The 72,089-nt window shown below is 45.0% G+C and overlaps 1 protein-coding gene across 1 annotated transcript; it reads right to left on the reverse strand.

Annotated features, from left to right (window-relative positions):
* Window positions 1-2,730: 2,730 nt before the first annotated feature.
* On the reverse strand, window positions 2,731-37,259 carry LOC123827698 (carcinoembryonic antigen-related cell adhesion molecule 1-like; the record flags this gene model as incomplete). The annotated part of the gene is made up of 16 exons (XM_045852140.1): window positions 37,211-37,259; window positions 35,190-35,543; window positions 31,282-31,560; window positions 30,507-30,761; window positions 23,568-23,694; window positions 22,776-22,828; window positions 22,592-22,596; window positions 22,061-22,087; window positions 20,096-20,212; window positions 14,882-14,994; window positions 14,095-14,284; window positions 13,629-13,723; window positions 5,748-5,818; window positions 5,512-5,573; window positions 4,215-4,287; window positions 2,731-2,904 (listed from the first exon to the last, which is right to left on the reverse strand). Coding segments are annotated over exons 1-16 (2,044 nt in total), but the record flags the coding sequence as incomplete, so codon positions are not given.
* Between the last annotated feature and the right edge of the window lie 34,830 nt (window positions 37,260-72,089).

A 72,089-nucleotide genomic window follows, 5' to 3' on the forward strand; every position in this document is an offset into this window, starting at 1 on the left:
CTGTTCCTGTTCTAGTTGTCTGCTTAGTTTCTTTTGGTTTTGTTTTTTTAAGTTCAGTTGTTGATAGTTATGAGTTTGTTGTCGTTTTACTGTTCATACTTTTTTATCATCTTTTTTTCCTTAGGTAAGTCCCTTTAACATTTCATATAATAAGGGCTGGGTGATGACGAACTCCTTTAACTTGACATTATCTGGGAAGCACTTTATCTGCCCTTCCATTCTAAATGAAAGCTTTGCTGGATAGAGCAATCTTGGATGTAGGTCCTTGCCTTTCATGACTTGGAATACTTCTTTCCAGCTTCTTCTTGCCTGCAAGATTTCTTTTGAGAAATCAGTTGTTAGTCTAATGGGAACTCCTTTGTAGGTAACTGTTTTCTTTTCTCTTGCTGCTTTTATGATTCTCTCCTTATCTTTAACCTTGGATAACATAATTATGATGTGCCTTGGTGTATTCCTCTTTGCATAAAATTTCTTTGGGACTCCCTGGGCTTCCTGGACTTCCTGGAAGTGTATTTACTTTGCCAGAATGGGGAAGTTCTCCTTCACTATTTTTTTCAAATAAGTTTTCAATATGTTGCTCTTCATCTCCTTCTGGCACCCCTGTGATTCAGATGTTGGAATGCTTAAAGTTGTACCAGAGGTTCCTAAGTGTCTCTTCATTTTTTTGAATTCTTATTTCTTCATTCTGTTCTGGTTGGATGTTTATTTCTTCCTTTTGTTCCAAATCATTGATTTGAGTCACAGTTTCCTTCCCTTCACTGTTGGTTCCTTGTATATTTTGCTTTATTTCACTTTGGGTAGCCTTCATTTCTTCCTTCATTTTCTGACTATACTCAACCAATTCTGTGAGCGTACTGACTACCAGTGTTTTGAACTCTGCATCAGATAGGTTGGCTATCTCTTTGTCGCATAGTTCTTTTTGTGGAGTTTTGATCAGTTCTTTCATTTGGAGCATATTTTTTTGTCGTCATGCACCTGTTATGTTGTAACAGGGCAGAGCCTTAGGTATTTGCCCAGTCAGGGCAACCCATATTGCTGAATTGTGGCACTGTCTGTGGGGGAGGGGTCAGAGAGGGAAGAATGGTGCTCGCTCACTCTGTTCTAGCCCTACTTTCCAATGAACTCTCCTGTGAGACTGAGAATTTTCCCACCTTCACAACCCCTGCAGTATTTTATAGCTAGAGGTTTTGAGTCTTCAGTTTCCCATTCAGCCAGCCCTGCCTCGCCAGCATGGTACACCACCTTGCTGCAGGTCCTCTCTGCCTGGCTGCCCATCTATGCCTATCTTACAGGTCTGGACGAATGTTTCTTTAATTCCTTGTTGTCAGAGTTCCATGCAGTTTGATATTCTGGGAGTTCTGGTTGTTTATTGTTTTAAAATTGGTTGTTATCCTTCTTTTCATTGTGCAAGGAAGTGAAGTGTTTCTACCTATGCCTCCATCTTGGCCAGCCCATTGATATATTTTTTAAAGATTTTATTTATTTATTTTTAGAGAGGGGAAGGGAAGGAGAGAGGGAGAGAAACATTAATGTGTGGTTGCCTCTCCAGCTACCCCTACTGGGGACCTGGCCTGCAACTCAGGCATGTGCACTGACTGCGAATTGAACCAGAGACTCTTCGGTTTGCAGGCCAGTGCTCAATCCACTGAGCCACAACAGCCAGGGCTTGTATTTGATATTGAAAGGGAGAAAGGATCACTTCTATCTGGTCCCAGTAAACAGAGCCAGCTGCTTCAGGATGGTGGGAAGACACACCGACTGGAAGGCATTCCGTTTCTGCAATACATGGTAAAAGTGAAAGTAATGCACTGGAATGCTCTCTTAAGGACAAAGAAATAACTTAGTTTTACCACTAATTGTCACATATATACTTCTAGTTCATTATTAATGTCACTTTTTTGCAATTTAGCTCTTAAGGAAATGGCAGTAGCCACCTACACTTCATGTTTTAGCTCAGAGATGTTGATGTTACGTAGACTCTCCTATGATTTTAATGTTTCTTAAGTTCATATAGATCATCTGTGAGCACTAGTGCAGTTTCTCTCTGTGTGTTTCTGTCACTCATCTGTATACACAGAGAGTCACATGTCCCCCAGAGCCTGGACGCACCGACGACTGTGAGAAAAGAAAGGTGTCCAAACGCTCAGGTAATGACGATGGCACCCAAGGTCAGGTCTGTGCAGGGGGATGAGGGAGGTTCCCTCAGGGCCGAGGGAGCAGGTGGTGTCCGGGCTTTGCCATCAAGTCTGGATCAGGACCCAGGACGTGGAACTGTGAGGCCCTGCCTGGCCCCTCCTCTCAGGACACCACTGATGGGCTGTCTGTGGGGATTCCATCTCCCCTCCCCCTCCCTGCAGTGCAGAAAAGGGACCCAGAACCCCTTCATGGAGAGCTGGACCCTAAATGAGCACAGATGGGGCAGCACAGGTAGGGCAGCACAGGTGGGGCAGAGCAGGTGGGGCAGAGCAGGTGGGGCAGTGCAGGTGGGTAAGCGCAGGTGGACGTGGGGGAGACCTTCATTCATGGGCGTGACAGCTGGGAGGTGATGGGCAGACAGGAGGCCCACAGCCAGCTGAGCAGCTGCAGCTGAGTCAGGGCCCAGAACATTTCCTCTGGAGAACCCAGCCTTTCCCTGCAAACAGTCAAGAACTTCCCATCTCAGTGCTTTCACCTGAGGCCCCTCAGTCCTGTTCCTGACTCAGTCCCACATTAACTTCCCATCCCCCTTACCCTTGGGCAGCTCTGACTGCCCAGTTGCCAGGACCCCCAGGTCTGCAGAGTGGTCACTGCTGCCCCTGACCCCACCAGTGTGGAGGCCCAGCCCTGCCTTCCTGGGCAGCGGTGAGACCAGGCTCTCAGGCTGCAGGTCCTGAGTACCAGTCACCTGCCAGTAGGTGGCAGCAGCTGAGCAAAGGAGAGATGCAGGGACAAACGTTATCCCCTGTGAGTCTGCAAGTGGACCCATGGGGGCGAAACCCGGGAACTGACTGAGCTTCGTATGGATGCAGATGTCAGTAGTGTGATGGGGTGTGCCTTGGGAATCTAACAGAGAATTCATGGAGATTTTTAATTTTCAAGGACAGGCTTTGAGTTTGGAATTACAGGTTTCCCTTGGTTGTCCTCATCAACCTCAGTCCCATCCACTTGGGGCACAGACTGCAAATTCTGCCCCCGGCTGCAGGGTGGGCACTGGGGCCCCTGTGTACTCCCAGTGCTGCAGAGAGATGTGTTCCCTGGTGGGAGTAGTGCTCCTTCCTGGACAGCAGTGCCCAGCAACCTGGTACCCTCCCCCTCCCTGCGGCCCTGCCCTCCCCCAGCCCCACCTCAGCCCTCACAGCAGACTCTGAGCCCACTGTCCCGGAACACCGTGTGGACCATTCACTCCCTTTGCTCTGCTCCTGATGCCTGCCTCGTGCTGCCCACATGACTCTGAGGTTCCCTGAGAGTTGTGTGTGCTTGTGCACATGAGCCCTGAACACATGGGAAGACTCAAGGGAAGGGAATTTGAGAGCCATTTAATGAGTATCTATTTTAAATGCAAGGATTCATGATCAGGTGTTCTACATCTAGTTAACAAAGTTTCACTTTATAGAGGGAATCATTCTTCGTAACCTTCCTCCCTTCCTCCCTTCCTTCCATCTCTACACATCCACATTTTTGCCTGCCCCTCACAGCTCTTTCCACTACAGGGCAGCACATTCCCTGCCTTGTTTATTTCAGGCTTGGCCATGAGAACACGGAGTCCAGGGATCTCCATATCAAAAGGCACCTCAGGTAATTCTCAAGAACATTGAGAATTTGAGAAGCATTTCCTAAATAGTGTATTTTAAGGTTGCATCAGTAGGACCAATGTTGCCATATTTGGGGCAGGAGCATGAGGAAATAGTCAATTGGGAGTCCTGTGATTCTTGATTGAACAACCAGGTGGATGGAAAGACCTTTAACAGAATGAGATGGATGCAGAGTGAGCCTGTATGGAGACCCGAGTTGAACTTTTAAATTGTGTGTACAGTTAAGATGGTGGAAAGTGAATGGTTTGCCGGAGTAAGCATGGTCCCAGCTTAGAAGAGAGGCCAGAGGAAAGTGGTGGGTGCAGTACATTCAGACTGGTGATTCTTACATGTTGGCCTGAGCCTTGAGGTCTTCAGACATGCAATACAAGATGTGCATGAATTTGATGAGCAGTGGGATGGCTAAAAGACCTCAAACAGCACCTTTCTGGGCTGCAGCCCATAGTGCTGCTTCCTGGATGCCCTGCTGGTGGCAGCACTGTTCCGTAGGTGACAGCTAAAGAGTCAGAGGGACCCGGTCAGGTCAGTACTAACTGCTTGCTTCCCCCATCTTCCTTGTTTTTGGTGTTATATTGTGATTAATTGCATGTCTGTACTTTACTGGCCCAAGTAGAATGAAAATAATTCAAACTGCATTTTGTCCTTACTATCTTTCGTTTTTTGTTCTCTTACAACTTGAATATGTTAAAAAAAAAGCAAATAAAGTTCTACCATCATCATTGTACTGGCAGAAGCAAACACCCTTTGGCTCACAAGACTTATTCTTCCTTTGACCTCAGACACTGTTTCTCCCCTCACAGTCGTGAACAATAATGGGGACTGATGAAACATGGACTGGGGACTGATAAAATGCGTCCCATAACTCTGAGCCTCACGCCATGCACGCCTCCATCTCATGGAGCTGGCGGCCGTCACCCCTTGGAGCCCTGTGACCAGCCATGCCCTGGAGAACCCTTAGCCTCACTCCGGAGGTCTTGTGCTGCCTGAAAAATGACAGGAATGTTGGTTTTGTAAGAGTTGTCGTAGCCTAAGGAACATTGTCAGTTTTCTCCTGGTGACCGACATCCCAGAAAAACTTGTTTGGTTACATTTCTAACACATTAGACCTACGGGGTATCTACCGACTTATCCTTATCCGAGATCGCAGGTTTAAAAAGTTCTTCCAGATACATGTAATTGAGTTTAGGTTTTTCAAGCATCTTTGACTTGTGTAAGGATAGCTTTTTATAGAGAATGACAAAAGAGTCTAGAAGTATCACCTGGAAAAAGGGTCATTTTGCTCATGAATGACCATTTGCCTTATTTCTGACTGTGACTCTCATTTCGCCTGTATAAAGCACACTTTAAAAGTTTGAATTTTACTGCATATTTAACACAGTGAGAGTTTCTCAAATCTCCTGTTTCGGTCACTACTGGTGAATATGGGTAGAGTTTGTTGTGTTGTACTTCTTCACCTGGGACTCTTATATTTTATTGCAGTAGTTGTTGCTCCTACAGTTCCTTACACCCCTTGCTGTCATTGACTCTCTGCCCACTGATTGGTTGCCCGGTAATTCGGGCCATCAGAACTCCCAGGGCCTCCCCAGAAGGCTATGGGGGGGGCCTCCATCCCCGAGTCTCAGAGCCTTTACAGGCCCTGAAAAGCCTCCATCCTAGGCCCTGAGTGTCCCTGCACACACTTATTAGGTGCTTGAGAATGTAAGGTCCTAACTGTCTTTACCTCGCACTTCTCAGCCTTGTGTTTGCAGTGAGCAATGTTGAGGGCTGAGGTGGTATCTTCCTCTGGGACAAGAAACAGGGTTTTTACTGTTTCCTATACAGCAGCGCGTTTCCCACGCTCCATGTTCCTCCACTGCAGTGTAGATTCACTGCATGGGCAGCATGTCCCTGGGCCCCTCTGCTTTGCTGTGGAACCAGGAAGGAAGCAAGGGGACCAAATACAGGAGGTGGTCATACTTCTTGTAGAGCCAAAGGAAATAAGGTCCTTTGTCTCTGACCCTGGAACCTTGTCTTCTGCCAGCAAGTACCTGTAGGACAGTAACAGATGAACTTATTAGCTTATAAATAAAGTGAAATAAAATCCCAGACCCAACAATGGCCACAAAGACCATCTGGTTGTGACAAAATATAGCCTTTTACCCAGCTCAGCTGTGTTATTACATCTTGTATTGAGAAAAAGCAGACGATTCCATTGTTTTAATGGTGCTAGGTCTGCTTCTGGTATGTTGCATGTCTGATGAGGGAATCACTAAGGAAACAGGACTTTCTACTTTAGGAGCTGTGCTGATTGGACTTAACTAACCACGGGAATCTTGTTAGTCAGTGTTTCAGGGGCAGGCGGTGGTGATCATACCTGCTCTGTAGCGTTACACTTATATGTCATGACCTGCATGGCTGTGCTGAGGATTTTCAGTCTGTAAAATGTTCCATCCTCATTTCCAACTTCACATTAGAAAACCTCCTTCAAATTTTGACCTCTTCCAGGTAAGATCACTTTTTTCCTGGCCCCTAAGGTTGCTCTTTACCTTTTACTTTGGAAATGGTTTTCCCTATGTTTTTTTTTTTATCTGCAACTCAGCTTTGTAAGCTGAAATTTTTTAGTTTTCTAAATTACTGATACCATTCTCTTTAAGATGGACCATGATGGACTGAACTACGTCTCCAAAACTTATGTTGAAGCCCTAACGAAAGTGTCTTAGAATGTGACTGTATCTGGAGAGAAGGTCTTTAAAGGGGTAACTAGAGATGGGCCCAAATGCAGCCTGACTGGCTTCCTTCTAAGCAGGGGAGACTAGGACACCAAGGACAATCAAGTGAAGACACAGTAAGGAAGTGTTGCAGCTGGAAGCCACAGTGAAGGGCATCCGAAGAAACCAAACCTGTTGCAACTTCATCTCAGACTTCTAGTCTCCAGAATTGTGAGAAAATAATTTCCTCTGGTATTTTGTCATGGCAGCCCCAGCAAACAAATATATTGACTACATGGTTCTTACAGTAAGAAACTCGAGTAGATACTCCATTCTTACTACTCTTAAAAATAAAGCAAATTCAATCATGATAAGTCATTATTATGATTGCCTATTTTAATATTTCAGAGTGGGGCCACACAAACACTCATAAAGTGATCATGTGGGTCAGGTCTTTGGCTTTTTTGTTGTCCCTTCCCATGGCTGAGCAAAGAAATGGCAGTTTCTGAATCCTAATTCACAGCGTGAGAACTAAAGAATACAAGGCTTGCTTCATTCTGTGGCTTTGACTCTGCCATTTCAACCTTGGGAAACTTTGGCCTTCACCACTTAAATGGTGAGACTGTGATTTTAGGCATGTCCCTTAGTCACCTCATGCTCCCAGGTTCCTCAGATGTAAAATGGGGCTGATAGCACCTACGTCATGGGTTGTGGCAAAGATTAAATGAGCTAATGTATCTATTTAAAATGGAGCCTGGCTCAGATGATATGACACGTTCAGAGACAGTTGTGTAAGATGTAAGTTCTTTCTTTCTTTTTCTTTTTTTTTTAGGATTTTATTTATTTATTTTTAGAGAGGGAAGGGAGGAAGAAAGAGAGAGAAACATCAATGTGCGGTTGCTGGGAGCCATGGCCTGCAACCCAGGCATGTACCCTGACTAGGAATTGAACCTGCAACACTTTGGTTCGCAGCCCGCACTCAATCCACTGAGCTACGCCAGCCAGGGCTACTTCTTTCTTTCTTTTTTAAAAAAATTTTATTTATTTTAGTTTTAGAGAGAGGGGAAGGGAGGGAGAAAGAGAGGGAAACATCAGTGTGTGGCTGCCTCTCCCATGCCCCCTACTGAGGACCTGGCCTGCAAGCCAGGCATGTGCCCTGACTGGGAATCAAACTGGCAGCCCTTTGGTTTTCAGGCTGGTGCTCAATCCACTGAGCCACACCAGCCAGGGCTGATGTAAGTACTTTAAAGCAATGTGAATGAGTTGGTATATTCTTAGAGCAACTGGGACCTACTGAAAGCTCTTATGCTGAAGTGAGGCAGTGCCTAAAGTTTTAAAGATGGCTCTCACCACTTGTGGAGACAGGATTTGGGTGGACCAGAAGTAAAGACGAGAGATGATGGTGGCTCAGACTAGCCTTTTGGCAACAGAAGTGGACAGAAAGAGTGGACCAAAGATTGACAGCTCTCCTTCAAGTAGAACTGATAGGACTTGTTCGCGGATTGGATGTGGGAGGAGTTGAGGGGAAAAGGAGGAATCACAGATCACTCCCAAGCTTTTGGTTTGATCAATGGTGTGTGTGTGTGTGTGTGTGTGTGTGTAAAGATAATGGTACCAATTTATGATATGGAGAATACTAGAAAAACATTGGGGGAACAAAAACCCCCCAAGAACCTCATTTTAGACATAAAACATTGAGATGCCTAGACAAGGCAAATATTCTAGACACTTGTTCCATGGAGCCCTTACTTGGCCCACAAAGATGGGCCAATTTCTTTTCATCTCTCTAACTGGTTATTTTCCCAGTCATTTGTTTCCCTCTTAAACCCCGATACAACAGATTTATTTACAAGTTGTCTTGGTTCCCAGAAGCCTGGCATTTTTAATTTTTAATTTTATCTTTTAAAGACTTTCTTTCTTTCTTTCTTTTTCTTTCTTTCTTTCTTTCTTTCTTTCTTTCTTTCTTTCTTTCTTTCTTTCTTTCTTTCGAGAGGGGAAGTTAGGGAGAAAGAGAGAGAAACATCAAAGTGTGAGAGAAACATCAATTGGTTGCCTCTCACATGCCCCAACCTGGATACCTGGTCTGCAGCCCAGGCTTCTGCCCTGACTGGGAACTGAAGTGGTGACCTTTTGGTTTTCACAGGCTGGTGCTCAATCTACTGAGCCACAACAGCTAGGGCTGGCCTTTTTTAAAATTTAAATTTTATTTTTCAATTACAGTTAACATTGAATATCATTTTATATTAGTTTCAGGTGGACAATATAGTAGTTAGACAATCATATACTTTACAAAGTGGTCCTCCAATTTTCAAGTACCTAGTGGGCATCATACATAGCTATACGATGTTATTGACTATTTTCCCTATGTTGTATTTTATTTATTTATTTATTTATAAAATCCTTACCCAAAGACATGCTTATTAATTTTAGAGATAGAGGAGGGGGGAGAGAGAGAGAGAGAGAGAGAGAGAGAGAGAGAGAGAGAGAGAGAGAGAGAGGGAGGGAGAGAGAATTATGAAAGAGAAACTTCGATGGGTTACCTACCATAGGTACCCTGACTGGGGATCAAACCCACAGCTGAGGAATATGCCCTGACTGAGGATTGAACCTGCATGCAGCCTTTTGTTGAACAGGACTACACTCCAACCAACTGAGCCACCTGGCCTGGGCCCTATGTGTCCTTTACATCCTTGTAACTATTTTGTGACTGCCAGTTTGCATTTCTTAATTCTTTCACCTTTTTTATCCCCCAAACCACCCCTGCCTCTGGCAACCATTGGTTTGATCTATGTGTCTATAAGTCTGTCTCTACTTTCTTTATTCACTTATTTTACTCTTTAGATTTCACATATACAGTCAGTGAAATCATATGGCATTAGTCTTTCTCTGACTGACTTATTTCACTGAGTGTAATACTCTCTATGTCCATCCACTCTGTCACAAACGACAAGATTTCATTTTTTATGACCTAGTAACCTCCCATTGTATATATGTGTCACATCTTCTTTGTCCACTTGTCTATTGATGGGTTGATTTAATAGCTTGGCTATTGCAAATAATGCTGCAATTAACATCAGGATGCATATACTCTTTCAAATTAGTGTTTTGGGTTTCTTTGGATGTATACCCAGAAGTGGCATCACTGGGTCAGAAGGCAGTTTCATTTTTAATTTTTTGAGGACCTTCTGTACTGTTTTCTGTAGCAGTTGCACCAATCTGCATTCCAACATTAAGTGTCTAAAGGTTCCCTTTTCTCCACATCCTCGCCAACTCTTATGTGTTGATTTATTGATGATATCCATTGTGATAGCTTGATTTGGTAATTTTAATTTGTATTTCTCTGATGATTAGTGACATTGAGCATATTTTCATATGTCTATTGACCATCTGTATGTTCTCTTTGGAGAAGTGTCTATTCAGGATTTCTGCCCATTTTTAAAATTGGATTATTTGTTTTTGATGTTGAGTTGCATGAGTTCTTTATAAATTTTGACCCCTCATCACATGTATGATTGGTGAATATCTTCCCCAATTCAACAAGGTGTGTTTTTGTTTTGTTGATGTTTTTCTTTGCTGTGCAAAAACTTTTTAGTTTGGTGCAGTACCATTTGTTTATTTTTCCTTTTGTTTCCCTTGCCCGAGGAGATATGTCAGGAAAAATATTGCTAGGAAAAATATTGCAAAGTAAAATATCAGAGAATTTACCACCTATGTTTTCTTCTACGAGTTTTATGGTTTTGACTCTTACATTTAAGTTTTTAACCCACTTTGAATTTTTTTGTTTATGGTAAAAAAAGGTGGTCTAGGTTCATTTTTTGCATGTTATCTGTCCAATTTCCCCAGCACCATTTATTGAATAGGCTGTCTTTATGTCATTGTATGTTCTTGCCTCCTTTGTCATACATTAATTGACTATAAAGGAGTGGGTTTATTTCTGGGCTCTATATTCGATTCCTTTGACCTGCGTGTCTATTTTCATTCCAGTACCGTGCTATTTTGATTACTATAGCCTTGTAATATAGTTTGATAGTAGGTAGCATGATACCACTAACTTTGTTCTTCTCAATTTTGCTGTGGCTTTTGAGGGTCTTTTGTAATTCCATATAAATTTTTAGATTATTTATTCAGGTTCTGTGGTAAATGGCATTGGTATTTTGATAGGAATTGCATAGAATCTATACATTGCTTTGGGTAGTATGGACATTTTAATGATGTTAATTCTTCCTATCCATAAACATGATGTATTGTTCCATTTACTTGTATCTTCTTCAATTTCTTTCTTTAGTGTCTTAAAATTTATCAAGTATACATCTTTTACTTCCTTGGTTAAATGTATTTCTAGGTATTTTTTTATGTAATTGTATGGGATTGTTTTCTTGGTTTCCCTGTCTGATAATTCATTATTGGTATATAAAAATGCAAGTGAACCCTGGTTGGTGTAGCTTGGTGGATTGAGTGTGGGTCTGCAAACCAAAGGGTTGCTGGTTTGATTTCCAGTCAGGACACATGCCTGGGTTGCAGGCTGGGTCCCTGGCGGGGGAAGTGTGAGAGGCAACCATACATTGATGTTTCTCTCCCTCTCTTCCTCCCTTCTTTCCTTCTGTATAAAAAATAAATAAACAAATAAACAAACAAATAAATCTTTTTAAAAAGTTAGCCTCTCATCCTAAAAATGGAAATATTAATAGTATCTAATTCATAGGGTTGTTGTAAAAACTAAATAAGGAAATGTGTGTAAAGGGCTTAGTAGAGTGTCTAGAGCACATGAAAACATGTGAGTGCTCAAAAATGGTAGCCAAAAGCCTGTGTGTAGTGCGAAGGGGGTCAGTACATCCAGGGGCACCTTTTAAAAAGGATTTTATTTATTTATTTTTAGAGAGAGGGGAAAGGAGGGAGAAAGAGAGGAAAAGAAACTGATTGGTTTCCTCTCACACACCTTCAACTGGAGACCTGGCCCACAACCCAGGCACTTGCCCTGACTGGGAATCGAACTGGTGACCTTTTGGTCCACAGGCCAGCATTCATTCCATCAAGCCACACTAACCAGGATCTGGATGCACTTTTATTCATACTCTCACCAACACTGAACACAGCTGACTCTCTCTAACACCTTGAATACTGAGATATCGATGGCACACAACTGACAAGTGGAAAGAAGGTCCAAGGAAGAGAAGCACCATGTTTGTCTCAAACTGTCGGTCAGACAGTTTGCTCTCTTCACAGCATTCACTGCTCTGCCAACAAGGCCACGCTCACTTGTGAGACAAGAATGGGAGTTTGGGGCTCTGTGTCTGGGCTCACCATAGGACAAGGGTCTGCTGAGAGTCTTATCTAAGTCACGTGGGGAGGGTAGTTTCCTTGCAGTCAGCTGTTTTCCCCAGCATAGTAGGGTGGGTGAGCTTCTAACCATTGCTGGTTGCTAGGAGCACAGGGCACAGGTGAAGTTCAACACCATTACACCCGTCCTTGTCTCTCATAGCACTTAGCCCACTGTGCAGTTAAAATGTGTGTGCTTATTGACTGCTTTCTGCATCCCTCACTAAAGTGCAAGTGCCTTGAGAGGGGGATATATTTTGGCTAACTGTCTTGTGCTCGACCTCCAGAGCCGAATCATGTAATCAATGGTCAGTGAGTTGTCATGGAATGCATGAACGTGCCTCATCGTGATCCCAGTCAACAGGCAGCCCTGTTCCACTGACTGCCTAGGCCAGCTCTGCGTAATCAAAATTTGAGGCTGCATTATCAGTTGAAATGTGCCCCTCTCACCCCAAATTCCTGTACCGAAGCCCTATCCTCAGTACCTCAGAATGTAACCTTATTTGGAAATAGTCATTGCAGATGTAATTAGTTAGGATGACATCACTAGGAAAGGGTTTAACCCAATATGACTGGTGTCCTTATAAAAATAGGAAATTCTTATAAGGCCATGTGAAGGTTGGAATTATGCTGCCACAAGCCAAGGAACACCACAGAAGCCGGGAGAGAAGCATGGAACAGATGTGCTCTCTCTGGCCTCAGAAGGAACCAATGCTGACCACACCTCGATCTTGGACTTTTAGCCTTCAGGGCAATGAAATAATAAAGTTTAAGTTGTTCTAAGCCATCCAGTTTGTGAGACATTGTAATGGAAGCCCTAGCAAACTAATAAGTATATTTAAAAGTAAAATAAACAGACCTAGTTGGTGAGGCTCAGTGGATTGAATGCTGGCCTGTGAACTGAAAGGTCACTGGTTCAATTCCCAGTCAGAGCACAAGCCTGGCTTGCAGGCCAGGTCCCGAGCAAGGGGTGTATGAGCAGAGCATTAACCAGTATCTCTCACACATGGATGTTTCTCCCTTTCTTTTTCTCCTTCCCTTCCCCTCTCTCTAAAAATAAATACATAAAATAGAAAAAACATAAAAATAAACAGGTAAATTTAGTTATATTTTATTCAATTGAGAATATTGTTATGCAACATATAATCAGTGTAAAATTATCAATACTTTACACTTTTTTTCATTCTAGTCTTTGAGATCCAGTATGTGTTTACACTCACAGCAAATGTCTGTTTGGACTCGCCCCGTTTCCAGGACTCAGGAACCACATGTGGGGAGTGACCCCTCCCTGGGCAGTGCTGACCTGGGCACCACCTGCCAGGACTCTCAGCTGAATGCTCCCACCTAAGCCATGCCTCTTGGGAGGGTTTATGCTCCATCATGCCAAGTGGTTCTTCGGGGCCTAGTGCAGATCTAGAGTCTGCTGTAAAGAGTTCATTCTCTGAGAATGAGGGAAGCCATAAGGGCCTGGAAAAGCATGCGGAGAGATAAATTACCCCAAACGTAGTACTAGCCAGATGTTATCTTTGAAGTTTCTCAAAGACAGGTAATAAGACAAGGCTGCAGAAGCAACCCAGTGAAACTACCCCTTTACAACTTTAGCAAGAAAAGTTTTTACCCAAGTGGGAAAAGAATGTCTTGTTATCTATTTGTTAGGGTTTCAGGCAGCCTGAGATGCCGAATTTTAGACCCACAGTTAATGAGCTTGGGACTTTTTGAGCTTTATGGGCATCTCAAGCATCCCCACAGCTCCTGACACTGAGGAGACAGAGACCCATCACCAGGAGCTGTGTGAGGATGCAGAATGTTGTCCCTACCTGCTCAGAGAAGGTACCTGTAGTTCTTCAGCATCATGTCTCTCTGTACAGGCTCCTCTGAGAGGGGTCCTGGGGCTACAACCGGGCTCATGTCCTGGAAAGCCACTGGGCCCTAAAATGTCAAGCACAGGCCTCAACCCTCCAGCATCAACACCACTGTCTACAGGCTGAGATGAAGGCAGCACTGAGAATAGAGGAGGGGCCGGAAACCAAACGATGCAGGGTCTGGAGAATCTAAACTCAAAATTGACTGCACTTTCCTCCTCTCCACTCCACACTGCCCATTCCCACAACTGATTTGCTTTTTAAACTGGAACCACCCTTCCCCTATTGCTGGGAGATGCAGTGAGATGGTTGGAATTTGGACCACATCATGTCCAAGCCCAGTTTGTAGTCAAATTCCAGTTCCATGAGGTAATGCTGCCCTCTTTGCAGGTAAAGTCAGCTTGTGCTGGGTTGTTATTTGAATACAAACATAGGTACTGACTGACCCAGAAATTTTTCCTCAGGAAGGAACCTTAAAACGTGCAGCAGGCTAGAGTTTGGGGTTTGCAGCACCACCTCCGTCCCAGGCTGGAGAGCAGGGTGCCTCGCTGTGCAGCTGCAGAGGCTCAGCTGCTGCTGCCGCATCTGGTACTCCGGTGTCCTCGATCCAGTGATCTTCCAGATGCAGCTGCAACAGACTCCGTGGTTATTTAATGCAGTGAACTTGTGCCTTTCTGTGAGCTGGTGTCTAGAAGTGCATGTACCCCCTTATAGGATGTGCCCCTTGGGTAACGGAGAGCTGCGGAACTGCTCCAGTGCCCCCATCAGTCTGGCCCTGACAGTGCTCAGCACTGTCTCCCCACTCCCCGCCAAGCCTGGTCCTCCCACTTTCCTCCATATTTTCCAAATTCTTGGACCTCTACAAACCCTACTGTGCAATTAGTGGATTCCTCTATAACCCCAGAGCCCCTTTCATGGATTTCCCTACAGCACTCCTCAACCATATTATAATTATTTGTTGACTTGCGCTAAAGAAAATGTTATTCTGACATCTGTGAAAGACAGTAAGTCAACCCACTTTACCCAGAGGGACAGCTGCACTGGGGTTTGCAGCAGGGACAGAGATGGGGCTCAACGCTGAATCGACGGAGGAAAGGGGGGATTTACAGCCAAGGAGCAGGTTCACCATCAGTGGATGGAAAACCACCCGGAGGGTGGAGTAATTCTTGCTGAGTGGACCTAACAGGATTCTTACTGGAGGCAGGCCGGTGTGATCGGATATTACCTGGAATGGTGAGTGGGGAGGAATTTCGTCAGATATGGAGGCTGATCAGATACAAGTTTAGCCAGGGGATTCTGGCTAAACTGACCTAGCAGGATTCTTGCTAAATCTGGACTCTACAAGGACAGAGAAAGAAACCCAAGGTTGGGTCTAGCTGAGCAGAGGGCTCAGAGGAGCCTGACTAAGGTCTGGTGGAGAAGAGGATCTTTGTTGCATGTTTTCCTCCGTCGTGTATCATTTACCTGCAAACCATGGTGGGGGGAGAGAGAAAGGGATGAGTAGATAAAACAATATAAATTTAAAGAGGACATCAAGGAGATATGAGAGATTTTATAATCTATCAGAGACAACTACGAAACGTATGCCAATATTTATTAAATCTTAGATTAAATGGCTAGTTAGCTAGATAACTGTCAATCACTGAAACTGACTCAAGAAGAAGTGGCTGCTATGAGTCGAGCACTGACCAGTAAGGACATCAGCGTGAGAGCAGTGTCATCCCTTTGCCCACACGGCAATGCCAGGCCCTGGCGTCTCCACGGGCGAGTTCTGACACATCCTCGAGGGAAAGAACATCCTCAGAGAATTCAGAGAAACTCCCTCAGAGAATTCAAAGATTTAAAAACAGAACATTTCCTAATTCATTTCATGAGGCCTGCACAGCTATACAAAACCAGCCAAGAAAATTACAGACCAATGCCTACAAAACCTTATTAAATATTAGCAAATCAAATTCAGAATTAACAACAAACAGAAAGTTATCATGACCAAGTAGGCTTATATCAGAAATGCAAGTGTGTTTTAATATCAGCATGTTATTATTCTCCATATCAACAGACTAAAGTAGAAAAATACTGGTCTCAGAAGATTTTGTAAAATAATTTTATCAAACTCAAATGATTTTACAAAATTCATGGGCAAAAACTGTATGAATCTCCTCATAGCTGGAAGGGGAAACGCACAATTCCTCGCAGAGCTGGCTGAGACTGGGTGAGTTCAGAGGAGCCACGGGCAGACCAGAGCCGGCACCCGCGGAGCTCAGACAAACCTGCGCCTGTCCGACCCCACTTCTCTCTCACTTCCGGGCTCTGACTTTCCCCTCATGCTGGGGCTGGTTTCCTCGGTTGCATCTTCCAGATCATTCGGTTGGTCTTTTGGCAATGACTTTCCAATTATTCAGCAATTGCACGAATTATCCTGTGTGCATTTTTAATTTCTGGGAACTGTTCCTTGTTCTGCTCACAGGGGTGCCTACTGAGTCAATGGTCAGGGCTCTGAACTATTAAATGAAGCTCTCCCCCACCCCCCGCCCCGGGTCATGGGTTCATCGGTTTACCATCCCCTTGTTCCACACCTTGACTACACTGGATGTCCTCACCACGTGTGTGTCTTGGTTTTCTCCTTCATTGCCTCTCTTTCATTTTATTATGAATGGTTCTCAAATGTGTTACGCTTTTTGGTTGTGAAGTCCTATTTACTAAGGACTCAGTTGATTATCAAGGATATATGGTAAAGGACTGCTCTGTGCTGGTATGTCTGTCTATATTGGAGCTTTATTTTTTTCCTTAAAAAGAAGGACACTAAAATTAAGCACTACTTTTATTTCCATATTGAATACATTCAAGAGAGTTATTTATAATGTCTGCACAGGGCAAGGAGGGCAACAACTTTATTAAAAACGCACCGTGTGTCTTGTCCAGTGTAAGGACAAGGAGCGCCACCTCCCATCCACCCAGTGCGCCAATCCACCCTGCCCCCAGCCCACCGCCCCACAGCAGTAAGCACAGCAGCCCCCTGCCCTTCCTGTCTTACCTTTCAACCACGTGCTGTACCCTGAAAAACCATGTATTTTATTTTCAGTCTTTTGGAACTTCATACAAGTGAAATTACACTGAATTTTCTGCTACTTGCTTTGTTCAGTCAAAATTATGTTCTCAAGGTCCACGCTGGTGGTTGTTCATGGCTGATGGGCCTTTGTCCACTTGTTACTGTATAGGCTCCAACAGAGGTAACTGACCACATTTTATTTCTCTCAAATCGGCTATTTGTATACACTTCAGGTGTCTTTGTCTTCATGCTGAATGAGCACTGCCACCAATAGCACCTCGCTGCACACCTGTCTGCTGTCGCATGCAGACACACACCCCTGGGTGTGCCTTCCTCCTCATTCTGAGGGGCGGTCCTCTCCCTGCTGCTTTGGAGGCTCCTTCATTACCTCTGGATACTAGTCTTCCTCAGGGTCTGCACTGCATGTCTCTTTTCCCAGTTTGGGGCTTGTATTTTTTACTGCTTTATAGTGCCCTTTCATAAATAGATGTCCGTTTTAATATGGTAGAATGTATCCCTTTATGCTTAGTGCATTTTCTACTGAATTTAGGATACTTTCCCAAGACCGTGTGTGAACATGTATGTGACCCATATTTCCAGAATCATTAATGAAAGTGTTTTCCTTTTTCAACTTATCTGTAATTCCACCTCGGTTATAAAGTTTGTGTTGGGGGGGCGGAGGGGGTGAGTTCTCAATTTTGCACAGGCCCAAGGGTCCCCACAGCACTCTGTCTCAGAGAGCACAGTGACAATGCTCCTTGACATTTCGTAGGGCAGTTGCTACCTGTGACTCTTCCTCAGGGCCCTTTGTTCTGCTGTTTAATTTTAGGACTGGCTTCTCAAGTTAAAAGGGAACAACTAGAATTTGATCTGGAAACTTATAATTTTGTAGATAACTTGGGGAGAATGGAGATTTTTATCACACCGTATCCCCCCATTGATGCAAATATAGAGTATCTCTTTGTTCACCTGTTATTTATCATCTCTCAGTTATGGCTGAAAGTCTTTCAGCCAACTTTCCTGTTTTTCTAAATAAAGACCTCATACATGAAGGCCTTGTTTATTTCTATATTGCTGTTACAAATATAACCTTTTCCAAAAAATGCATTTGCTGCATAAAGCGATGTCATTGAGTGTCATTATAGGTCACATGTCTGGTAAATTCCAACATTAATTCTGATAATTATGGTCAGATTCTTTTTAGTTTCCTCTATGGGAAACAATACCGTCTTTATATTTTAACATTTTTTTTCTTTTGGTTCTCAGACCTTCTATTTTACTGTTTTGTCTTACTGCATGGTGAGCACCCCCTGCACGGTTAAAAGTGGTGATGGTGGCCAGCTGTCTGGCCACCCGGTCTGCAGACATACCTGTGCTGTAGCATTTTGTAGACACTTTTCATTAGATTAAGGAAGTTCCTTTTGTTTCTGGTTTATTGAGTTTTTAATGTAACAGAGGCTGAATGTTAGGTGGACTTTTCTGTTGAAAGCATTCTTTTACAAAATTTATATGGTTTTTCTCCTTTAAACCTTTATTGCTGTGAATGAAAGTGATCTTTCTATTGGTAAATGAACTGTCTTTTTTTTAAATAAAACTATAAAACCACATTTCATGCACATTACCTTTTCCATTCATTGCTGAATTATTGCTAATGTTCATGGAGGATGTTTGCATATGCTGACATTAGCCTGTCATTTTCCTTTCTGAGTTTGCTCTGTTTTTCTTGGTGGGGGGTTGCTCAAGATTATACTCATCACACTCTAAGAGCTGGGGAAGTGTTGTCCCTTTTCTATTTTCTGTAAGATTATGTGTCAGATTAGACTTCATGGTTCCTTGAATGCTTGGAATATTCCCTGTCAAGTAATTTAGATCATGTGTATCTTTATTGGAAGGATAAAAAATATTAACTCAATTTCTTTATTTGTTAATAGGACTGCTCATACATTTCTTTCTTCTTGACTCCATTCTGGTTTCATTTTATTTTTCTAGGAATTTATTCATTTTACGTAACTTTTCAAATATTTGCAATTAGAATGTTCCTAATGGACTACTGTATGGCATTGTTTTCTATTTTGCACCTTATAGTGCTTATTGTGCCTGTCCTCATTTTTTCTTTCTTTTTTTTAAAAGATTTATTTATTTATTTATTTTTAGAGAAGAAAGGGAGGGAGAAAGAGAGAAAAACATCAATGTGTGGTTGCTGGGGGCCATGGCCTGCAACCCAGGCATGTACCCTGGCTGGGAATCGAACCTGCGATACTTTGGTTCACAGCCCGTGCTCAATCCACTGAGCTATGCCAGCCAGGGCTTCATTTTTTTTCTTAATAATTCGGCCAGATGTTCACTTTTTTTTTCATTCAAGCCCAATTTATTTTATTTGCAAGTATTTTTTCTTTCTACTACCATTCTTTTTGTATTTTATTGTTAATTGTTGTTCAAGTACAGTTTTCTTTTTCCCCCACCGCAGCCCAACCCCCCAGCCCTCCCCACCTCCTTCCCATTTCCACTCCCACCCCCATTATTGTTCCACGTGTCCCTTATATTTGTTTCTGCAAACCCTTCCCTTTTTCCCCTGTAATTCTCTCCCTTCTGGTCACTGTCAGCCTGTTCTCTATTTCAGTGTCTTTGGTTATATTTTGCTTGTTTGTTTGCTTTGTTGATTTGAGAAAAGGGAACCCTAGTGCACTGTTGGTGGGATTGCAGACTGGTGCAACCACTATGGAAAACAGTATTGACTTTCCTCAGAAAACTGAAAATGGATCTGCCTTTTTACTCGGCAATTCCACTGCTAGGATTATATCCTAAGAATCCTGAAACACCAATACAAAAGAACCTATGCACCCCAATGTTCATAGCAGCACAATTTACAATAGCCAAGTGCTGGAAGCAACCTAGGTGCCCATCAGTAAATGAAGGGATCAAAAAACTATGGTACATTTACACAATGGAATTCTATGCAGCAGAAAGAAAGGAGGAGCTCTTACCCTTTGCAACAGCATGGATGGAACTGGAAAGCATTATGCTAAGCAAAATAAGCCAGGCAGTGAAAGACAAATACCATATGATCTCACCTTTAACAGGAACCTAATCAACAGATGTTCACTTTTTAAAGAACCATCTTAGACTTTGTTGATTGTAGTACATGTTAAAGAGCCAAATTTCAATGACAAGGTAGGTTGGGCTTGTTATAGAACCTGGATGTGCCTTTTCATATGTAGACAATGAAGGGAGGGGCTGTGACCAGGAGCCTTGAGCTGTCTCAAAGTGTGTGAAATGAGGGTGGGGAAAAGAGACTTCTCTCTTTCCCTGAGGGTAAAGGGATATCCTGGTTATAGGGATGAGAAGCTTGGGATAAGCCAGCAGTGCAGTGAGCAGGGCAGGTTGTATTACTTCTTTTTTCACTTTTGAAGAAACCGTTTCTGTGGCTCTTGGGAATGGGGAGGCTGAAGGTGGTTTCTTTAATTCTTGGGCGTTGAAGTCAAGGGAAGATTTTTCAAATTCATGGATCTGAAAGGCATGAGCAGCAGTCAATTAAATCAGTGTTGCAGGTAAGGCCCTCACCTGGTCTGGTGTGACTGAGCATCCCTGCTCTCACCACTCTGAAACTCCTAGCTGTGGAGAATGGCTTTTATCACCCATTCTTTCTGCTTGCTGGCATCCTTTGAATGGTCATTCGAAGAGACAGACTATGGCACTGATACGAATACAATGACACAGCAATGGGAATGAGCAACTGTAAATGCATACAACCACATGGATGGATCTCACAAGCCATTCTGAATGAAAGGAACCAGGCACATATAAGAAGTTTTTCAATGTAACATCACAAACTGGCAAAACTAATGTAGTGCCTTGGAAGTCGGGATAGTGGCTACTCTTTGAAGGTGGAGCAGGGAGAATGACCCAGTGCCATCCTCTTGTGCCAGGCATGTGTGGGTGCTTTGCATTTTTTATCTCCTTTGATTCCTCCAACTTCTCTCTTATGTAGGCAGCATGTCCATTTTACAGATGACAAAGCGGAGGATCAATGAGGCTAAGTTACCTGCCCAAGGTCACAGAGCTGTAACGGGGTGCAGCCAAGGCCCCCCAAAGGATTTGAAATGGGGTACAGAACTCGAGGTGTCTGGGAAATGTAAAAATATAGACTATCCCACCCCCACAAGTTGGACTGGGGGATGGTACACATGGAGCAGGGCCATTGAGAGTTATTTCGCAGATCAACAGCTGGCCAGCTTCATACATGATATGCAAAAATGGTTATTTTGCATATCAACAAGTCTAACTAGGGAGATATGCATAACTTTGACTTGTGTTGTAACTGGGAGGTGGCTCCCCTTCCAGTGCCTGTATAAGACCTAGGTGATGGTTGGCTCCATGTCATGGGTCCACACCTGCCCAGACTTACTTATGGCAGCCAGGAAAGGCTGAAAAATGCAGGAGTGCTGGCAGGTGTAGCCAGTTGTGGGAGGAGTCAGAATGGGGATGCAGAGGAAGATTCACACCGGGATTTAAACCCAGGTGCGGCAGCCATGCAGGGTCTAACCATGTGGGTTTTGGGGGCAGAGAGGGGGCTCACTTGAACTCTGTGGCTTAGGAAGCAGGAGAGTAAGATGAAGCAGCCATGCAGAGCTCTCAGCAGTTCAGAAGAATGTGGGACCTCATGGGAGGAAAAGGGTGAGAAAAGACTCTTGCTGGTGGGGATGAGGAGGTGCCACGTGGTTTTGGGTTAAGAACTGGAGATTTTCGTGGCAACACAGCTGATGGTGCTGGGAACCGTGGGAGGCCTGCCAGCCGAGCATGGATTACTGGGAGGAACTGGCACTCTAGCTGAGCTACACACTTCTATTTTTTCCTGAGATACGGTACCCCTGACTGGCCTGACTGGGCAAAGGGGGAGAAAAGGACTGTGTGTGTTTCTGGGTGTTTCAAGGGACTTTGAAATTTTTAATGGTGACATTGTGCCATTACTCTAAATCTATATAACTTTTCAATAAATAGTTCCTTTTTACCAAACTCTGGCACTAAGAGCCATAATTCCTGACACCTGGTGGCAGTGTTAGGAAAACCCACAGTGACAGAGAGACCCTGTATCTGGGCCTCACCCCATAGGTCCATTCTGTAACAGAGCTACTATCTAAAGAGTCACACCAGGATTCCAACACAGGAGAGGGATAACTCCAGAGCCTATGTTCATGCACGAGGTGGACCGGGGGAGTAGTTAACCAATACATCTTCGTTCATTGCTGCATTGAGGAACTTAGACCCAAATTTGATCACATGTGTCATCAGGAGTAACCCACTTTACACAGAGGTATTTCCATGAGAAAATGAGCCAGCGACACTGGCTATGCTTACCTTGTAAGGTGAGTTGTCAGAGTGAACCTGTTTTGGGGAAATAAAAGAAGAGTCACCAATCCATGAAAATGCAAAGATGACTAATGGCCTTCCAGCCATGGTGTTCCTAGGCTGTTTGATTTCTAGCTGAAGGAAGTGGCAGGTGTTGAGAAAGGTGGGTGGGGAGGGATCTCATGATCACTTAAGGAATGTGTTTCCCTCAGAGCCTGTGTGGTCCAGACTCAGGGTGTTAGTACCAACTGGTGGGCAGGAGGAGAGCCACAGAGGCCTCAGTCTGCTTCTGAAGATTTATTCCAGTTCACAAGGACTTGCTTTTTGCCCAGATGTGTTCCTCAGCACCAGGCACCAGTGGCAAGGAGGGGCATTGAGACCCACAATACCCACAGCACCATAAGACAGCAAAAGTCTCGCAAAAGGAGAGTGCCCGTATTCATAGTAGAGGCAAGGGGGGATGGGGGAAGGTGGGAATGGCTCCTGGAAACATGTCCATCTTACCCAGACCTGCCTGGATGGCTGAGTCTCACCCAGGACTGGGTCTCAGGGGAATTTTTTGTGGCTAGAAGGGTGTGAGGGCCTACTGCAATCTAAGGTTGAGAAATGGAGATCCCTTCTAAAAATTCAGAAGGTACTGGGTATGTGAGAATCTAGGATTCCCTGCTAGGGCAGGGCACATGGTGGAACACACCAATTCTCACTGAGCAGTGGCTTTACTTACTGTGGTTGGAGGCTGAGGGTTTGTGTTCTGTGAGATTGCTCTGTTTGTTTGCCCTAAATAAATATCAGAGACTGTGACTGCTATTCCCAAGCATAGTATCTTTTCTCCTTGAAGTAGGAAGGACACTGTCAGCAGATAATTCCTTGGGTGAGGGCTCATTAGTGCTCATCTATACGAGGGTCAGTACTGCCTTTCTTCCTAGTGCCTCTTCCTCAATGTACCAACCATCTGCCATCCCCTCTAGTGAGCACCCCTTTCCTGCTGGCCTGACGTTCACATAGGTCCCTTCTTTATCAACTGCTTCTGAGCCTGCTTCTACCCTGCACCTTTCTCTTTTGCAGGTAGATGCTATTTTTATTCTCACTTTATTTATTGCCCAAGAGGCCTTTAGTTTTTGCTTTTTCTTAGGTTCTGGTGCTGTCCTGTCCCTCTCTTCTCTTTCTCTTCCTGTGGGTGACAGAGCACACAACTCACTTTCACCTCCTCTTTTCATATTTTCATTTGTTTCCCTTCTTGGACCTTGGTTTCCTGACTGGAGGACAAAGGAACATAATGAGATCTGCCCCCTCTAAGCCACATGGTGATGACAGTAAGTGTGTGCTGGAGAGAATGGGGCACAGGGAGCTTGAAGACCAGGGAAGAAGAGGCTGCAGGGATTAGTACTCAGAACCAAAAGGATAGAAAGGAAGAGGAGCAGATCCAAGCCCATAGACAGACAGGAAGTCTCCATTTCCCTCCCAAGCACAGAGGTTAGCTTTGGAGAACATGGGGCAAGAGGAAAGGCCATCATACCCTCCAGTCTTCCTGATATACAGAAAGTACACCAGGGCTGCTGTCAGAGCTACCGCCGCCAGGACCCCAATCATGATGCCGGCAATGGCCCCACCTGAGATGCCAGGACTTGGTGATGTTGAAACATCTGTCATGAAAAGGGAAGAATGAATGAAGGTAACATTATTTTACAGTGGGGTGCCCTGAAAAATAAGTCTCAGCATGAAGAAGTCTGTACTTTCTTCCTCCTAGGAGTACATTTTCTGTGGGAAGGTTTTTGTGTTGTCAGTAGGTGACTACATCTTTGTATTTTTTTTTCTCTCACTGTGTTTCTAGATTGGTGGTCAGACTTGCCTCAATTCCAGCCTGGCCTTTCTGCACTCATTTTAAAAATATTTTTAGAGCTTTGGAAATGTGAGAAAGGCTGATTGCCATTTTTGTGGGTTATCACTTCCCACCTTTTCATGGTTGCATGTTTCCTGTGTACCAGCTATGGCAGCCATGAACATGTGCCACTCAGGTCTCCTGTGGGGGGCACTTAAGTGACAGAAAGTGGTGCGTTAACCACCTCCTTTGCACAGAGACCACACTTCTCACCAGCAGGTACATGAAATAAGCTCAATTCTTCCTCGCATGGGCAACTTTAGCTCAGGGTCTCCCTGTCAGCCTTGCAGACTCTCTCTTAGAACCACACTGCAACCCAACACTGTCTTCTCTTTCTCCTTCACAGGAGTCAGATCTGCACTGTGGTCTGAGGAACCTGCCAGGCTCCTCCCACTTCCATCCCACTTTCCCTCACAGGCATTTTTTCCAATAAATACTCTGCATGTCTAATCTTATGTTGGCTGTACCTCAGGGGATGAAAACTAACAAACTAGGCTTGAAATTGCACTCAACTCCTTTTTTCTTTTCCTGTATTTAGTCAGTGACCATGTCCCAGTGAATTTTGTGCTAATGTGCCTCCTACTCCCCCAAACATAAATCACTTTTCATTTGTTCTTTTTATTTCTGTTGCTCTCACTAGTGAACTCAAGCTTGATGACTAATATTCATGTTGGCTACTGTTAGGGGATGCTTACTATGTGCCAGGATCTGTGCTAAATCCTTTACTTGTATCTCATTTGATTTATATAATAACCCTGTCTGATAGATATTATTTTACTTTACTGATGAAAAGTAGAGGCTTTACAGTGGTGAAAAATTTCCAAAAGTCATATGACTAGTTTGAGGTGGATCTGGGATTTGACTTTAGGGCTACCAGACTTCATAGAGGCTAATGATGATAGTAGTAATAATAGTAGCTAAAACTTATAGACCATTTCCACTGTGTGTGGCATTTTGTTAAGGGTTTAGCCGATCATTACATTAAATATTTAAAGCAATACCATGAAATAGCTCCTCTTATTGTAACTTCCAGTTGTTGAATATAAGGCTCAGAGAAATTAAGAATCGTGTGCAAGAAATTTGTAACTGTAAATGCTTATTTTACAAAAGAACAAAGATCTCAAATCATCACTCTAACTTTACAACTTAAGGAACTAAAGAAAGAAGAACAAAATAAACTCAAAGCTAGCAGAAGGAAGGCAGTAATAAAGATTAGAATGCAGATAAATAAAATACAGAATGAGAAAAAACAGTAATGAAAATTAATGAAACCAAAAGTTGGTTTATCAAAAAAGCCTAACAAAATTGACAAACCTTTAACTAGATTGGCTAAGAAAAAAGAGAGAAGATTCAAATTACTAAAATCAGGAATGAGAGTGGGAATGTTACTACCAATTCTACAGAGCAAATAAGAGTTCTGATAGTACTATGAATGACTGTATGCCAACAAATTAGACAATTTAGGTGAAATAAACAAATTACTAGACACAAACCTTCCAAGATGGAATCACAATGAAGTAGAAAATATGAGTAGGCCTATAAATAGTAAGGAGAAGAATTGGTATGAGCATTTGACAAAATTCAACATTTTTAGAAAAAATAAAAACAATCTAGAAATGGAAAGAAACTACCTTAATATTATACAGATAAATTATGAAAAAACCCACAGCTAACACCATTCTCAATTGTGAAAGACTAAAAGTTTTTTCCTAAGATCAGGCAGAAGACAATGATCTCTGATTTTGCTATTTTTTTCCCAAACAGTATTGGAAATTTTAGCCAGTAATTAGGTAAGAAAAAGAAATAAAAGGCATCCAAGTTGGAAAGGAAGATGTAAAACTACCTCTGTTTGCATATGACATGGACTTATATGTAGAATGCACTAATAATCCCACAAAAAACTGTTAAAACTAATCAACAAATGCAGGAAAGCTGTAGGATACTAAACCGACATGTAAAAACCAGTTGTGTTTGTATACATCAACAATAAACAATTCAGGAAGGAAATTAAGAAAATTCCATTTATAGTAGCATTATAAAGAATAAAATACTTTTATTCTTTAAAATAAAATAAATTAACTTAAACAGGGATTAACTTAAACAGGGAGGTAAAAGTCTTATATACTGAATAACTAGAAATACCACTGGTGAAAAAACTTAAAGACACAAATAAATGGGAAGACATTCTGTGTTCATGGATTGGCAGACAATATTGTTAGGATGACAATACTGCCCAAAGTGACCTACAGGTTCAATGCAGTCCCTATCAATATCCCAATGACTCTTTTGGGACAATAATAGTAAAATCTATCCTAAAATTCACATGGAATTTCAATAGGCCCCAAATAGTTGATACAATCTGGATAAAGAAAAACAAAGTTGGAGGATTCAATTCTTCCTGATTTCAAAATTTACTACAAAACTACAGTAAGTAAAACAGTATGGTACTAGCATAAAGACAGATATATAGACCAATGGAATAGAAAGCCGTATGTGAGGGTTTATTTCTGGGCTTTCCTTTATTTTTTAATTAATTGATTTTTTTAAGAGAGAGAGAGAAGAGAAGGGAAGGGAAGGAGAAAGAGAGGTAGAGAAACATCAATGTGTGGTTGCCTCTCTAATGCCCCCCTGCTGTGGATCTGGCCTGAAACTCAGGCATGTGCCCTGACTGGGAATCAAACCAGCGACCCTTTGGTTTGTAGGCTAGTGTGGCTCAGTGGATTGAGCGCTGGCCTGCAAACCAAAGGATCACCACTTTGATTCCCAGTCAGGGCACATACCTGGGTTGTGGGCCAGGTCCCTGATTGGGGTTGTGTGAGAGGAAACCACACACTGATGTTTTTCTCCCTCTCTTTCTCCTGCCCTTCCCTTCTTTCTAAATAAATAATTTAAAGAAAAATAAAGGAAAGCCCATAAATAAACCCTCATATATATGGTCAGATGATTTTGACAAGGGTACCAAGACCATCCAACAGAGAAAGGACAGTCTTCTCAAGAAAAGGAGCCTGGCTGGTGGTAGCTCAGTGGAGTGAGAATGGGCCTGCAAACCAAAGGATTGCAGTTCGATTTCTGATCAGGGCACACGTCTGGGTTGCAGGCCAGGTCCCCAGCAAAGGATGTGCAAGAGGCAACCACACAGTGATGTTTCTCTCCCTCTCTTTCTCCTTCCCTTCCCCTCTCTCTAAAAATAAATCAATGAAATCTTAAAAAATAAAAGAAATGGTACTGGGGAAACTGCATATCCACCAAAAGAATTAATTTGATTTCTTAGTTAACACTATACAAAAAATTAGCTCACAATGGATCAAAGATCCAAATGTAAGAGCTAAATCTAAAAAACTCTCAGAAGAGAACACTGGGTGAAAGCTTTATGACATTGGCTTTGGTAATGATTTCTGGAATAGGAAACCAAGCACACAGACATCAAAGGAAAAAATAGGTAAACTGGACTTGATCAAGTTAAAAGCTTCTGTGCATCAAAGGACATTGTCAACAAAATAAAAAGACAACACACAGAATAGGACAAAATATTTGAAAGTCAAATACCTGATAAGGGATTATATCCAGAATATGTAAATAACAATTAGAACTCAACAACAAACAAATCCAATTAAAAATTGGCCAGGGTAATTGAATATTCATTTTTTTCAAAGACATACAAATGGAATATAAGCACATGGACAGATGCTCAGCATCACTCATTATTAGGGAAATGCAAAGCAAAATCACAACGAGATACCTCCTCACACCCATTAATATGGTTATTACTAAACAAACAGACAAATGCAGAAAACAGTGCATTGGCAATGACAGGAAAAAATGGAAACTTCTGTGCATTGCCAGAAGGAATATAAAATGGTGCAGCCACTGTGGAAAATAGCATGGTAGTTGATAAAACAATTGAACAAAGACTTGCTATTTAATCCAGCAATTCCCCTTCTGGGTATATACTCAAAAGAATTGAAAGCAGGAATTTGAACAGATATTGGTACATCCTTGTTCATAAAAGCATTACTTATTAGAGGAAAAAGGTAGAAACAACCCAGAAGTTTAAGGATGGATGAATGATAAATGAAACATGATGGACACAGCCAAGGAAATATTACTCAGCCTTAAAAAGGAATGAAATTGTGATATATGCATAACATGATGCACCTTGAAGACATCATGATAAGTGAAATAAGCTAGACACAGAAGGACAAATATCATATGATTCCACTTGTATGAAGTACCTTGAACAGTCACATTCATAGGGACAGAAGAATGCTGGTTTCCAGGGGTTGGCAGTGGTGGAGTGAGGAGTTAGTGGGTACAGAGTTTTAGTGTGGTAAGATGAAACATTCTGGAAATACATAGTGGTGATAGTTGCATAACCATTGATATGAATGTACTAATACGACTGAACTGTGCACTTAAAATAGTTAAAATGGTAAATTTTATGTATATTTTACCACATAAAAATGGTAATGAAACCACCTTGTGAAGGCACCTTGAATTCCAGACTCAGGATAAGAAACTAAGTATGTGTGATTCAGAGACTGAACTCTTAACCACTTTGCCATTCTGTAATGCTCTCCTGATTGACCTTCTGCCCCCTGTGACTTCTCTCCATTTCGCACACCATTGGTAGAGCAATCATCCCAGGAAGGTGGAGGATGGGGCCAGGGGTCACTTACATTGTACGCCCAGCCTGAAGGGGTCACTTTTGCTGGCACTGACGGGGTTGGAGACCTCACACTGATAACCCCCGGCATCCTCCCTCCTGACGGGCTCTATGATTAGGGTGCTGTTGTCCCGGGACAACTTCATTCTCTCTGTGAGCAGGAGACTCTGGTCCCTGAAGAACCACCGAGTGCGGATCCCAGTGTCATTTGTGAGGCAGGTCAGCACCACGGTGTCCTTATGTTCTATGACGGCGGTGTTCCTGGCTCGGATGGAGGGCTTCCGCACGGGCTCTGTGGAGAAACGAGAAGGTGACTGACTGATAGCAGGTTCCTTCCTCAGAACCTTAGTGAATCAGTCCCCAGGGAGCTCTGATATGGTCACCAGAGGATGGCCCTAATCTCTGAAGGAGGACCAGCATCTTTGTTCAGGTGGCAATATGTAAAGAGAGGTCTATGTCTCTCCCTCTGATACCAGATCACCCCAGGATGAGCCCTGACCTCTCCCCCTGCACACCTGTAGAATCAGCACCAGGAACCTGTTCTCAGCCCATGTGTTCAGCATCCTCATCATTAGGTGGAATTTTTCACCCACTGCTTTTTTAAAAAAAGATTTTATTTATTATTACAGAGAGGGGAAAGGAAGGAGGAAGAGAAGTAGAGAAACATCAATGTGTGTTTGCCTCTCGAGCACCCACCACTGGGGACCTGGCCCACAACCCAGGCATGTGCCCTGACTGGGAATCAACATGATGACTCTTGGGTTCACAGTCTGGCACTCAATCCACTGAGCCACACCAGCCAGGGCCTACCCATTGGTTTTTGTGTGACTCTTTCCTAGAGCTCTCTGTGACTTCGTAAAAGATCAAACCCCCTCTCTAGTATGGTGATTATGCACAGAGATGGAAGTCATCTTCTTTTTATTAAATAATTTATAAGATAATGAGAACAGCCCAACCAGTTATGACCTTAGGACCTGGAGAAATTCTAATCTAAAAGATTTTTCAATGTGAATAGGACTTCACTTCCTGGCCTGTGGATTGAATGAATAACACACAAAAGAAAATCTCTAGAGAGAAGTACTCACAGTTTAACAAAGGCTGGGACTCTCAGCCTTCTCCATAGATCATAAGCTTTGTGGCACTGCCCCTTCTGTAGTATGAAGGGACTTCATGGAGGAATCTACCTATTTGTCAGGTAAGCACCATCACTCACTGTTTTCCTCTGCAACATCACACATGCTGGTGTTATACAGCTGGTGACCTCAGAGCCAGGACACAGCCCAGAGGGGGCTACACTATGGTTGCTTCCAGCAGCCTGGCTGGAGGGAGAGTCTGGTGTCCATAGTGGCACATTTTGGCCAGATTGAGGACAGGCTGCCCATGCAACTACTCCACGGGTCCTGTCCCAGCACAGGGGGCAGCAGAGTCAGGCACCAGGTGAGCCTGGAGCAGAGCAGGGAGCAGGGGACTGTCCTGCTCACCCTTCTTGGAGGGGGTTTCACCCTTTCGTTTGGGGAGGAAGAGGTGAGCTTGACTCAAAGCCTCATATGTTCCCTGGAGCACATGGAGTGGGTCACAGAAAAGAAGGAAGTGACAAGAGGAATGTGTTAGTGACAGAAGAAGCAACCTGACCATGAGGCCCCTTGCTTTCCCCCTCTGTGCGGCCCCCTCTACAACATGGGGCTTTTCTGAGGCTGAGAGAACCCCCTGCCTCATTTCCAAGGCTGGACCCCAGCAATGCCATGAGAAATCAGAAGAGCAAGGGGAGGAGAGAGACTACAGAGAGGTGGGGAAGGGTTCTGGGGAAGAGTCTGTGATTTGCTACATGATGGAGACAATATCCGAGCTCTTTTCTGAAAACCAGACAGACCTCCACCCCAGATCTTGGTGCTGATGGTCTAGGAGGCACTTACCAGACACTGTGGTATTCTTGACTGTGGTCCTATTGAGGCCAGTGACAGAGTTATGGGCAAGGCGGGTATAGGATCCACTGTCACTTGCAGTGATGCTGGGGATAAAGAGCTCCTGTGTAGGTTGCTGGGGTCTCCCATTGATAAACCAAGAATACTGTGCAGGTGGGTTAGAGGCTGTGTGGCAGGAGAGTCTGAGGTTTGCCCCCGGTGGGTAATGGGGGTCTGAGGGGGAAGTGGAGGGAACATCTGGGCCATCTGGAGCAAACAGAGCAAAGCCATACATGATGTCATCAGATGAAAGGGGAAACTCCTGGCCTGTGTAAGGGCCACAGTGTCCCTCTGAGCTGGGTCACATCCTTGTTTTAAAAAGTTCCAACCAGACAGAATGACATGTAGAGAGCAGACTGAGAGCTTTGGGGGTTTGGGTGGGGCACTGAGAAAAAAAAGAGTGAGAAAACTCATGGACCTAGACTATAGTGTGGTGATTCCAGGGTGGAGAGGGTGGTTGAAGGTAGGAGAGGGTATAGAGGAGATAAATGGTGATGGCAAAAAAGTTCCAACCATAACCTCTGTGTTCACTGAGTTTGAGTCTGGGACATTAACCTCTTTGTCTCAAACCTGGATGCAACACCAGATTTGTCTAAGAAAGAAAATCTTGCTCCCCTGGGTGTCCCGAGTGAGGGTCTGTGCCCTTGGGAAGAGTGGGATGTAGCATGGCCTCTGGTGTGTGGATTCAGGTGGTTCCCTGGACCATACAGGGACAGAAGTTACTCTCAGAAAACATTCAGAGTGAAGGGATCACTGCGGCCGGCACTCACTGGGTTCCGGGTTTCACACTCATAGGGTCCTGTGTCAGTCCTTGTGACATGGAGCAAAGTGAGAGTCCTGTTGTCCTTGGACAGCTCCAGCCTGGTGCTGTCCTGGAGGCTCTGACTGTTGATCAGCCACAGGTAGGTGGTGTCCTGAGTGTGAGGTTCACACATTAACAGGACAGAGGCCTTGTGCTCCTCGGGGTTGGAGTTGTTGTTTGTGATGCTGGGTCTGGGTAACTCCGCTGTGCAGGTAACAGAGAGAACATTGCCCTGGGTGGTACCTTGGATTCCTCCAAAGGCATCTTCAATCAGGGTTGACACCTCTTACCTCTCACCTCTCACTGCTCAGTCAACCTAAGTTTTTAAAAGAACCAGGCAGGTCTGTCTATCACACAACAACATGAGTACCTGAGCGCTCAGAGAAGGTAAGGCCTCCAGCGCTGTGTCTGGGAGAAAGCGCAGACTGTCTCAGGTGTCAGTGAAGTATCAGGGATTGATCATGGAAAGACACACCCTTGGGAGAAAGAGACCACTGGGCACCTGTCCTGGTTCTTTACTGACCAGATGACTGACTGCCTGACCAACCTTGGTGCCTCACCTGGGATGCCCAGGTGCTGAGTCCCTTCAAGCTGCACAGACCCACATTGCTGAGTTGAGATGTGTTTCCACTAAAGACTCACATTCCAGGTTTATCCTAGAGACGAGTCATGAAGGGCCATCCCACAGTGCTAACACCCTGAGAAGACTGGGCAGTGTGGCCTGGGACTGGGTGGTTGAGCAGAAACAAAACATGGGAACACCAGGAGCAAGTCTGGGATCAGTTCAGGACTCAGAATGCAGGGCCATGAGGCAAGCAGTGTGCCCAGGACTGGTGACTGTTTCATTTACAACTGACATGAGACAGTGACCCCATAAGGGGTAGAGCAGAGTCCAGGAGTGATTGAGATGGGAGTGAGGAACACAGGAGCTGGCTTTGGCAGTGGAACCAGGCTCTCTGCCCTCTGCCTTTACTGTCCTCTCTCCCCTGCAGCGGGCAGGACCCTTCCTCTAACACTCAGGTGACAGCAACTACAGAAGGGGGGACTTGTGGGAAGTGGGGAGCTGGGACTTGCTGAAACTATGGCCTTCATGGACCATTTGTGTTTGGCATTATGAGACAGAACTTTGAGTTAAATTGTGGAAGACCATGTGAAAACTATTATTATGCCCCAAAGATCTAAGGCCAGTCTCGGAAGGAATCTCTCTGTCTAGAGAACACTGAAGGTCACAGACCAAGTTCTGAGCCCAACCAGGACACGCTGTGACCAAAGGAAGATGCCGCAGTGAGTGTGAAGTCAGTGCCTCCCTGGGGAGAGAGAGACTGTGAGTCCTGCTAAGGGGACAGAGTGACCAGAGGGCATGGGTCGGCATCTCTGTTGTATAAAGGGAGGGATGACAGCAAACTGGTAGAAAAGATTCGTGTTGTGTTAGTACCTGTGGGAAGAAGGTCCCTGTCACCAGTTTGTGTGGACAGTCAGGCTAGTGGGAGGAGCCCCCACCTAACCCAGGAAACAGAACTGAGCTTTGATCAAATTAATTCAATTTGGACAGCATCTAAGAGAAAGGACAGAGGTAGATGCACCTCCCTGTCTGAGAGGGTCCTACCCCATGGCAAAGGTGCCATCATGAGGACACATGTGTGTGACACAGGCAGTGAACCAGTCAGATGGTGCAGGGTTACCAGCCCACCTTGGGAATATCTCCAGGTCCCTGGGAGGAATGGTAGCCTCCCACCACATGGATGTGAGTCACGAGTCAGGGGTGAAGTGATCCCATGAGCTTTTGGGGACTGAGGCCTGTCCTTCTGCCTTTGACTCCCTGGCTGAGTCACACAGAGAGTAGATCAATGGGTTACATGTCCTTGTCAGGTGACCTGTTCCTCTTCTTGGCATGAGGGAGGGAAGGAGCCCTGGATGGGGCACAGCAGAGGCTCTTTCTCGTGGTGACCTGGGAACCTGGTGGAGCCGGGGCTGCTGCTCTGACTGACTTGTGTGTCCTTTCCTATTTCCTAGGAGGGTGGACCTGGACACAAGTGTGAGGAGAATCTAGGGAGCCTGCAGGGTGGAGGAGGCAGAGCAGAGCAGGGCAGTGGGGCTAGAGTGAAGGAGGAGGCAGAGGAGAGTCATGGAAGGAGCAGAAAGAGCCAGAAATATCTTTGGTGAGCAGTGGGGGTTACAGGTGACTTCAAAGATCCCAGGTACCAAGAGCCCAGGGCTGCCCCAGGGCTGGACCCATGCAGCCTGGAAAGTCCCTTTCGCAGCTGGGCAGCCCCACAGTCACTGTGAGACTTGGCTCCTGAGGGGGCTTCAGGGGCAGGTGGTCAGAGGGACGGAACGTGGTTCTCTGCCCCTGGAGGGACAGGGAACAGGTGTTGCCAAAACCTACTAAGATTATATCCAGGTTCCAGTCTCTACAGATTATGGATCATTCATTCATATTCATTCATTTTTTTCCACCTTTCACTCCTATCTTACACCAAGGAGCAATTGAGTTCTGATCCCTGAGCTGGTTGCAGGTGTGGAGTGAGGAGTGAGAGGCAAAGTCCTTCCCTTCATGTCCAGTGGGAGTGATACCAACACATCAGGAAGCAAAGAAGGGATTTCAGTCCAGGGCAGGGAGGTGTGGATCGGCCAGCTGAGGAGGAGGCCTGGGTGTTCCCAGCACTGACTCTGATTGTCACTGCAGTACTTTGGTTCTGCAGTGAAAATAGATTAATTCTCCATTTCCTTTCACTCCCCAGGCCAGAATCTCTCCCTCTGAGCTGGCCAAGGTTATGAAGAAAAGCTCTGAGGGAACAGCTGGTGTCATGGTCTGCACATGTGAGATAGGCCCTTGGAGTGGAGGGAAGGATAGGCTGTGACTGCAGACAGGTCTTGGCGTGATTCAGACTGGACAGTCCTGGTGTGTGTGACTCTGTGTGAATGCTCCCCTGTAACTCAGTTCCCCTGAATAAAACAGGGTAGATGGCGAGTGGTCTCAGACTTGCCAGGTTGTCAGTGGATGAACCTTAGTTGTTTCCCAATTTTCTGACCTAAAGCTTGGAACAGAGGAGCTGCCCCAGCTAACAGCCTCTGTGACCGTTTGTGTCCCTGACAGAGGAGACACCCTGTTCTGACCCCTGTGGACGAGGGGCTGTGAGCAGCATCTTCTCTGTTTCCTCCTGTGGAAGCTAACCTTCCTCTGGAGTCTCCTATGTCCCCCAGGGCAGGTAGCTAATGGCCTGGGGACCTTGTCTATATGTGCTTTGTACTCATAGTCTCAGGTGAAGGGCCATGTTCCACCAGTGCCCAGATGTGGCTCTTGAACCTGAGCCCTGGTCACCTGAGCTGGTGACCAGCTCAAGAGCCTTGTGATTTAGGCACCTGGGAAATTGTGGCTCCCAGTCAGCCCTGCCCACACATGAAACCAGCCTGACCCAGGCTCCCCAGGGTCCCTAGGACAGGTGTCTGTGGGGGGACTGCCACTTTGAGCTCTGTGAGGTTCCCAAAGTGCTCCCTCAGGTCAGGCCCTGTCTGAGCTCTGCAGGGTCTTTCTCAGGGTCACGGTCATGGGGAGAGGTCCAGGAAACTGGACTGAGGCTGTTCTCTTTCTGCTGAGTTACTCCCATCAGACTGGTACTCTGTCTGTGGCAAATGTGTGCAAGGCTGGAATGCAGGAGGGGACTCTGATCTTAGGAAGTTTGTCTTCACTGTGTGTGTCCTGCACTAAATGTCCAACCATCCCCCAGGACGTGAAGCAGAGGGGGATGGAAGCTGAGTCCAGGGCTGTCAGTCCTGTGTGTGAGTAGAATTCATCCCACCCGACACCCAGAGGTCAGAGAGAAATCACTCACCGTATACACAGAGGTGTCCCTTTGCTTCTTCATTCTGAAAAGTTTTTTTAATGGCTTGTATGGTGTAGTATCCTGTGTCCTTCAAGGTGATGTTCTGGAACAGCAGAGATCCATTGGGGTATATTGTCTCTCGACCGCTGTGTGCAGGTCCGGGGGTAAATTCTTGAGTGTGTATCACATATGATGCAATTCCACTGTTGTTGTCCATACTTTCCCCTCTGTACCAGGCATAGCCTACAAGATTCTCAGGCAGATTGAGGACAAGGAGAAGCACATCCTTCCCTTCGGTAGAATTGATCGATGCAACAGTGAGTTGGGCAGTGCTGGGCGGGCTCCTGAAGGTTAACAGTGAGACTAGGAGGGAAGGAGAAACCAATCTGTTTTCGGGTCTATGTGTTGAGAGGGAAGATGAGGCCCTGGGTCCTGTGTAGGTCTCTTCATCTCTCAACCTTAGTGCATGTATGAGTGTGAGCATATGTATGTATTTGCCTGTGTCTCCCATGGTCAAGGTCAATAGCACGGCCACCATTACTTCAGCACCTCTAAACCTATTGTTTCTTCTGTTTCAAAAACTTCCCCAGGTGTCTGCCCAGCTCACCCCCTCACTGCCCTCAGACCCCTGCTGATACCCAGGGGCGTCCAAGGGGACACCTTCACTGACCACCTCCTTTAATGACCCTGTTTCTTCACTTTCTGACCTGCCCTGACTCTTTTCCTTTTGTTGCAGTTGTGGGTACCTGACATCACATCCAGATTTTTCCTTGTCCTTCTCCTCCCCACAGAACATGAGCTCCATGCAGGCAGGGGCTTGTCTGACCCTGTTGCACCCCCAGTGCCTCAGACAGGCTGCAGGTACCTGTGGGGCAATGAGGGAGTGGTCCCAGGGTCCTGCTCCTCCTGGGGTGTATTTGCTTCTTTCTGAGGTTGGTGATACGGACGTTTAGTGCCCCTGGTTAAGTTTTTCTGGTGTCACCCCTGATATAAATTGTTATTCTCACCAGTTTTCAGAAATTATTTCTGCTTTTTCATAAGTGACTTTTATAATGTTGAGGTAGTTTCTTTCTACTTCTAGTTAGAGTATTTTTATTAAAAAAAAGAAGTTGAATTTTGTCAAATGCTCATACCAGTTCTTCTCCTTACTATTTATAGGTCTACTCATATTTTCTACTTCATTGTGATTCCATCTTGGAAGGTTTGTGTCTAGTAATTTGTTTATTTCACCTAAATTGTCTAATTTGTTGGCATACAGTCATTCATAGTACTATCAGAACTCTTATTTGCTCTGTAGAATTGGTAGTAACATTCCCACTCTCATTCCTGATTTTAGTAATTTGAATCTTCTCTCTTTTCTTAGCCAATCTAGTTAAAGGTTTGTCAATTTTGTTAGGCTTTTTTTGATAAACCAACTTTTGGTTTCATTAATTTTCATTACTGTTTTTTTCTCATTCTGTATTTTATTTATCTGCATTCTAATCTTTATTACTGCCTTCCTTCTGCTAGCTTTGAGTTTATTTTGTTCTTCTTTTAGTTCCTTAAGTTGTAAAGTTAGGGTGATGATTTGAGATCTTTGTTCTTTTGTAAAATAAGCATTTACAGTTACAAATTTCTTGCACAAGATTCTTAACTTCTCTGAGCCTCATATTCGACAACTGGAAGTTACAATAAGAGGACCTGTTTCATGGTATTGCTTTAAATATTTAATGTAATGATCGGCTAAACCCTTAACAAAATGCCACACACAGTGGAAATGGTTTGTAATTATTAGCTACTATTATAACTACTATTATGATAAATAACTTTTAAGACCTACTGTGTCCAGGTTTTCCTGCCCCTCACACTTCCAGATCATGAGATTTCCCTGTTGCTGAGCCCCCTCCCCATTCAACTCTGCTTCCCTGTCCTCTCTTCTCAGGTCCAAACAGAAGCCCTCTGTGCCCTCTCAGAGCACTGTTCTCCCCAGGGGACCCAGCCAGTCTCTGTCCCCATCCTCCTGTCCACCCCCAGGGATTGCCCCTCCTTACAGGCCAGCAGGAGCCCTTGCCGGGCAGTAGTGGCTAAGCGTGACTCCATGGCGTCTGTTGTCTGCTCTGTCCCTCCCTCTGTGACAGGAGCTTGGATTCCACAAATGCTCACGGGCACCGCTGACCTGAAGTGTGCGATCTGCTGTTCCTCTCCAGGTGTGGCGAGCCTGCTTAGGGTCTGGAGCGCTCCCCAGTCACGTGGTCCAGGGGCGGGGTTTGTACCCAGGTCCCTCCCTGTATCTCCCTCTGTGTCCTCTGGTTTCCGTCTTCCCTGTTTCCTCCTTTCCCTTTATCTTCCATCTAGATTTCAGACCCTGGGACCGGCTGAGGCCTCTGCCCTTTCCCACAGTGATTCTCCACCCCTCCATCCCCCAACCCTCGTGCGTGCACAGGCACGACCTGTGTGAAGGAGCACAAGCCTGGGACAGTGGGGAGGGGCGTTCCCCACAGCTGCACGTTGGTGCACTGTAGTGTCACCCTCAGGCTCTTCTTATCTCTTCTAGCTTTTTCTTTTTTAAAATGACTTTATTTATTTATTTGTAGAGAAGATGGAAGGTAGGAAGAAAGAGAGGGAGAAAAATCTTGATGTGAGAGAGAAACATCAATTGGCTTGCACGTACCTACACAGGCTGGGGCTGAACTCGAAACCCAGGCATGTGCTCTGACCCGGAATCAAACCTGTGACTTTTCACATGTCCAACCAACTGAGCCACACAGGTCAGGGCTTTTCTGGCATTTTCCTTCAGAACAGGAGCCTTGGGGCATCATCAGGAACTCTTGTCACAAGGATGTAACCCTGTTGTTGTATATTGGAATTCCTTGTGGAATTTTGTGAAGATTGTGAGTGTGGAGATGACACCTTAGAGATGATGCATCAGCAGCTGTTCTGCTAAGGTGGATGCCCAACCAGGTGTGGCCCCAAGATATGGTGGTGGGGCAGACACTCCCCCCTTCCAGTGCACAGGGAGGGTCCCAGGTCCCATTACAAATACAGATTCAGACTTGGCAGGTGTGCAATGGATCTAGACTTTGCATCTAACAAGCTCTCAGGGGAGGTTGATCTTGCTGGCCTGTGAAGCCCTCCCTCCCTCCCTCCCTTCCTCCCTTCCTTCCTTCCTTCCTTCCTTCCTTCCTTCCTCCCTCTCTCTCTTTCTCTCTTCATCTCTCTCCCCCCCCATCTCTCTCTCTCTCCCATTTACCAAGTGTTTATTGAGCTTGTACTCAATAACCTGGGCATACAGCAGTAAAAAAAAAAAAATCCACAGAAATGAAAATCCAATTCCCCTTAATAGATCCATCGGAATGTTTCATTTGGCATTTCTTGTAAACATCTAAACTTGTTCATTAAAAACATCACAGGAGCCCAGGAGCATGCTCCAATAGGGAGGTTGATGGAGACCCTTCCCTGAGAGGACAACCCTCTCTCCCCAGCATTGGTCTCTTCTGTGTCCTGGTTTGGGGTCTGTCACCACCACACAGAGAGTCCCGGGGGCCCCCAAACCTGGGGATTGTTTCTGTTTGTGACACTAAGCCCAGCTGGGCACCAGGTCTCCCCAGATTCTCAGATGCTCTGGGGAGGTGGGTGTCCTCCCAGCAGGAAGGTCACAGAGGTGACTGTGGGGTGAGACAGGGACAAGCTGGGTGATGACTGGTGAGGGGACCCACCCTCTGTCTTTAGGTGTCATCAGCCTGGTTTCTGCTTCTAAGGACAGAGACCCAGGACTGGGTGTCTCAGAAGGACTTGCAGTTCCCAGGTGTGAAGGGAGAGGTGTCCTGCGTGTCCTGGCAATAAAGATGGTGGTGGGCGGTCTGGTGGCTGTGTGCTCCCTGGTCCTCAGGGGACAATTTCAGGGAGACCTGTCTCCATATCTGTTGACTGAGCCTGTCCATGTGCTCCCTGACCATAAGGACAGCCTCTGTCCTGTGCCTGAGGACTTCCCTGTGGTCATTCAGCCTTGCCCATGGGTGGTGCCAGGCAGGGAGTGGGGTATGACGCAGGGACCCCTGGCAGAGCAGGTGCTCCCAGACCCCAGAAGGGGCCTGTGGGACAGAGCAGGCGTGTGGGAGGGGCCCAGAGAGGTCTGTGGTATGAAAATCAGGCTCTTTTTCTACCTCCTCGGCCAAAGCCAGGTTCTTGTGCTAGTTTCCTGTATTGTCTGTGTGTCTCAATGTCGCCCCCTGGAGGGCATTAAGGAAACCTGTAGACAATGTCAGGGGTTGTCTAAAGATGCTGACCCTGAATGCTGGGGAGACCTGGTCTCTGACCACTGTGCCAAGCGGCCAGTCAGCCTGGGTCCTGGTCTCTGGATTCTTGACTCCATCTCAGGGCTGACTGAGCCCAGAAAGAGGACAGGCATTGTTCAAAGGGGTCCTGATCCTGTGTCAGGAGAACTGTCCCCCAGGGGGACCTGGTGTCTCAGGAGGAGTTCTTTGTCCTAGAGGTTCCAAAGAATGGGCCAGGTGAGGGGTCTCTTGAGTGTTTCAGGAGCAGGCTCAGGCCTGGGGGCTGGTCCACAGATTGCTCTGTGTGTCCCCACCACAAGTCATCAGTGTTCCTGCCTGTCATCTGTTCTAGGCCTCCCAACAGGCCCAGAAACTGGAGCAGCTCCAAGTGGAGACTCGGGCAGGGGGTGGGGAGGCCCATGTGGGACCCTCAGCCCCTCTGAGATGGAAGCAACCCCAGATCCTGGGTCCTCCTGTCCCATCATGCACGGGGAGTGGCCCTTGTTCCCCAGGACACCATGGGCTGGCTGGCGAGATGTCTTCTGGGGACCACAGGTGGGTGTCTCCCTGGACCAGGGACCCTGTGGACAGGAAGTCACCCCTGGTTCTTCTGTGGTCAGAACGGACTCCCCCCTTCCCTGGTGGTGACTCACCAGGGTGGAGAGCCCAGAGTTTGTGCCCTGTCAGGTCTCTATGAGGAGAGAAGGACTCAGGCTGCTGCCCCACCCCCTCCCCAGGAGACATCACTTACAGGGTGGAGGTGGGGAGGGCTGTGGTTTTCTGGGGATGAGGGGGTTCCAGCCCCTCTCTGTCAAGAGGTCCCTGTCCTCTGTGATGACTCTACAAGGAGGACAGGCGTGTCCCTGTGACAGCTGTGGGCAGTTGGTGGCTTCTTCCCATGCTCTCACCAGTGCCTTGGTTTCTAAGGAACATGGTCTGACCCCAGGTGTCACATGGGTGATACAGGTGTCACACGGGTGCCACATGGATGACTGGTGTCTGCTGTGTGGTTTCCTCATCCATTTAATGAGCATTTACTGAACTTCTGGGATGTGTCAGGCCCTGTGTTGGGCCCTGGGAACTGCACAGAGAAGAGGACATAGGGGCCCTGTGCTCATGGAGGTTACTTTGTAACAGAGAGACTGTTACTCACTGAAATCATGGAACTAAAGAGTTAATTATTGAGAGACTGTGAAGGGGAAGTGTCTGGTACATCTGGAGCATACACGTGAGTCTCAGCTGGTCTGGGGATCTCAGAGAGCCCTTCTTAGAAGGTGGTCTTTTGGCTGTGACTGATGCATGAGTGGGTATTCACCCCTGGAGGACATGGAGGGTGTGTTGGGAGCAGCTGCCTGCAGAGGGCCAGCCTTTTCTGGGGAGAAACCTGGCTGGATGCAGGAGCTGATGGGGTCCAGTCTGGGAAGAATGGAGAGTCAGGAGGACTGTGGACTGTGGGATGCTGGTGAGGGTGAAATCCTGCTGGCTTGGTGCTGCTGCCAGGGAAGAGGAGAGGGAGGCCAGGGTTCAGCAGCCCCCTGGGGTGGCTCCTGACTGTTGAGTATCTCTGTTGCCCTCTAGTGGACAGATCTGGGAGTGTAGTAGTTACCAGGTTTATTTGACAAGATTTCATAGACATTTCATGGGGGTCAAACATATCATGTTAATGTTCCAGTTCTGTGAATTTGAGTCTCTGTTCCTGTAAGTACGTTGGCCCTGCCTCTTCCCTCAGAGAGATGTTACCAGGCTCACAGTTCCAGGAACGTGTGTCCATTTGTGTTTGTCTGCAGCAGGCTACACTGAGGGTGCCCCGGATGGAGTGGTGTGTGGCTGGAATGCTGGGTGGTGGGTCTGTGGGGAGAAGTAGGAGCAGGAGCCAGGGGTGTCAGGAGGGGGAGGTCTGTGTCAGGGGACAGGGGGGACAGGATGGACAAGTCATGGTCCCCTCTCACTCCCAGGGCCTGGTGCCTAGGACAGGGACCCTGGTTCTGGGGACACACAGCACCACACACTTCTCTGTGGTCCTGATTGGATGAGGGGAACTGCTTCTTATGCAGTTAACTGTGACCTGGGCCTCACACATGCCCTGTGCCCGTGGCTGAGCTGTCAGGAGTTGATCCAGGGCTGTGGTTGGAGCTCTGTGTCTCATGGGCTGTGAGGGTGAAGTCCTGGTGCTGAGCCTGCCTCCCACACACAGTTCCACCCGGGGCCCAGGCAGAACCCCTGATGCTTGTGTGCCTCCCCTTCCCCTCCCCCTTCCTGGGGTTTCTGTCCTGCACTCCTTTTCCCTGGGCTCTGTGGGCAGCCTCAGCCAGTGCCTCCCCTGTTCCTGATCCAGGCAGCTGTCCTTGTGGTTGCTGCCCCCTCACCATCTCTGTGCTCAGCTGCTTGTGATTTGCTGGGAGCCCTGGCCCCAGTGAGGGAGGAAGGATGGAGCTGGGACTGGCACTCTCCGAGGTGCTGCACTGTTTGGAGAGCTGAAGAGCAAGGGGCCCTGATGTGTCCATGGAGTCACTGCTGTGTCTCTCTCATTTACCAGAACTGATCCCTCTAGGCCAGCAGAGCATGGTGTCTTGGGCATAGGGGGCAGAGCATGTGTTAGTGGATCGTTAGAAGTAAGAATGAGTGGAGTCTCTCCTATTCCTCCCCCTGGTCCCTGGACCTGTGACTCCTGGCTCTGGGAGAAGCAGCATCACCTATTCAGAGCACATATGTCTTCCTGAAGTACCTTCCCCCAGCCCTGCAAGGTACAGTCACCTAGCTGGTGCTGTCACTGTGTTCCCAAAAGGCCATTTCACTTTTCTGTGAAGCCAGCTGTTTGTGGACAGTGAGGCCAGTGGCCTCCATGGGCAGGAGCCCACTGCTGCGTTCCATGTGCTGTGAGGTGAGGCCCTGGTCAGAGCAGTGCCTGTGGGGAACTGAGGTGCAGGACAGGCTCTGTGGTCAGTGGACGGCAGCTCCTGCAGCAGCGCGTGCACAGGGAAGGCAAGTCTGTGCCCAGAGTAGGCGTCTCTTCCAATAAGAGCAAAACACTCCCGCTGCACAATGGGAGTGGTCCAGGGTACTCAACCTGCACCAAGTAGCCACTGATCACCCCAGGGATCAGTGTCTGTCAGGGGCCCTGTGTTGGCCTCTGAGTGGACAGATGGGGCCCTTAGTGGTGTCCACAGCCAGGCAAATGTTGGTGGCCGGAAGTCCATGTTGCTAAGCCCGTGCATCACCTCCATCCCTGCTACCTTGTTCCTGAGCCCCCCAGGTGATGAGAGGGACAGCTAATTGTTACCTACAGAGGGGGGCACTTGATCATTCACCCTCCTCCCCTGAGGCCAGTGGTGAGCATTCTGAGAGGACTGTGCTCACACTTCTTACCCCGGCCTCCTTGTCCTCAGTTTTCTTTTGTTTCTCTCTTTTTATTAAATTTATTTGGGTGACAGTGGTTAACAAAATTATATAGGTTTTAGGTGCATAATTCCATACTACCTCATCTGTGTATTGTACTGTATGTTCACCACCCCAAGTCAAGTCTCCTCCCATCACCATTTATCCTCCTCCTACCTTTGCATCATATTTTTTCACTTAAAAAAATTGACCTAGTTCCTTTCCCATCTTAAATATTTTTTTTATTTTTTCCATTACCACTTGGTCCCTTTATCCTTCCCTACCCCCAGAAATCACCACACTGTTGTCCATATCCATGAATCCTTTTTTGAATTTCTCAGTCCCTCCATCCCCTTACCTCCCTTCCCCATAGCTACCATCCTGCTTTCCATCTATGAGTCTGTCTGTTTTCCTAGTTAGTTCAGTTTGTTCATTAGATTCCATATATGAGTAAAATCATGTGTGTTTGTCTTTTTCTGACTGGCTTATTTCACTTAGCATAATATTCTCCAGGCCCATTAATACTGTTGCAAAGGGTAAATTTTTCTTTTTCTTCACGGCCAAGTAGTATTCCATTGTGTAAATGCCCCATGGTTGTTTTTTAAATGTATTTTATTGATTATGCTATTACAGTTGTCCCATTTGCCCCTTCACTCCCCTCCACCCTGTACACCCCCTCCCACCCACATTCTCCCCCCTTTAGTTCATGTCCAAGTGTCATACTTATAAGTTCTTTAGCTTCTACATTTCCCATACTATTCTTATCCTCCCCCTGTCTATTTTCTACTTACCATCTATGCTACTTATTCTCCATACCTTTTCCCCCTCTCTCCTCCTCCCATTGCCCTGTTGCTAACCCTCCATGTGATCTCCATTTCTGTGGTTCTGTTCCTGTTCTAGTTGTTTGCTTAGTTTCTTTTTGTTTTTGTTTTAGGTGTGGTTGTTAATAATTGTGAGTTTGCTGTCATTTTTTAATTTTCTTTATTTGTTGTGTCTTATCTGATTTTGGAATTAGGATAATGTTGGCTTGGTAAAATGAATTTGGGAGTCTTCCCTCCTCTTGAATTTTATGGAATAGTTTGAGAAGGAGAGGTTAGTTCTCAGAATGTTTGGTAAAACTCACATGCAAAGCCAACTGGCCCAGGGCTTTTGTTTGTTGGGGGTGTTTTGATTAATACTTCAGTTTCACTAGGTGCAATCTGTCTATCCAGATTCTCTTATTCTTCCTGATTTAGTTTTGGAAGGCTGTATGTTTTTAGGAATTTATCCATTCCATCCAGGTTGTCCAGTTTGTTGGCATACAGTTGTTTATAATATTTTCTTACAGCCCCTTGTATCTCTTTGGTGTCAGTTGTTATTTCTCCATTTTCATTTCTGATTTTATTTGGGTCCTTTCTCTTTTTTTCTTGATGAGCCTAGTTAAAGGTTCGACAATGTTGTTTATCTTTAGGAAGAACTTGTTCTTGGATTCATTATCTTTTGTATCATGTTTTTTAGACTCTATTTAATTTATTTCTGCTCTGATCTTTATTATTTCCTTCCTTCTACTCACTTTGGGCTTCGTTGTTCTTTTTCAAGTTCCTTTAAGTGTGAAGTTAGAAAATTTATTTGAGCTTTTTCTTGTTTTCTGAGATAGACCTGTAATGTCATGAACTTCCCACTTAGGATTGCTTTCCCAGTGTCCCACAGATTTTAGATTGGTCCATCCTCATTTTCATTTGTTTCAAGGTACCTTTTGATTTCTTCCTTGATCTCATTGTTGTCCCATTCATTGTTTAATAACATGTTATTTAGCTTCCATGTCTTTGTGTGTTTTTCAGGGTTCTTCTTGTGATTGATTTCTAGTTTCATAGCACTGTGGTCAGAAAAGATGCTTGATATGATTTCAATCTTCTCAAATTTATTGACACTTGTTTCGTATCCTAGCATGTGGCCCATCCTACAAAATGTTCCATGTATACTTGATGAGTATGGGGTGAAATGCTTTGAAGATAACAATTAAATCAATTTGATCTAGTGTGTAATTTAAGGCTGTTATCTCCTTGTTGACTTTCTGTCTGGAAGATTTTTCCATTGAAGTCAATGGGTTGTTAAAATCCTCAACTATGACTGTATTTCTGTCAATTTCTCCCTTTATGTCCATCGAAATTTGTTCAGACTTCTGGCCAAGATGGAGGAGTAGGTAGATACACTGTGACTCCTCACACAACCAAAGAAGGATGACAACAACAAATTTAAAAACAAAAAGGAACCAGTACTGACAGAAAATTGAACTGTATGAAAGTCAGACAACCAAGGTGTTAAAGAAGAAACATTCATGGAGATCAGTAAGAGGGGTGGAGATGGGTGACCAGGGTGGAGAGGACTCATGGCAAGTCAGCAGGTGGAGGACTGGGTGAGGTGGTGGCTTGCAGACTGGGCAGTCCCACATATGTGTGCTGATAAACCTGGAGGAACAACTGGGAGCAAGATAGACCATAAAGCCCAGGGTTCCAGTGAGGGGAAATGAAGCCTCAAAGCCTCTGACTGAAAATACCTGTGGGGTTGAGGTGGCAGCAGAAGAAACTCCCAGCTTCACAGGAAAGTTCGTTGGAGAGACTGACATGGTCCTAGAACATACACAAACCCACCCACCTGGGAATCAGCACCAGAAGGGCCCAATTTGATTGTGGGTAGTGGGGGAAGTGACTGAAAACCATCAGTGAGTGGATCAAGCACTATCGGACCCCTCCCCCACATATAGTGTCACAACGCAGTGATGTCGTAAGCTCTTAAGGCTCCACCCCCTACTACACAGCAGCACTGTGGAGACAAAAAAAAATGGCCCAAATGAAAGAACAGATCAAAGCTCCAGAAAAAATATAACTAAGCAACAAAGAGATAGCCAAGCTGTCAGATGCACAATTCAAAACACTGGTGATCAGGATGCTCACAGAATTATTTGAATTTGGTAAAAATTAGATGAAAAAATGAAGGCTACGCTAACTGAAATAAAAGAAAATGTACAGGGAACCAATAGTGATGGGAAGAAAACTGGGACTCAAATGAATGGAGTGGACCAGAAGGAAGAAAGAAACAACCAAACAGGAAAGAAGGAAGAAACAAGAATTCAAAGAAATGAGGAGAGGCTTAGAAACCTCCAGTACATCTTTAAATGTTCCAACATCTGAATTATAGGCATACCATAAGGGGAAGAGGAAGAGCAACAAGTGGAAAAGTTATTTGAACAAATAATAAAGGAGAACTTCCCCAATCTGGCAAAGGAAATAGACTTCCAGGAAGTCCAGAAAGCTCAGAGAGTCCCAAAGAAGTTGGACCCAAGGAGGAACACACCAAGGCACATCATAATTATATTACCCAAGATTAAAATTAAGGAGAGAATCTTGAAAGCAGCAAGAGAAGAAGAGACAGTTACCTACAAAGGAGTTCCCATTAGACTGTCAGCTGATTTCTCAAAAAAGACCTTACAGGCAAGAAGGCTGGAAAGAAGTATTCCAAGTCATGAGAAACAAGGACCTACATCCAAGATGACTCTATCCAACAAAGCTTTCATTTAGAATGGAAGGGCAGATAAAGTGCTTCCCAGATAAGGTCAAGTTAAAGGAGTTCCTCATCACCAAGCCCTTATTATATGAAATGTTAAAGGGACTTATCTATGAAAAAGAAGGTGATAAAAATATGAACAGTAAAATGACAACAAACTCACAGCTGTTAACAACGGAACCTAAAAAAAACCCCCAAAACATAAACTAAGCAAACAACTAGAACAGGAATAGAATCACAGAAATGGAGATCACATGGAGGGTTACCAGTGGGGGAGTGAGAGGGGAAGAGAGGGGGAAAAGGTACAGAGAATAAGTAGCACAGATGGTAGGTAGGAAATAGACAGGGGGAGGATAAGAACAGTATAGGAAAGGTAGAAGCCAAAGAACTTATATGTACAACCTATGGACATGAACTAAGCCGGGGTCCGGGGATGTGAGTGGGAAGGGGTGTGCAGGGCAGAGGGGAATAAAGGGGGGAAATGGGACAACTGTAATAGCATAATATAAAATATATATTTTTAAAAAGGTTTGCTTCACATATTTAGCTGCTCCTGTGTTGGGTGCTTAAATGTTTACTAAATGTTCTTGTTGAATTGCTTCCTTTATCACGGTGCAGTGCCCTTCTTTGTCTCTTACTATAGCCTTGGTTTTAAAGTCTATTTTATCGGATACACTGTATTTGGCCATGTATAATGCACCAGTATAATGTATAATGCATGTTTTTGGCCCAAACTTTCAGGAAAAAATCTTTCATTTTAATTTTTATTAATTAATTAATTAATATTTGGAAACAAAAATGATTATCATATTTCAGGGTATTATTTTGCATACAGATATGATTATTGCTTTCTAAAATTATACTATTAATGCATAAGCATAAAGAAAAGAATTAAAAACATTTATATAGGTACAAAATTAGTACTACTCATGTATGATGCATGTACTTATTTTACCCTGAAAAGTCTGGGCAAAAAAAAGTGTGCATTATACATGGCAAAATATAGTAAGTATGGCTACCCTAGCTTTTTTCCTTTTCATTTGCATGAAATATGTTTTTCCACCCCTTTACTTTTAGTCTGTGTGTACCTTTTGATTTGTGATGGGTCTCTTGGAGGCAGCATATGGATGGGTCTTGTTTTCTTATCTATTCAGCTACCCTATGTTGTTTGGTTGGAACATTTAAGCCATTTAGATTTAAGGTGATTATTGATGGGTACAATATCTTGATTATTGATGGAAACGTAGTGCCATTTTATTGTTAGACTGTTTTCTTCTGCTTTTTTCTCCTTTCTGTCTTCTTTTTAAAGCAAGCTATTTGTTGCAGTACTGGTTTGGTGTTAAAAAAATTTAGGTTTTTCTTGCTTCAGAAGCTCCTATTTCTCCTTCAATTTTCATGATAGCCTTTCTGTGTAAAGTGGCCTTGGTTTTAGGCCCTTGCTTTTCATCACGTTGAATATTTCATGCCACGTCCCATGGCCTGAAATGTTTCTGGTGAGTAATCAGATGCCAGTCTAATTGGTGCTGCCTTGTATTAACTACCTGTTTTTCTCTTGCAGCTTTTAGGATTCTCTCCTTGTCTTTAAACCTTGTGGTTTTAATTATTGTATGTCTTGGTGTAGGCCTCTTTAGGTCCAACTTGTTTGGGATTCTCTGAGCATCCTGGACCTGTGTGTCTTTTTCCTTCACCCAATTAGGAACGTTTTCAGTCATTATTTCTTCAGATAGGTTCTCGATCTGTTGTTCACTCTCTTCTCCTTCTGGTATTCCCATGATGTGAATGTTGTTATGCTTCATGTTGCCCAAAATGTCTCTTAAGCTCTCCAAATTTAAAAAAAATGTTTTTTTCTGCTCTACCTGGGTGTCTTTTCCTACATTGTCTTTCAAATTACTGATTCAATCTTCTACTTCATCTAATCTACTTACTGTTTATTCCTTCCAGCCTATTATTTATTTCAGATATTACATTCTTTATATCTGACTGGTCTTTTTATATGGTTTTTATGCCTTTTTTCATGCTATTGAGTATCCTTATAATCATTAGTCTAAATTGTCTATATAATCAATTGCCTGCCTTCATGTCATTTAGTTCTTCCAGAGAATTTTTTGTCTTTCATTTGGGGTCTGTTTCTTTGTCTTCCCATTTTTGCTGCTGCTTTGTATTTCCATTTTAGTTGTTAAGCTAATCAATGATATAGCTTTAAGCTGTAGTTAGCAGCCTGGCTTAAGCACCACAGGGTGGGGCAGAGTCATTCCTGTGGATGGGGCTATTGCTTCCCCTGAGGTGGATGCCACTCAGTGAGGAGTGCTCTGCCTGAGCAAGATGGCTCCTGCAGTCTGGGGAATGATTCAGCACAGGGATCCTGGTGGCTGCTCCTTCTGTTCTCTCCCAGAGCCACCATCCCCAAACTCTCCTCAAGATTCTGTAGACCACTCTGTCCTCCCTCTGCCAGTGCCCAGGGTAAGTGGCTGCAAACAAAATTTTGTGTTGGCCCTTTGAAAGACTTTCGGCATCTCCAGTCTTCTCTCCCTGGCTGACAGAAGTCCTGCTGCTGGTCCCAGCTGGATGCTATCTGGGTTCCTTCCCAGCTCTGGTGCTGTAACTGTGGGGCCTGACTTGGGGTTTAGACCCCACGCTTCCCAGGGGGAACCCCTTGCCACTGAAACGTCCCTCTGGAACTTCAGCAGCCACTCATGGGAGCCCAGCCAGCCCTCTTGTGCCTCCTCCGCACTCCCTACCAGTCTCATTGTCCTGGAGTGGTTTCTTCTGTCTGTCCATGGTTATAAGGCCTCTCTCCAGCTTGTATTCAGTGGCTTTCTCTACAATGTAGTTGTAATTCTGGATTGGTCCTGGGAGGAGGTTAGTGTAGCTCTCATTTAATCCCCCACCATCTAGCATCCTTCTTAAATGTGAATTTCTTGTCAGATTCTTAGAAAGGGGAGGGGCACACTCCACACAGGTTTACACAGTGGAGCAGCAGGGTTGGTCAGGAGGTAGAGGGATTGGGACTCATCTGTTTTCCATCACATTCAAGTCCCTGACCATTCAGCCAAACCATTGGCCACAGCCCATGAGTTGGTATCTAATCACACATCTGGCCTTTTCTCCTTTCAAGCAAAATGACCATTTAGTTTCACTGCCTGAAGCTCTGCTTCTGAAAGCATCTCCATCCCACACTGTCCTCAGGGGTGTCCCAGAGAGGGGCTGCAGTACAGCAGCTGCCCGCTTTCCAGTGGTGCCTGCATGTCACACAGACCACCTGTAGGCCAGGGCCAGTTTTCTTTCCCTGTGGGTGTGGCTGGGAGGGAGGGCCATCTAGCAGGAGTGGGGACCATGGGTGTTGATGGTCCTTCAACCATCATCTGATGGTTGATTCAGAGCTGATTCTTCTTGCACCTACCTGAGCCCTCAGGGCCTGCTTAGGCTGCATGGTGCACACAGCACTTCCACTGGGTGGTGGAGTGCCACTGTGCACGCCCAGAGTCAGGGCTCGGTGTGTCCGACAGCACCCAGCTCACAGTGGAAGTAGTGTCAGTTCAGAGCCTGTGTGCAGTAACCCCTGAGAGCTCTTATTATTTCCTTTTCCCGGTCCAAGGCAGCTCAGGCTGCATGGTGATGTGGTGGCCCACAGTCAAGCATTCTCCTCTATGAAGGTTCGTTTACAAGCCCAAGGCTGTTTCTCAAAAAGAGAGCAGTTACCCTCAGAGGATAGCAAGGCTTTGCTCATAAATCCCAAGGGCTGAATCACTTATGTGGACTTGCCAAATCCATCTGCCACCAACACCTCAGCCCTAGTGGATCTGCGGGGTCACGTGGCCCAGATGGCAGAGCATGTTGCCCAGTGCAGGCTTGTTGCAGAGCCTTCTCCTGTGCTGGGTGCCACTCAGAACTAGCAGCTTTGGGTCACTTGGTAAGTGGGCCAGAGTAGCACACCCCAATAAGGAATATGTTCCCTCAGAATTTAAAGGGGTCACTAGGCATGGTGCCTCCTGTTGGCTGTAAGAGGAGCCAGACACAACATCTTACTGTTCACTTTAAAAGGGACATGTCAATATTCCCCTGGCCCCTGGACCTCTAGAAATTTCACTGAGGTAGAATGATTTGTTTCAGATTTATTTCCCATGTACTGATATCAAATGTCTTCCCAGTAGGTCTAGAGTAGTGGCTACTTCTCGCTCACTAGTCCAGTCAGCACAGTGTTATCAGTGTAAAGGACCAGTGTGAGCTCCTGTGAAAGAGGAAGATGATTAAGATTGCTCTGAACTAAATTATGTCACAAGGCTGGACACTAGATGCACCCTTGGGCTAGGACAGTGAAGGTCAAGGGCAGGGAAGGTCATCTGCTGAAAGCAAACTGACTGGTGGGTCTCCCCCAACAGGTATGGGGGAAAGTTTTCTCCAGATCAGTAGCTGCAGGACCAAGCACCAGAGGGTGTGTTGATTGGATGAAGCACTGAAAGCACTTGTGGTACAACAGCTGCAATTGGTTAAGTTTATGATGCTCCATTGTCATGTCACACAAGGATGTTTCAGTCCACAATGAACTGCACACACAATGGGGTCCATAAGATAGTAATGGAGCTGGAAAATTCTACTCACCTGGTGACGTCCTAGCTGTTGTGATGTGGTCGCTCAGCGCATCGCCCCTGTGTCTGTGGTGATGCTGGTGTGAACAACCTGTGCTGCTGGTCATGTAGAAGTATAGAACATGCCATTATGGACAGCACAGAATAATGGTAATAACAACTATGTTATTGTTTATGCATTTATTGTAGCATACTTTTAACTGTCATTTTGGAGTGTGCACTTTCTACTTACAACAAAAACGGTTTCTCTAAATCAGTGTGCCCTGTTACACTGGCAACAGCCTCACACATCTCGTGTTGTCTGTGTCTCCTGATCCCACCATTTTCCCTGGTGCTTGATTCAGTCTCATGTTGTTTCGTGCAGTGACGTGCTGCACAGGTGTGTGTCCCAGGAGTAACAAGCGATGCAGCATAGCCTGGCTGTGGGATCGTCTGTGCCTGTACCGTCTAGGTTTGTGTAAGAGTGTGCTGCATGTTCGCACAAAGACAAAGTTGCATAATGTCATGTTTCTCAGGTTGTATCCCTTTTGTCACGCAACACACGTCTCTGCTGTCATTCTCCAAGACCCACATCTTCTGCACAGGTCAGAGTTGAATGAAGGTGTGGAGGGAATCACAACCCTGGAAACCTTCCCGTCCCTGATGGTGGCACCAATCTCAAACTTCGGGCTCCTTTGTCATTGCCTGAGGGCTCAGCGTGTCCTCCCTGGCACTGAGGTCTGGGCACTGGTCCGATGGTGGGGGCCTGCAGATGTAGGTGCTGTCTCTGACGATACCGACAGATTCAGCGCTCAGAAGAGCGATCTTGAGGTCCCGGTTCCACACTGCTTCCGTGTGGAGAACACCAAACCCTCTGCTTTGCATAACCCGCCCCACATCAGCATTGGAGAGAGGGGCCGGTGATAGAATTGGAGCCACACCCGGGAAAGGGTCTCCAAGCCTCAGTGGGCAGTGGCAGTGCTAGTACCACAGAATCTTGGCAGGCGATTGTGGGAGTGGGAAGGGACCACACTGGGTGTCACACGGAATTCCGCGCAGGCCCCGCCCTCCTGCTGTTGCCCTGGGGAGCAGGCGGTGTTGTGAGTGCCTTGGAGCACGATTCGGCCTCCAGAAGGTCCCAAAGGGCTTGGATATGGCATCAGTGATGTGCGCAAGGTTCCGGTGTCGGTTGGCATTTCGGGAGTTGGATGGTGCGTAGGTCACACCAGGTCATGCCCTGGTGGACGTGGTGACAGCAGGGTGCAGGGCACCCCAATAGCAGGGTCTCAGGTGGTGCCTCAGGGGGAGGGGTCGGTAGTTGCCTCTGGTCTTGTATTTGATATTGAAAGGGGAAAAGGGTCATTTCCCTCTGGTCCCAATAAACAGAGCCAGCTGTTTGGAGAGGGAGGGAAGACACCCTGACTGGAAGGCATTCCCTTTCTGCAATACATGGTAAAAGTGAAAGTAATGCACTGGAATGCTCTCTTAAGGACAAAGAAATAACTTAGTTTTACCACTAATTGTCACTTATATACTTCTAGTTCATTATTAATGTCACTTTTTTGCAATTTAGCTCTTAAGGAAATGGCAGTAGCCACCTACACTTCATGTTTTAGCTCAGGGATGTTGATGTTACGTAGACTCTCCTGTGATTTTAATGTTTCTTAAGTTCATATAGATCATCTGTGAGCACTAGTGCAGTTTCTCTCTGTGTGTTTCTGTCACTCATCTGTATACACAGAGAGTCACATATCCCCCAGAGCCTGGACGCACCGACGACTGTGAGAAAAGAAAGGTGTCCAAACGCTCAAGTAATGACAATGGCACCCAAGGTCAGGTCTGTGCAGGGGGATGAGGGAGGTTCTCTCAGGGCCGAGGGAGCAGGTGGTGTCCGGGCTTTGCCATCAAGTCTGGATCAGGACCCAGGACGTGGAATTGTGTGGCCCTGCCTGGCCCCACCTCTCAGGACACCACTGATGGGCTGTCTGTGGGGACTCCGCCTCCCCTCCCCCTCCCTGCAGTGCAGAAAAGGGACCCAGAACCCCTTCATGGAGAGCTGGACCCTAAATGAGCACAGGTGGGGCAGTACAGGTAGGGCAGTGCAGGTGGGTAAGCGCAGGTGGACGTGGGGGAGACCTTCATTCCTGGGCGTGGCAGCTGGGAGGTGATGGGCAGACAGGAGGCCCACAGCCAGCTGAGCAGCTGCAGCTGAGTCAGGACCCAGAGCATTTCCTCTGGAGAACCCAGCCTTTCCCTGCAAACAGTCAAGAACTTCCCATCTCAGTGCTTTTGTCTGAGGCCCCTCAGTCCTGTTCCTGACTCAGTCCCACATTAACTTCCCATCCCCCTCACCCTTGGGCAGCTCTGACTGCCCAGTTGCCCAGGACCCCCAGGTCTGCAGAGTGGTCACTGCTGCCCCTGACCCCACCAGTGTGGAGGCCCAGCCCTGCCTTCCTGGGCAGCGGTGAGACCAGGCTCTCAGGCTGCAGGTCCTGAGTACCAGTCACCTGCCAGTAGGTGGCAGCAGCTGAGCAAAGGAGAGATGCAGGGACAAATGTTACCCCCTGAGTCTGCAAGTGGACCCATGGGGGCAGAACCCAGGAACTGACTGAGCTTCGTATGGATGCAGATGTCAGTAGTGTGATGGGGTGTGCCTTGGGAATCTAATAGAGAATTCATGGAGATTTTTAATTTTCAAGGACAGGCTTTGAGTTTGGAATTACAGGTTTCCCTTGGTTGTCCTCATCAACCTCAGTCCCATCCACTTGGGGCACAGACTGCAAATTCTGCCCCCAGCTGCAGGGTGGGCACTGGGGCCCCTGTGTGTTCCCAGGGCTGCAGAGAGATGTGTTCCCTGGTGGGAGTAGTGCTCCTTCCTGGACAGCAGTGCCCAGCAACCTGGTACCCTCCCCCTCCCTGCGGCCCTGCCCTCCCCCAGCCCCACCTCAGCCCTCACAGCAGACTTTGAGCCCACTGTCCCGGGAACATTGTGCAGGACATTCACTTCCTTTGTTCTGCTCCTGATGCCTGCCTGGAGCTGTCCCCACGACCATGAGGTTCCCTGAGGGGGGTGTGTGCGTGTGTGTGTGCATGAGCCCTGCGCACATTGAGATCTCAAGCCAATGGGATTTGAGAGTCATTTAATAAATATTTATTTTATTTAGTTTTATTTATTTTAGATTTTATTTATTTTTAGAGAGAGGGGAAGGGAGGGAGAAGGAGAGGGAGAGAAACATCCATGTGAGAGAGAGAAATATCAGTCAGTTACCTCTCATACACACCCGAACCTGCAACACAGGCATGTGTCCTGACCGGAAAGCTAACCGATGACCCTTTGCTTTTTAGAAGGATGCCCAACCAAACTGACCCAAATCTGTCAGGGCTGAATCACTCTTCTTAACTTTCCTGTCTTCCCCACACCCACCCCTTTGCCTGCCCCTTGCAGCTCTTCCCACTAGAGGGCACCATTGATCTCAGGCTTGGCCATAAGAACTTGGAATCCAGGGATCTGCACATCAAAAACGGCCTGTGGTAATTCTAGAGAACATTGAGATTTTAAGAAACAGTTTCCTAAATAGTATCATTTACAGCTTCTACTGATAGGATGGATGTTGCCATATTATGAGTTACATGAGATTAGCAGATTTATCCTCCTTATCCTAATTTATGAAATGAAACCAAAATATCCAAGCTTTTATGTAACCAATTGTGAAGAGGGGCCAAAACTCTTAGCAAATAAAAATACTGCTGTCAGCTCTGAACTTCCCTGTTTCACGGGCTCAGGACCCACACGTGGGGAGTGACTCCTGCCGTGGATGGTGCTGAGTGTTACCTGCCAGGACCCTCAGCCGATGCTCTCACCTAAGTCCGGCCTCTCGCCTCTCGGGAGGGTTCTCGCTCCATCACCCAAAGCTGTTCTTCTGGGGCCAGTTGGGGTACAGAGTCTGCTGCCAAGAGTTGACCCCCTGAGAATGAGGGAAGCTGTAGGTCTGGGAAAGCACACAGGAGACAAATCACCTCAGGTTCAGTATTAGCCACACAAGATCTTGGAAGTCTCTCAGAGACAGGTAAGACGAGGCTTCAGAAGCAGCCCTGCTCCACACTGCCCATTCCCACCACTGATTTGCTTTTGAAACTGGGAACCACCCCCTCCCCCATTGCTGGGAGATGCAGTGAAATGGTTGGAGATTGGACCACATCATGTTCAAGCCCAGTTTATTGTCAAAGTCCAGTTCCGTGAGCTAACACTGCCCCCTTTGCAGCTAAAGTCAGCTTGTGCTGGGTTGTTATTTGTACACAAACATAGGTGCTAACTGACCCAGAAATTTGTCCTCAGGAAGGAACCCTAAAACATGCAGCAGGCTAAAGTTTGGGGTTCATAGCACCACCTCCATTCCAGGCTGGACACCAGGGTGCCTCGCTGTGCAGCTGCAGAGGCTCAGCTGCTGCCACCGCATCTGGGACTCAGGTGCCCTCAGTCCAGTGATCGTCCAGATGTGGCTGCAACAGACTCCATGGGTATTTAATGTGGTGAACTTATGCCTTTCTGTGAGGTGGTGTCTAGAAGTGCATGTGCCCCCTCATAGGATGTACTCCTTGGGTAACTGAGAGCTGCAGAACTGCCCCAGTGCCCCCATCAGTCTGGCCCTGACAGTGCTCAGCACTGCCCATCCCCACTCCCCCACCAAGCCTGGGTTCTCCCACTTTCCTCCATATTTTCCAAATTCTTGGACCTCTACAAAACCTACTGTGCAATTAGTGGATTCCTCTGTAGCTCCAGAGCCCCTTTCATGGATTTCCCTACAGCACTCCTCAACCATATTGTAATTATTTGTTGACATGCGCTAAAGAAAATGTTATTCTGACATCTGTGAAAGACAGTAAGTCAACCCACTTTACCCAGAGGGACAGCTGCACTGGAATTTGCAGCAGGGACAGAGATGGGGCTCAGCGCCGAATCGACAGAGGAAAGGGGGGATTTATAGCCAAGGAGCAGGTTCACCATCAGTGGATGGAAAACCACCCAGAGGGTGGAGTAATTCTTGCTGAGTGGACCTAACAGGATTCTTACTGGAGGCAGGCCGGTGTGATCAGATATTACCTGGAATGGTGAGTGGGGAGGAATTTCGTCAGATATGGAGGCTGATCAGATACAAGTTTAGCCAGGGGATTCTGGCTAAACTGACTTAGCAGGATTCTTGCTAAATTCTGGACTATGAATGCTCTCCTACAAATTCTTTTAAAACTATGGCTTAAAACAAACCTAAAAACCTAAAGATCTAAAATATCCTAAAAACAAAATGGAGAAAAAACAAACCTTTTATCAAGAGCCAACATTTTAGTTTGTGCTCCCACCAGATGAGTGGTAGGAGCACTTAAAAAAAAAGTGAGTCCACCATATGAAGAAGAAGTTATTTGTTTGGTCCAGTGAGGGGAAAAGAGGTTTGATTTCTACAAATAGCCTTCCTTCTCTGGAGTTCACCCAAAATTAGAACCCATCACTACCTTTAACTCCAAGGCACATCTTAGTAATAATGCTAGGTTTCAAGTAATAAAACATATAACCTAAACAAAGAAAATAGTTTGCAAGAAAACCAGTAGTGTCCTTATATAGGCACATGACTTTTCTCAGAAACTGAACTTGAGCCTTTGCATCCCAAGGACAGTTACTGTTCAGATGCAACGTGGAAACCTCACACAACACATCAGACACCCTACAATAACGTGCTACATTTTGGCCTCAATTCTTCCCTTACTAAACTATAGCCTCTACAGTAGAATGGGGTAGAATCAAATATTCTACACCATAAACTCTTTCAATACCACCTTCTAACTTCTATTTTCTTATGTTTTCATTCTTTGGTAATAGTACCATAAAAAGTATTTCTGCAAAAGAAAAAAAAAAGGAAGGTGAACAAGTAAAACTCAATTAATGGCTCTGCAGAGCTGTATGGAAGTGAGGCAGCTGCTCTCATGTAAACCCTCCCTGACTAGAACACTCTCTAGTGCATCCATGTCCAACTTAGTCTCAGGTTGGGGGATCTCTCTCTCCTACAGGTCCTTGTGAAGCACCCATTTCCAGTGCAGTTTCACCATTTGTGTGATAGCTTTCTCCCAGTGGTGGCCCAAGGGGTCTAACCTACAGCCTTGCTGCTCGGGGAGGATGAAACTCAAACCAAGTTGTGGTGTGAGCACCATCTCCAGTTTGGATTGGCTCTGGAGGCGTCCACCGTGACTCCTCTGTAGAGGTGGGCTGCTCTCCTCAGACCCTTCAGGATTCTCCAGGAGTCTGATGGGCTCACTGCCAAAGACTCCCTGTCAGACGGGAATCTGTCCCGCAGGATCTCTTGGTTGGTTGGTGTGATTAACAGGACATGAGCCTCGCCTGTGCCTGGACACCCTCCTGCCTACTTGCTGAAGTTACATGCAGTTGTGTGTGAAGTGGCTGCTGGCTGGCACTAGGAGCTGGGAGGTGACCCAGGTCTTGTCCTTACTGGAAGTCTCTTTGGAAAACAAACCTGATTGGCTGTTTCTTGTACCCTCACCTGAATCATCATCTGGGTGTTTATGTTGAGAATCAACAAAGCATTGGGATCAGAGGCTCACAGCCTTGCCCCAGGCCCAGAAGCCACAAGGACAGTGAGGAGGCTGCAGGCTGGGGGCTTTGCTGAGCTCCCTCCAAGTGTCTCCCCTGCTGTTCCAAGGTGGAGGCAGAAGTGGGCGGAGCCTGGCCTTCTCTGGGCCAGGCTGGAAGGAGCCTACAACCACCAGTGATGCTGCAGGCAGGAGATCTGGGGCTGAAGTGTGTGTGTAAAATTTGGGAGAGGTGAAGGTGGGGTTGGGGCTCCAAGCGAGGACTCCAGGTGGATCACTAGAGGCAGCTGTACTTCTGAGTTCTCGGGGCATATTGTCTTCTTCCAAAGGGGAATGTCATGCTTTCATTTTTCCTTGGAAAAAAAGCACTGAGACCAAAAGTCAACATTCTTTCACCCTTCCTATTTCATACTCGGTGTCTGAACACTCACTTTTCTTCATGTGTTCCGCATTGTATGCTAAGCCTCTCCACACAGCATCTTATGCAGTATCTATGAGAACCTTGGGGATGTACACTACCACTCCTTCCATTTGTGGGATGAGGGGCTGACTTGACAAAGGGCCCACAGCAAAAGAGGGGGCAGTGGAGACTCAGCTGACTGGGTTCCAGTCTCAGTGCATAAAACCCACAGCTCTCAAGATGTTTATTTCCCATATGCCCATTTTTTTGGATTAGATCCTGACTTCCTGGAAGGCTGAGAATGAGTGTGACTTGGAGTTGGACCCTGGGCATGTGGTCCATCACATGTGATCATGTGAGCTTCAGCTGCGTGGATATTCAGGATCCCTTTGCTTCAGGACAAGTCTGAACATTTCTGGTTATGGGAGCAGCATGCGCGCTAAAGCCCAGCATTGGGGTGGATATGGTTCTTGAGGTTGGGGGGTGGGAAGAGCCAAGAAACAGCTGGGGAGAGGCAGTGGATGTTTGGAGGGGCTGGCAGATCACCTGCTTGAATATCCCAGGGGGACCCTGGAGAGTGCACTGCACACCCTGGTGGCTCATGTGACTTTATACAGTAGCCACTGGGGACAGGGACACTGATGGCAGTAGAGGTGAGGCAGGAAGAAGAAAGCCTAATGCATCTCAAGAACAGCCACCAAGATGTAGAGTGCAGTACAGCAAACACAGTCAACAACATTGTGATAACCAATTATGGAGACAGGTGGCTCCCAGCTTTTCAGGGGATCCCCTGTAAATTGAATGACTGTATGTACCTGGCTGTAAACCTGAAAGTAGCATAATACTGAATGTGAAGTGTAGCTGAAAACAAAAGCAAGACAGTGAGCTTCAGCTGAAGGGCATCAAAGGGAAATCAGTCTTAGCCCAGCACCTGTTTAGTTCTGAGGGCTGGGTGCTCTGTTGGCCCAGGCCTCTCTCAGGGCTAGCAGCCTGAGAAACATGTGTTTCAGTGACTCAGGCTGAAACACTGATGAAAGGGTTTGAGCATATGTGCCTGTTGAAGAGTTTCCACGCTTGGACTGCAATGTGGAGCCTTTGCTGGGTTGTTCAGTGTTTCCTTCAAAGAAAAGCCTGGCACAGGAATAGCTTGTTTCACACTGTTGAAGGCCAAGCCCTAAAAGTCCAGGCGACCAGCTCATTTTCAGGGTTTGCAGTCCCATAACCAGTGGGCAGAAGTCACTGAGGGAAACAAGCTAAAAAGTTCAGTTTCCTCTGAGTCATGGGGGTGGGGTAGTGAATGACTCACTGCTGTGAGGATAAAAGGAGGACATCTGGGCCAGCAGTCCCTGTGCCAGGAGGAAGCCCGCCTGGCACTGCCACTCTGTCCTCCCAGAACTTGGTCATGTCTTTGATTCAGTGCAGTGCCATAGAATCACTGCTGGAGGTCACGACTAGCTTTTCCTCACAGAGATAGGCAAGTGTCTCCCAGAAGACATGGCACAATCTCTGCAGAAACCCTGGCTGCCCAAGTGCTGTTTGAAAAACTTATGCAAGTTTCTTGAGCACCAACTTACACCATATACAAAAATAAATTCAAGGTGGATAAAAGACTGAAATATAAGCCATGTCACCATTAAAGTCCTAGAGGAGAATGTAGGTAGGAAAAATCTCAGATAGTTCACGCAGAAACATTTTTACTGACTTGTCCCCTAGAGCAAGGGACATAAAGGAAAGAATAAACAAATAGGACCTCATCAAAATAAAAAGCTTCTGCACAGCTAAAGAAAACAGTAGCAAAATTAAAAGAGAACCAACTGTATGGGAAAACATATTTGCCAATGACACTTCAGACAAGGGTCTAATCTCCAAAATATATAGAGAACTTACACGACTGTACTCTAAGAAGACAAGGAATCCAATTAAAAAATGGGCAAAGGACTTGAATAGACACTTCTCCAAGGAGGACATACAGAAAATCCAAAGACACATGAAACAATGTTCAATATCGCTAGCTATCAGAGAGATGCAAATTAAAACCACAATGAGATACCACTTCACACCAGTCAGAATGGCCATCATAAACAAAGCAACAAACAACAAGTGTTGGAGAGGTTGTGGAGAAAAGGGAATCCTGCTGCACTGTTGGTGGGACTGTAGACTGGTACAACCACTATGGAAAGCAGTATGGAACTTCCTCAGAAAACTAAAAATGGATCTGCCTTTTGACCCAGCAATTCCACTGCTGGGACTCTATCCTAAGAACACTAAAACACCAATCCAAAAGAACCTATGCATCCCAATGTTCATAGCAGCACAATTTACAATAGCTAGATGCTGGAAGCAACCTAGGTGCCCATCAGTAAATGAATGGATCAAAAAACTATGGTACATTTACACAATGGAATTCTATGCAGCAGAAAGAAAGAAGGAGCTCTTACCCTTTGCAACAGCTTGGATGGAGCTGGAAAACATTATGCTAAGTGAAACAAGCCAGGCAGTGAAAGACAAATACCATATGATCTCACCTTTGACAGGAACCTAAACAACAAAACAAAGAAACAAGCAAAATATAACCAGACACTGAAATAGAGGACAGGCTGACAGTGACCACAGGGGAGAGAAGAGGGAATTTCAAGGGACAATGGGAAGGGTTCACGGGAACAAATTTAAAAGACACATGGACAAAAACTAGGGGGAGGGTGGTAATGGGAGGGAAGTGGGGAGGGTTGGGAGGGAAGTGGGGAGGGTTGGGAGGGTGGGCTGGATTGGGAGTAAAAGGGAGAAAACTGTACTTGAACAATGATAAAAAAAAAATGACAACAATAATATTGCTGATAGTAAGTGAAGATCCTAAATTTTAATTAAGAAATGTGAATTTGAAATTTAACATTTATTAAATTCTACAAAATCAAATCCTTACATTTTAAAATTCTTATGTTCTAAAATAAAAATAATAATGTCTCAGGAAAAAAAAAAGAAAAACTTATGCAAGTTTCTGCTGAAGAAGACCCTTAGTTTTATTCTGGGTAGTCTTGCTCCACTCGGACACTATCTTATTGCAGATAAATCTTTAATAGATATCTTGTGTGCTTCATGAAAAGAGAAGATGTTTACTCAACCGAGTGTTGTAGTCATGGTGTACTTACCCTTATACCCTCTTGGGCTTTGACAGGAAAACAGAACAAAGGCAGCACAAGTAAAACTGAACAACTGATCCTACATGAAACAGTTATATCTGTGTGTTCATACATTTACATACCTTCTGTCAATGGCGCCAGAGCAGCCTTTGCAGAGGAACCACAGCGTATCTACACTACCTGCAGAAATCACACCAGTGTCATAACTCCACACTACTGAACACTGATGTCACTGTGCATTGAAAAGACCTGGACTTGCCAAATTACTGCTGCCACCCTCTGCATACATACCATCCAATGCAATGGAGGACAGAAGAAACATGAATCAAAACACTAAATGGTGCATAAAACAACTCTGGGGCATTTGCACAATGGAAAACTACTCGGCCATAACAAAGAATAAATTTTAAAAAAATTTCTTGAAACCCAACAGAGTCTATGAGGTGTTTCTGTGATGAGCTCTGTGTGCCATCCTCCCCAGGGTTTGTGTTGGACCCAAGAGGGCAGCTGGGCTGACTGGAGGGTATCCACACCCTAAGGAAGGGGAGGGCAGTGGAGCTCTTTGGAGAGAGAGGCAGCCTGCCCAGGCACTGGAAGCTGGATTGGGATTAGACAGGGCATCAGGCTGAATGGAGGGCAGGACCAGAGACCACAACTGGGAAGTTAAGAGTCCTGAGTGGCTTGCACAACCACCTGCCTCATAGGAGGACCTCTGGGGAGGCTGAGTGCACACTGTGAGTAGTTTGAGGGGACCATCATTGAACAGAGGTAGGGACATGGAAAGGGGACCCGTGTTGAAATGAGAGTTTGAAGGGTAGAGTGACTGAACAAATTAGGCCCCAAGAAACCTCCTAAGAGCCTCAGATCTTCTCTTTTTCAGTCACTGGCACCCAGGGAGCCTTGCTTGCTTGTTCAAGGTCGGCACCACCTCAGGTAGCTGGGCAGGCCGTGGGCTACATGCCCCCAGGGGCAAAAAATCTGAAAGCTGCACTGACCACTGCACCTCTGGGAAGGCACAACTGTGCAGTGCTGGTTGGCTCAGCATGTGACCAGCCCTCATGGGCAAACAGTGCAATAGGGCCTCCCTCAGAGGACAAGAGAAGAGCAGATTGTCCAGCAGCGGCCCTTTGTGTAGGAAGAGATGAAACCATGCAAAGAGCTGTGGGGTCTGGAAAGGACCCTGCCTCGCCCTTAACCTCAGGCATCTAAAGACCTGGGCCCCCAACCCTCACTCACCCCTTTCCTCACCACCTTGGACTCAGCAAGTTCCAAGGGCACCCTGGTTCTGTCCCCTTCCTTCAGGCACCCCACGCACGCCTGCAGGCTGCTTCTCAGCCTCCCCCTCGTGCTTCCTTTGTGAGCACTTACTTCCCAACTACAGCCTAGGGACCAGAGGTCTAGGACTACTGGTGATATGCCAGTTTTGACTTGTATGGTACTTCTAAGGGAAGATGAAAGGGCTGGACTCAGACACACTGTGGGGAAAAGCAGTGTCAGTCTCTTCCTGGCTGCAGGGCACTGAAAATTCTGCAGTCACTCTAGAACCCAGTAACACTGGACTCTGGCCTGCTTCCTTTCTGGAAACCCCGAGCCCCTCCTTTCTGTCGAAATCACAAGGGGCAATTTCTGACTCTTTCTTGGCCCCACTGAAGATAAGACTGTTCTTTTTCCATGGTGAGAAGGACTAAGATGGGACATTGGAAAGTCAGGAGGGGAATCCCATTAGTTGTACATCATCAGTAAACCATACCCCAGAGCCCCATCCTCCTGTGCGGGTCTCAGGAAATTTGTTTCCTGTAGGCATTGGAAGAACCCCACTTCCACCAATAACCCAGACACACTGACTTATTTGTTGTTGGTCTATGACACTGAACTGGCTTTGCATATGCCAGTCCTCTGCCACAGTTACTCTGTACACTTCTCTATCTTTTACTCTCTCCATTCCTTCAGAAGCCTATGCAAAAGTCTACTCTTCAAAGAGGACATCCCTGATCACTTTGACTAAAATAAATCTCACCTACCCTGATCACTTTGACTAAAATAAATCTCACCTACCCTCACTCACCCTGGCTATTTAACTTTATTTTTCTAAATAGAACTTACCACTCTCTCTAATCACACTATAAATGTATGTGGTTATTTACTATTTGATTAATGCATGTACCTGGGTCATGGGACTTTATTGTTCACCAAAATTAAAAGAAAAATCTTTAAAGAAGCAGTTGCTATAAATGTTTGTGTTGGGGTGGTTCTCCAAACATAACATAGCATGTTGCGGTGACAGGGAATGAGGGTGGGACATGTTCATTTGTGGTTGCTGGCACCTGGGGCAGGAACTTGAGCTGCAGGTGGAGCACACCAGAGGCAGGGGAAGGAGGAATCACAGCGTTTGGAACCTGGGCATCCTCATAATGAAGCTTGATGTTCTGTGGGCACAGAGTGGTCAGTCTTGCAAGTCCCACATGGGACTCAGAGAGGAGGGAAGGCTCCCAATCTCATTTTATGAGGCAAACATTATCCTAATTCCAAAACCAGATAAAAACATTACAAAAAAAGGAAAGTATTATAGGCCATTATCCCTGATGACAATAGATACTAAAATACTAAAAAAGAAATGTTAGCAAACTGAACACAGAAATACAGAAAAAAGTACACCATGATCAATTGGGATTTATTCCAGGAATGCAAGTTTGGTACATTATTTGAGCATCAGTAAACATGTTACATCACATAAACAAAATGAAGGATAAAAGCCACATGATAATATCAACAGACACAGAAAAAACATTTGATAAAGTCCAGCACTCATGACAAAAACTCTCAGTCAAGTGGGGAGAGAGGGAACATACCTAAACATAATAAAGGCTGTATATGACAAACCCACTGCCAGCATCATATTCAATGGGCAGAAACTACAAGTGTTCCCCTTAAGATTAGGTAGAAGACAGGGATGTCTGTTTTCACCTATCTTATTCAACATGGTATGAAGTCCTAGCCACAGCAATCTGACAAGAAGAAACAAAAGGCATTTTCATTGGAAAGGAAGGAAGAAGTAAAACTGTCTTTATTTGCAGATGACATTATATTGTACACCCCAATATCCACCCCTTAAGATTACACCCCAAAACTACTAGAACTGGTAAGTAAATTTAGTAATGTAGCAGGATCAAAATGAATATCCAGAAGTCAACTGTATTTTTATATGCCAATAATGAACTCTCAAAGAGGGAAATTAAGAAAATAATCACTTTCACGAATGCTTCAACTGGAATAAAATACCTAGGAATAAATCTCACTGATTTAAGAGACCTGTACTCAGGAAATTATAAGACACTGAAGATAGAAGTTGAAAAAGATACAAATAAATGGAAGCATATACTATGTTCACGGAGAGAAAAAATTAACATCATTAAAATGCCCATACTACCCAAAGCAATCTACAGACTCAACATAATTCCTGTCAAGATACCAATGATGTATTTCACAGAACTAAAACAAACATTTCAAAAATTTATATGGAACCACAAAATGTCTCTAATAGCAACAGCAAAATTGAGAAAAAAGAACAAAATTAAAGGAATCATGTTACTTTATATCAAAGTATACTCTAAGGCCATGGTAATCCAAACAGCATGGTAATGGCATAAAAACAGATACATAGATAAATGGAACACAATAGAGAGTCAAGAAGTAAGCCTGCATCTTTATAGTCAGTTAATACTTAACAGAGGAAACAAGCACATACAATGGGCTAAAGATAGTTTATTCAACAAATGGAAAAACTGGACACATGTGCAGAAAAGTGACACTAGAACACCTTCTTATGCCACACACAAGAATAAATTTAAAATGAATTAGAGAGTAAAATGTAAGACTCCAAACCTTACAATTTCTAAAAAAAAATAAAGGCAGTAAAATTTGAGACATTGCTTATAGCAATATTTTATTGATATATCTCATCATGTGATGGGGGAGTGGTGGTGGGGGGGAATGGAGACAGCTGTATTTTAATTGAACAACAATTAAAAAAAGAAAAAATGTATCTCCTCAGACAGGAGAAACCAAAGAGGAAATAAACAAATGTGACAACATCAGTCTAAAAAGTCTTTGCACAGCAACAAACAAACAAACAAACAAAAACACACCAAAAAATCAACAAAATGAAAAGACAACCCACTGAGAACATATTTGCTGATATATCACATAAGGGACTAATATCCAAAATTTATAAAGAACTTATAAAACTCAACACCAAAAAAAACAATTTAATTAAAAATGGGTCTTTTAGGGAGTGCTAAGATGGCATCGGAGTAGGAAGGAGCAGATTTGGCTTCCCTCTGCTCAGGGGAGAAAATCCTGGCCGATCTATGGAGTACAGAAGCAAGCAACCAACATCAGCATATGTGAAAATAGGGGACCAAGGATTGTGGCAGAAGCGAAAAACCAGACCCTAAGAAGAGTGCTGCAACAAGGTAGGGTCCCAGGGCCCAGCTCGGGGTCCAGGAGCTGCAGCCCCAGGCCTAGTGCCCGCTGCTGGGTTTGCCACAGAGTCCTTGGGAGAGAGCCAGGACAACTGCTCCCTCCCCAGCCAAACAAGGTCTGAGCAGCACTGGGAGGGACCCAGTTGCTAGCAAACACACAAGGGCTGTGAGCACCTTTAGAGGCTGTGGACACTGGAGGGGCTGGGTCAAGCAATGGACCCTGATCCCCACAGTCACTGGTCTGGCTGGAGAGTTTGGCTGCAGGAGAAGCTAGGCCATTGTGTGGAGCAGCAGGCTTGAAAAGGAGGAATTTCTCAAGAGGAAGGAGGGAAAAGACAGACACTGTTTGAGGAATTCTCCTAAAGTGATCAATCGCTCCAGCCTCCCTGCCACCCAGCCAAGGGCGCTCGGGGAGAGCATCCCCACACCCCAGTCCACAGCAGTAACCCTGGGGAAAGGCCTGATTCCCACACCCAGGGCACAAGGCTGAGAAGCCATGATAGCTTCCCAGACAGTGTGGGAGCCAGTGCGCGCACCACTGACCAAGGAAGAAAAGCCATACCAATCACCCCTCAGCCTGCCACAGCCAGCAAGAGCAGAAAAAACGGTTTGGCCACTTTGAAACCAAGAGACTTTTTAATTTTATTCTATTTTTTTAACAATTTTTAATTTTTTAATTTTTGCTTTTATTCTCTTTTAATTTCTTTTTCCTCTCTTTCCTGCTTTCTTGTTTTATTCCTTCCTCCTTCCTTTCCTCCAATTTTATCTCTTCTTCCTTCCTTCGTCTGCCTTTTTTATTTTTATTTTTTAAAATTTTTTCTAAATACCTACAAGTGAGACAAAATCCTGGATCTGTGAAAAGACCAAAGTTGAACCCAAAGAAGGGGCATCACAACAGCTGGGACAGTGAGACAAATTTCACTCTGCTATTACAGAGAACCTGCAAGTTATTGCATATTTGTATTATTATTATTTTTCCAGTATTCTTACATCTTTTTTAAATAGCATTTTTGTATCCCTCTTCTTTTTGTATAGTCTGCTTTACTAGGCTGGTTATATTGTATGACCTGACAGCTTTCTCCTGATATCTCTTTCATAGTATATTGCTAACCTACTGTCCTTTAACTCACCTGTGTCCCATTAGCACACTACTTGATGTTCTGTACTCCCTATTCTTGTTACCTAGATCTCATAGCTTCTGTCATATGATTGTTGCCCTAATATTATTGTAAATAATTGCTGTTCCATGCAGTTGTAATTACTTCACAACACCCCTCCCAGATCTTAGCCCATTTCAAAGTTTCCTGAACTCTCTTACTGTAGTGGTTAACTATATTCTCTCACACACTACACCTATTTACTATCCTTTACTCTCACTTTACCTCAGAATCTGACCTCCCACAACCTCACTGCTTTATAGATACAACTCACAATCCTTCTTTCCCCAACAAGAGTCTTATCTTTTTTCCATCCTTTCTAAAAATCAGCTAGCTGGGTGGAAGATCACAGTTAACACTATACATAGTCAAAGGATCTCCTATCTCTTCTCTAATTGCTGCTACTGTAAATATCATAGAACACTCTCTTGCTGTCTTAAACCATTTTGCCTCCCCCCTCCAACTCATTACAAAAAAGAGTAGGTGGAGGCGGTGAACACAGGACACCTACTGGAAGAGGAAACCCAACAACAAAGGAACCACTAACAGATAACAACAGAAGAAGGTGAAGGAGGGAGTGGTAACCACACAAACCTCAATCCAGGACCTATCTGGAAATACAACTAAACAGTAGAGACAGTACCCAATACAAACAACTGAACAAGAGCATGAGAGAATTCTTAAAACCTTATACACATGGAAGAACCAGCTTCAACACAACCTGCCCTCACCAGCACAACAAAATACAAGAGGTGGTGGACAGAGTGACCTTCATTTAACCAGCTGGTGGGAAGGAACCACCAAAGAAAGACCCAACACCAATCAAACCCAAAGGCAAACACAAAGCCAACTTAAATGACAGCCCAAGACCAGTGAGCTCAGGAGATCAAGGAAACTGCACCACTGAAACTCACTGCTATTCTACTACAGAAGTTTACACCACAAACCCAGGGAGCCAGAATGGATCAATTTAAGAAGCTGGCGCTAACAAGAAGAGTCTCAAAAACAATGGGAAGACAAAGAAACAATCCCCAAATGAAAGGAAAGGAGGAAGCCTCAGAAAGAATGCTAAATGAAATAGAGACAATTCAACTATCAGACATGGAGTTCAAAGCAACTCCATTGAACTGGAGGAAGCTCAATGAGCTCACAATGAGCTACCAGAAACTACAGGGAAGCTACAATGAACTCACTGAAAACTACATCAACATGAAAAAGGAAATAGAAACTATCAACAAGGGCCAAGAGGAAATGAAGAATGCCATTTCTGAACTGAAGAACACAGTAGAAGACAATATGAAACATAATAATATCCGTACAATAGGGATACCAGAAGGAGAAGAAGAAGAGCAAGGGATAGAACACCTATTTGAAAAAGTAATGATGGAAAACTTCCCTAATTTGATGAGAGAAAAAGTCACACAAATCCAGGAAACACAGAGAGTTCCAATCAAGAGGAACCTAAAGAGGGTCACTTCAAGACATATCATAATTAAAATGGCAAAATACCAAGACAAAGAGAGAATCTTAAAAGCAGCAAGGGAGAAACAGGAAGTAACATACAAGGGAGCCCCAATGAGGTTAGCAGCTGACTTCTCAATGGAAACACTCCAAGCCAGAAGAGATTGGCAAGAAATATTCCAACTAATGAGAACCAGAAGTTTTCAACCAAGGCTACTTCACCCAGCAAGGCTCTCAATCAAGACAGAAGGTCAAATTAGAAACTTCCCAGACAAAAGAAGTCTAAAAGAATACACCTCCACCAAACCAGCGCTGCAAGAAATGCTAAAGGGCCTGCTTTAAGGAAAAGAAGGAAGAGAGAGAGAGGGAGGAACACAGGTACAAAAATGGCAGTGAATAAGTACCTATCAGTAATAACCTTAAACATAAATGGATTAAATGCTCCAATCAAAAGACACAGAATAGCTGAATGGATAAGAAAGCATGACCCACACATATGTTGCCTACAAGAGACCCACCTCAGGACAGAAGGCCTACACAGACTAAAAGTGAAGGGCTGGAAAAAAATTTTCCAAGCCAATGGACAGGAAAAAAAGCTGGGGTAGCAATACTCATATCATACAAAATAGACTTCCAAAAAAGGGCCATAAAAAGAGACCCAGAAGGTCCCTTTATAATACTCAAGGGAAGAATCCACCAAGAAGACATAAACATTGTAAATATATATGCACCTAACATAGGAACACCCAAATACAAAAAGAAAATCTTAGAGGATTTTAAGAAGGATATTGACAGCAACACAATTATAGTAGGGGATTTTAACACCCCACTGTCAAAAATGGACAGATCTTCCAAACAAAATATCAACAAAGATATTGTGGCATTGAACAATGCCCTAGAGGAAATGGATTTAACTGATTTATATAGAGCCCTTCATCCCAAAGAAGCAAAAATACACATTCTTTTCAAATGCACATGGAACATTTTCAAAGATAGACCACATGACAAGACACAAAGCAAGCCTCAACAAATTTAAGAAAATTGAAATTATACCAAGCATTTTCTCTGGCCACAAGGGACTGAAACTAGAAACCAACCCCAAGGGAAGAAGCCTGAAACACTCAAAACCATGGAGATTGAATAGCATGCTATTAAACCATGAATGGGTCAAGAGTGAAATAAGGGAAGAAATCGAAAAGTTTCTGGAAACAAACGAAAATGAACTCACAACAACCCAAAATTTATGGGACATAGCCAAGGCAGTCCTGAGAGGGAAGTTCATAGCGATACAGGCCTACCTAAAAAAAAATAGAAACATTTCAAACAAACACCCTAACCCTATGTCTATAAGAACTCGAGGAAAAACAACAAAGACAGCCCAGAGCAAGCAGAAGGAAGGAAATAAACAAGATCAGAGCAGAATTAAATGACATAGAGACTAAAAGCACAATTCTAAGGACCAATGAATTCAGCAGCTGGTTCTTTGAAAAGATAAACAAAATCGACAAGCCTTTAAGCAGGCTCATCAAGAAAAAAAGAGAAAGGATCCAAATAAACACAATGAGAAATGAAAAAGGAGAGATTACAACTGACACCACAGAAATATAAAGGATTGTAAGAAATTACTATGAAGAACTGTATGCCAAGAAATTTGAAAACCTAGGTGAAATGGACAAATTTCTAGAAAAATATAATCTTCCAAAACTCAATAAAAAAAGAAGCAGAAAGCCTGAACAGACCAATAACAGCAGATGAAATTGAAGCAGTAATGAAAAAACTCACGACACATAAAAGTCCGGGTCCAGATGGTTTCACCGGTGAATTCTACAAAGCATTTAAGGAAGAACTAATTCCTATCCTTCACAGACTATTCCAAAAAATCCAGAATGATGGAAGACTCCCAAACTCTTTTTATGAGGCCAGCATCATCCTAATCCCAAAACCAGATAAAGACACAACAAAGAAAGAAAACTTCAGGCCAATATCACTGATGAACATAGATGCTAAAGTCCTCAACAAAATACTGGCAAACCGCATCCAACAATACATTAAAAAGATCATACACCATGACCAAATGGGATTCATCCCAGAGATGCAAGGATGGTTCAATATTCAGAAATCAGTAAATGCAATACATCACACAAACAAAAGCAAACACAAAAATCACGTGATCATATCAATAGATGCAGAAAAAGCATTTGATAAGGTATAGCACCCATTTTTGATAAAAACACTCAGCAAAGTGGGAATAGAGGGAGCATTCCTAAACATAATAAAGGCCATATATGAGAGACCTACAGCCAACATCATACTCAATGGGCAGAAACTAAAATCTTTTCCAGTAAAATCAGGAACAAGACAAGGTTGTCCACTTTCACCACTTCTATTTAATATAGTATTGGAAGTTTTAGCCACAGCAATCAGACAAGAAAAGGAAATAAAAGGCATCCAAATCGGAAAGGAGGAAACAAAACTGCCCCTGTTTGCAGATGACATGATAGTGTACCTAGAAAATCCTATAGACTCTGCTGAAAAACTGCTTGACCTAATAAACGAATTTGGCAAAACTGTGGGATACAAAGTCAATATCCAGAAATCAAAGGCATTTTTGTACACGAAAAATGAAAACAGCAGGAGCAGAAATCAGGAAAAAAATCCCATTTGACATAGCAAAAAGAAAAAGAAAATACCTAGGAATAAATATAACCAAGGAAGTAAAAGACCTGTATAAAGAAAAGTACACAACACTGAAGAAAGAAATTAAGGAGGACACAAACAAATGGAAACATATACCATGTTCATGGATTGGAAAAATTAACATCATCAAAATGTCCATACTACCCAAAGCAATTTACAGATTCAATGTAATACCTATTAACGTACCAATGACATATTTTGTAGACATAGAACAAACACTTCAAAAATTTATATGGAACCATAAGCGACCCAAATAGCTGCTGCAATTTTGAGAAAGAAAACCAAAGTAGGAGGGATCACAATACCTGATACCAAACTGTATTACAAGGCCACTGTAATCAAAACAGCCTGGTACTGACATAAAAACAGGCACATGGACCAATGGAACATAAGAGAGAGCCCAGAAATAAGCCCAGGTCTCTACAGTCAATTAATATTTGACAAAAAGGGCAGCAACATAAAATGGAATAAAAACAGTCTCTTCAACAAATGGTGTTGGGAAAACTGGACAGCTACATGCAAAAAGATGAAACTCGAGCACCAACTTACACCATATACAAAAATAAATTCAAGGTGGATAAAAGACTGAAATATAAGCCATGTCACCATTAAAGTCCTAGAGGAAGACATAGGCAGGAAAATCTCAGATATTTCTAGCAGCAAGATTTTTACTGATATGTCCCCTAGAGCAAGGGACATAAAGGAAAGAATAAAGAAATGGGATCTCATCAAAATAAAAAGCTTCTGCACAGCTAAAGAAAACAGTAACAAAATTAAAAGAGAACCAACTGTATGGGAAAACATATTTGCCAATGATACCTCAGACAAGGGTTTAATCTCCAAAATATATAAAGAGCTTACACGACTGTACTCTAAGAAGACAAGCAACCCAATTAAAAAATGGACAAAGGACTTGAACAGACACTTCTCCAAGGAGGACATACAGAGGATACAGAGACACATGAAACAATGTTCAATATCGCTAGCTATCAGAGAGATGCAAAGTAAAACCACAATGAGATACCACTTCTCACCAGTCAGAATGGCCATCATAAACAAAGCTACAAACAACAAGTGTTGGAGAGGTTGTGGAGAAAAGGGAATCCTGCTGCACTGTTGGTGGGATTGCAGACTGGTACAACCACTATGGAAAACAGTATGGAATTTTCTCAGAAAACTAAAGATGGATCTGCCTTTTGACCTGGCAATTCTACTGCTAGGATTATACTCTAAGAACCCTGAAACA

The sequence above is a fragment of the Phyllostomus hastatus genome, unplaced genomic scaffold (genome assembly GCF_019186645.2).
Source record: "Phyllostomus hastatus isolate PE091 unplaced genomic scaffold, TTU_PhHast_1.1 phas_contig_878, whole genome shotgun sequence".
In the NCBI taxonomy this organism is placed as follows: domain Eukaryota; kingdom Metazoa; phylum Chordata; class Mammalia; order Chiroptera; family Phyllostomidae; genus Phyllostomus; species Phyllostomus hastatus.